At 38.1% G+C, this 72,089-nt stretch overlaps 4 protein-coding genes and 1 long non-coding RNA gene across 5 annotated transcripts; 2 read left to right on the top strand and 3 right to left on the bottom strand.

The window, feature by feature from the left end:
- The first annotated feature begins 18,814 nt into the window (after positions 1-18,814).
- On the top strand, positions 18,815-35,982 carry LOC140164921 (basic phospholipase A2 nigroxin A-like). The gene is made up of 5 exons (XM_072188320.1): positions 18,815-19,014; positions 24,851-24,972; positions 32,819-32,987; positions 33,709-33,809; positions 35,182-35,982. The coding sequence occupies exons 2-5, from the start codon at positions 24,909-24,911 to the stop codon at positions 35,304-35,306; spliced, it is 459 nt and encodes a 152-aa protein (XP_072044421.1). The 5' UTR covers positions 18,815-19,014; positions 24,851-24,908; the 3' UTR covers positions 35,307-35,982.
- Positions 35,983-39,932: 3,950 nt separating this feature from the next.
- Positions 39,933-45,803, bottom strand: LOC140164920 (uncharacterized). Its single transcript, XM_072188319.1, has 4 exons — positions 45,755-45,803; positions 44,451-44,541; positions 43,087-43,247; positions 39,933-41,665 (listed from the first exon to the last, which is right to left on the bottom strand). Exons 1-4 carry the CDS (start codon positions 45,790-45,792, stop codon positions 41,458-41,460), a joined length of 498 nt encoding a protein of 165 aa, XP_072044420.1. The 5' UTR covers positions 45,793-45,803; the 3' UTR covers positions 39,933-41,457.
- On the bottom strand, positions 45,793-57,220 carry LOC140163735 (uncharacterized; the record flags this gene model as incomplete). Its single annotated transcript, XM_072187051.1, has 8 exons — positions 57,024-57,220; positions 56,009-56,068; positions 52,699-52,840; positions 49,010-51,888; positions 48,400-48,570; positions 47,343-47,437; positions 46,379-46,561; positions 45,793-45,859 (listed from the first exon to the last, which is right to left on the bottom strand). Coding segments are annotated over exons 1-8 (3,639 nt in total), but the record flags the coding sequence as incomplete, so codon positions are not given.
- Positions 57,221-57,841: 621 nt separating this feature from the next.
- Positions 57,842-63,962, bottom strand: LOC140164031 (uncharacterized). Its single transcript, XR_011860469.1, has 3 exons — positions 63,856-63,962; positions 59,074-59,243; positions 57,842-58,222 (listed from the first exon to the last, which is right to left on the bottom strand). It is a non-coding gene; the product is annotated as an uncharacterized lncRNA (long non-coding RNA).
- Positions 63,963-70,680: 6,718 nt separating this feature from the next.
- On the top strand, positions 70,681-71,802 carry LOC140163734 (uncharacterized). The gene is given in 3 exon segments (XM_072187050.1): positions 70,681-71,139; positions 71,141-71,351; positions 71,354-71,802. Coding segments are annotated over 3 exon segments (1,059 nt in total). The 5' UTR covers positions 70,681-70,740.
- The last annotated feature ends 287 nt before the right edge of the window (positions 71,803-72,089 follow it).

The raw sequence follows: 72,089 nt of genomic DNA, 5'->3' as shown, positions 1-72,089 counted from the left end.
GCTTCTGTATTTCACACCCAGCACTCTGAATTTATACAATAACAGTGAAAAAAGGTGGCTTCAATTGGCCTGTCATTTCGCAAATGTTATATTTTCAGCTTTTTCAAACTCAAATTTTACACCATAATAGTGCCAAAATGGTCCACCAAAGGGCTTCAATTAGGTTTTTATTTTGCAAATGTTTCTCATTTCTCAGGGGGCATCCTCCTCAGACACCCCCCCTCATGTCGCGCAACGTTATGGGTACATATAAAGCAATAATTTTACAAAAGAGGTCAAAACTTGTCCACGAATGGCTTCAATTGGGCCGTCTTTTTGCAAATTTTAGGCTTTTTCAAACTCAAATTTTACACAATAATGTTGACAAAATGGTACACCAAATGGCTTCACTTGGGTCTTCATTTTCCAAAAGTTTCTCACTTCTCAGGGGGGTACATCCCCCTCAGACACCCCCTGCATCGCGCAAACACTCCGGGATGCCCGCTTCGCGGCCATTTCTTACATTTTCTTATTTTCAGGAGTGTGCCCCCCTTTCTCGAAATCCTGTATCCGCCCCTGCCTATACAGCAGTATTTTGTGATGGCATTATCTCTATAAAATAAAAGTTGGGAAAACCCCGGGAATTAGCAATTCTCCTGATACCTTGCGGGAGTAGGTAAGTGGCAGGTTGTTAAAGGATATACATGTACATTAGGAAAGTTTTGACTTGTTTTGAAATATAATAGCGTCCGAAGGAAGTCGGAAGGACTGAGTTTATTTATAGCTGTGAAGCAAACATCGTCAGAATATTAGCAGTAACCGATAGCCAACGGTTACTGCTGGCAGAATGTTGTCCTGCCGTGTTTGAGATTTACTTTGTACGTCATAATGAAAGGCAACGTATGGAATTGACTCACAGCGTACGGTAGAACCTATACATGCAGCACTTTTGAGTGAGTTGTACATCAGATAACCCCGGGAAATGGCATTTCTCCAGATACCGTCCATTCGGGTAAAAAAATCAGTGTTTCAAAATTAGAAAGTGTCATGTTAATTTGTGAAATACATTAGAAAAGGCTTAACAACAAACTAATTTAGGTCTGGGTATTTAGATCGTCTATCAAACATGAGCAGGGCTGGAGTTTTTGAGATCACACCACTAGATCAGGTCTCCGCCTATCTGACTGAAGAAATAACAACCAGTGTTTCCATTCGCTGACCATACCTGGTTGATTTTAATGGAAAAAAAGTTTCGAATGAAGGCATTTCACAGTGGTGCACCCTTAAATGTCACCATAAAATAGAAATTATAATAAACCAAATGTTCACAAGAAACATTATTAAGCCAATACTATCTGTGTAATGCCAATTTATTTGTTCGATTTTGTTTCATTCCTTACTCTTGTGAATATTGTTTGGTGATAATGTGATTGATTTTCTCTTAAATGGCATGAACACAGGAAATTCATTTGGTTTCTCCAGCTATCACCACGCCTACATGACAGAATGAGTCAACAAGCCAGCCATACTAACGTGTTAACTTGCCGCGTTTATAAAATCTCACCCAAACTTAACGTGTGCGGTGCGACTACTGGGCATTTACCATGGGAGGGTAGGACATCAGTAGCTTATTTGTTATTATAACAGCTCTTTTGTTCTTCAAAAATTTCCTTTTTTGCATAACATGTGCAGAAAGACTCGTTTTTGCGAATAATAAGCTATTATTATATTATAACACAAAATGGTTGGGGCACAGAGCAAAGTCGAAAGCAAAGTACATCCTCAGAATACAGAGGCACACGGTACACACCGTTGACTCTGTATGCTACCGTGATAAAGGTATGCTTCATACGTCACTCAAAACACACGGTAGGGCTTAAGCTATACACCAGCATTTTGTGAGGGCATATCTGTATAAAATAAAAGTTGGGACAAATCCGGGAAATAGCATTATTCTCCTGATACCTTGCGGGAGTAGGTAAGTGGCAGGTTGTTAAAGGATATGCATTAGGAAAGTTTTGACTTGTTTTGAAATATAATAGCATTTTAGGAACAAAAATGTGATTTACAAAAAACGGACTCTTGCGATTTTTCTAAAATTTTCAGAGTATGTAGTATGAACATGTAGAAATATAATCAAGTAGTTGCCCTACCTGCTCTTCTCCGAAAAAATAAAAAGTCCTATACCTCAATGATAATGAAACCTAGGTGTTTCTCCTGATACCGTCGATGCGGGTAACAAAATCAGTGTTAGAAAGTGTCATATTACTTTGTGAAATACATTAGAAAAGGCTTAACAACAAACTAATTTAGGTCTGGGTATTTAGATCGTCTATCAAACATGAGCAGGGCAGGACTTTTTGAGATCGCACCACTAGATCAGGTCTCCGCCTATCTGACTGAAGAAATAACAACCAGTGTTTCCATTTGCTGACCATACCTGGTTGATTTTAATGGAAAGAAAAGTTTCGAATGAAGGCATTTCACAGTGGTGCTCCCTTAAATGTCGCCATAACATAGAAATTATAATAAACCAAAATTAATGTTCGTTCACAAGAAAGCAAAGTGGTTCAGGTTACTAGACTTCGTCACAACATGTGCAGAGAAAGTATCATTTGTTAAATTTGTTGTTGAGAAATAGCGTCCAAATGAAAGTTTGTTTTTAGCTCTAAAAGCAATGAGTATATAGCAGCAACCAGTAGCTACTGATAACTGCTGACGTAAAGCTGTCCTGCCATGTTAACGATTTGCTTTATACGTCACATAAAAGTGCTACGTATGGAATGGTCGTTTCGCCATCTCATAACAGAAAGACAGTCATAAGTAAGAAAACGAAAGAAACCAATGACTATGAAGTAGTGTGTCACTAATCTTTTGGAGAAAAGATCAAGGCCCTTTTAGTATAGGTGTGTGAAGTTTGTCGAACAGAAATAATATCAACATATGCTCTTTGAATCCTATTAGTACATGTATCATCATTATTAAACCAATACTACCTGTGTAATGCCAATTTATTTGTTCGATGTTGTTTCATTCCTTACTCTGAGAATATTATTTGGTATTCTACTATTCGTTTTTGGTGATAATGTGATTGATTTTCTTTCAAATGGCATGAACACGGTAAATTTATTTGATTTTTCCAGCTATCACTACGCCTACATGACAGAATGAATCAACAAGCCAGCCATACTAACGTGTTAAATTGCGGCGTTTATCAAATCTCACCCAAACTTAACGAGTGCGGTGCGACTACTGGGCATTTACCATGAGAGGGTAGGACATCCGTAGCTTATTTGCTATTATAACAGCTCTTTTGTTCTTCAAAAGTTTCCTTTTTACATAACATGTGCAAACAGACTCGTTTTTGCGAATAATAAGCTATTATTATATTATAAAACAAAATGGTTGGGGAACAGAGCAAAGACGAGAGCAAAGTACATCCTCAGAATACAGAGGCACACGGTACACACCGTTGACTCTGTATGCTGCCGTGATAAAGGTATTCTTTATACGTCACATGAATTGCAACGTATAGATTATTGACTCTAAACATACGGTAGGGCTTAAGCTATACAGCAGCATTTTGTGAGGGCATATCTGTATAAAATAAAAGTTGGGAAAAACCCGGGAAATAGCAATTTTTCTGATACCTTGTGGTAGTAGGTAAGTGGCAGGTTATTAGAGGATATACATTAGGAAAGTTTTGACCTGTTTTGAAATATAATAGCGTCCGAAAGAAGTCGGAAGGACTGAGTTTCCCGCTGAGTTTAGAGCTGTGAAGTAAACATCGTCAGAATATTACCAGTAACCGATAGCTAATGGTTACTGCTGGCAAAATGTTGTCCTGCCGTGTTTAAGATTTACTTTGTACGTCATAATGAAAGGCAACGTATGGAATTGACGCACAGTGTACGGTAGAACCTAGACATGCAGCACTTTTGAGTAAGTTGTACATCAGATAACCCCGGAAATGGCATTTCTCCTGATACCGTCCATGCGGGTCAAAAATCAGTGTTTCAAAATTAGAAAGTGTCATGTTACTTTATGAAATACATTAGAAAAGGCTTAACAACAAACTAATTTAGGTCTGGGTATTTAGATCGTCTATCAAACATGAGTAGGGCTGCACTTTTTGAGATCACACCACTAGATCAGATCTCCGCCTATCTGACTGAAGAAATAACAACCAGTGTTTCCATTTGCTGACCATACCTGGTTGATTTTAATGGAAAAAAGTTTCGAATGAAGGCATTTCACAGTGGTGCACCCTTAAATGTCGCCATAACATAGAAATTATAATAAACCAAATGTTCACAAGAAAGCAAAGTGGCTCAGGTTCCTATATTCCGTCACAACATGTGAAGAGATAGTATCATTTGTTAAATTTGTTGTTGAGAAATAGCGTCCAAATGAAAGTTTGTTTTTAGCTCTAAAGCAATGAGTATATAGCAGCAACCAGTAGCTACTGATAACTGCTGACGTAAAGCTGTCCTGCCATGTTAACGATTTGCTTTATACGTCACATAAAAGTGCTACGTATGGAATGGTCGTTTCGCCATCTCATAACAGAAAGACAGTCATAAGTAAGAAAACGAAAGAAACCAATGACTATGAAGTAGTGTGTCACTAATCTTTTGGAGAAAAGATCAAGGCCCTTTTAGTATAGGTGTGTGAAGTTTGTCGAACAGAAATAATATCAACATATGCTCTTTGAATCCTATTAGTACATGTATCATCATTATTAAACCAATACTACCTGTGTAATGCCAATTTATTTGTTCGATGTTGTTTCATTCCTTACTCTGAGAATATTATTTGGTATTCTACTATTCGTTTTTGGTGATAATGTGATTGATTTTCTTTCAAATGGCATGAACACGGTAAATTTATTTGATTTTTCCAGCTATCACTACGCCTACATGACAGAATGAATCAACAAGCCAGCCATACTAACGTGTTAAATTGCGGCGTTTATCAAATCTCACCCAAACTTAACGAGTGCGGTGCGACTACTGGGCATTTACCATGAGAGGGTAGGACATCCGTAGCTTATTTGCTATTATAACAGCTCTTTTGTTCTTCAAAAAGTTTCCTTTTTTACATAACATGTGCAAACAGACTCGTTTTTGCGAATAATAAGCTATTATTATATTATAAAACAAAATGGTTGGGGAACAGAGCAAAGACGAGAGCAAAGTACATCCTCAGAATACAGAGGCACACGGTACACACCGTTGACTCTGTATGCTGCCGTGATAAAGGTATTCTTTATACGTCACATGAATTGCAACGTATAGATTATTGACTCTAAACATACGGTAGGGCTTAAGCTATACAGCAGCATTTTGTGAGGGCATATCTGTATAAAATAAAAGTTGGGAAAAACCCGGGAAATAGCAATTTTTCTGATACCTTGTGGTAGTAGGTAAGTGGCAGGTTATTAGAGGATATACATTAGGAAAGTTTTGACCTGTTTTGAAATATAATAGCGTCCGAAAGAAGTCGGAAGGACTGAGTTTCCCGCTGAGTTTAGAGCTGTGAAGTAAACATCGTCAGAATATTACCAGTAACCGATAGCTAATGGTTACTGCTGGCAAAATGTTGTCCTGCCGTGTTTAAGATTTACTTTGTACGTCATAATGAAAGGCAACGTATGGAATTGACGCACAGTGTACGGTAGAACCTAGACATGCAGCACTTTTGAGTAAGTTGTACATCAGATAACCCCGGAAATGGCATTTCTCCTGATACCGTCCATGCGGGTCAAAAATCAGTGTTTCAAAATTAGAAAGTGTCATGTTACTTTATGAAATACATTAGAAAAGGCTTAACAACAAACTAATTTAGGTCTGGGTATTTAGATCGTCTATCAAACATGAGTAGGGCTGCACTTTTTGAGATCACACCACTAGATCAGATCTCCGCCTATCTGACTGAAGAAATAACAACCAGTGTTTCCATTTGCTGACCATACCTGGTTGATTTTAATGGAAAAAGTTTCGAATGAAGGCATTTCACAGTGGTGCACCCTTAAATGTCGCCATAACATAGAAATTATAATAAACCAAATGTTCACAAGAAAGCAAAGTGGCTCAGGTTCCTATATTCCGTCACAACATGTGAAGAGATAGTATCATTTGTTAAATTTGTTGTTGAGAAATAGCGTCCAAATGAAAGTTTGCTTTTTAGCTCTAAAGCAATGAGTATATAGCAGCAACCAGTAGCTACTGATAACTGCTGACGTAAAGCTGTCCTGCCATGTTAACGATTTGCTTTATACGTCACATAAAAGTGCTACGTATGGAATGGTCGTTTCGCCATCTCATAACAGAAAGACAGTCATAAGTAAGAAAACGAAAGAAACCAATGACTGTGAAGTAGTGTGTCACTAATCTCTTGGAGAAAAGATAAAGGCCCTTTTAGTATAATAGGTGTGTGAAGTTTGTCGAACAGAAATAATATCAACATATGCTCTTTGAATCCTGTAAGTACATGTATCATCATTATTAAACCAATACTACCTGTGTAATGCCAATTTATTTGTTCGATTTTGTTTCATTCCTTACTCTGAGAATATTATTTGGTATTCTACTATTCGTTTTTGGTGATAATGTGATTGATTTTCTTTCAAATGGCATGAACACGGTAAATTGATTTGATTTTTCCAGCTATCACTACGCCTACATGACAGAATGAGTCAACAAGCCAGCCATACTAACGTGTTAAATTGCGGCGTTTATCAAATCTCACCCAAACTTAACGAGTGCGGTGCGACTACTGGGCATTTACCATGAGAGGGTAGGACATTCGTAGCTTATTTGCTATTATAACAGCTCTTTTGTTCTTCAACAAGTTTCCTTTTTTACATAACATATGCAAACAGACTCGTTTTTGCGAATAATAAGCTATTATTATATTATAAAACAAAATGGTTGGGGAACAGAGCAAAGTCGAGAGCAAAGTACATCCTCAGAATACAGAGGCACACGGTACACACCGTTGACTCTGCATGCTGCCGTGATAAAGGTATTCTTTATACGTCACATGAATTGCAACGTATAGATTATTGACTCTAAACATACGGTAGGGCTTAAGCTATACAGCAGCATTTTGTAAGGGCATATCTGTATAAAATAAAAGTTGGGAAAAACCCGAAAATAGCAATTTTTTGATACCTTGTGGTAGTAGGTAAGTGGCAGGTTATTAAAGGATATACATTAGGAAAGTTTTGACCTGTTTTGAAATATAATAGCGTCCGAAAGAAGTCGGAAGGACTGAGTTTCCCGCTGAGTTTAGAGCTGTGAAGCAAACATCGTCAGAATATTACCAGTAACCGATAGCTAATGGTTACTGCTGGCAAAATGTTGTCCTGCCGTGTTTAAGATTTACTTTGTACGTCATAATGAAAGGCAACGTATGGAATTGACGCACAGTGTACGGTAGAACCTAGACATGCAGCACTTTTGAGTAAGTTGTACATCAGATAACCCCGGAAATGGCATTTCTCCTGATACCGTCCATGCGGGTCAAAAAATCAGTGTTTCAAAATTAGAAAGTGTCATGTTACTTTATGAAATACATTAGAAAAGGCTTAACAACAAACTAATTTAGGTCTGGGTATTTAGATCGTCTATCAAACATGAGTAGGGCTGCACTTTTTGAGATCACACCACTAGATCAGATCTCCGCCTATCTGACTCGACTGAAGAAATAACAACCAGTGTTTCCATTTGCTGACCATACCTGGTTGATTTTAATGGAAAAAAGTTTCGAATGAAGGCATTTCACAGTGGTGCACCCTTAAATGTCGCCATAACATAGAAATTATAATAAACCAAATGTTCACAAGAAAGCAAAGTGGCACAGGTTACTATACTTCGTCGCAACATGTGAAGAGATAGTATCATTTGTTAAATTTGTTGTTGAGAAATAGCGTCCAAAAGAAAGTTTGCTTTTTAGCTCTAAAGCAGGGTAGTGGGGATGTACTTTATGCTATGACCACCCAATCCTTGACCGAGCGGTATCAACCTCATCTGGATACCCGAACTGTTATGAGTCCCAGGATGCTTTCAGTTCAGGCCATGCTAGCGTACATCCTTGCCGCACTGCTTAGGTGCGATTCTGGGGTGACGGGGCCAGCAACCCCCAACCCTGTAAACAACTTGCTATGAAAAAGACAAACAAGCCTCGAAAGGACAGGTTTAAACGGAGACGACCAACGCACGTCCATCGACTGCGTGAAACGGATATGAGTATACTGGAGGTGAACATCAGAGGCCTCAGATCAAACTTAGGAGAGCTTTCCAATTTGTGCAATGAGCTTAAGCCTGCTATTGTCGTTGTTGTGGAAACATTCTTGGACTCCTCAATAAAGGATGGAGCTGACTGCATTACCATCCCTGGCTACTCAATATGCTGCCGCAGGATAGACCCAATACAACAGGAGGAGGAGGGATTGCTGTCTACTGCCTGGAAGGTATCGCAATTTTCCACGACAAGGACCTGGACCCTACAGACCTGGAACTGATGTGGTTCTCAGTGGCTCTTAGATCTCGGAAGGTACTGGTTGCTGCAGTGTACAGACCACCGGATAGCAACAGTGATATGATCAGCTACTTGGATACCAACACCTTGTCTAAACTTACCGAGTTCAGCGCCCAATCTATGGTCTTACTTGGAGACTTCAACGTCCACCACATAGAATGGCTGGGTAGTCGCAAGACAGATGCAGCTGACCGACGCACATTGGAGATGTCCAACTCTCTTGGGCTGAATCAAATTGTTACTGAGCCAACTAGGGAGGACCAAATCCTAGATCTGGTTCTGACTGACCTGTCTTCAACCGCTACAACTTTTGCAAGACTAGGCACATCAGACCACAATCCTGTCTTAGTTAAGTTGAAGGTGCCCATCTACAGAGATAAACCTTACAAACGGAAGGTTTGGCGCTATGACAAAGCTGACTACTGGGGCATGAGAGGTTTTCTTTCTTCTGCAAACTGGACTCAAGTCTTCCAAACCGACGACCCTGAACAAGCTTGCAGTAACTTTACTGACATCATAAGCGATGCAATGGATATATACATTCCAAGTAAGTTTGTTACCAAAAAAACTGGCGACAAAGTCTGGTTTGATGACAGCTGCAAGAGAGCTGCAAATAGGAAGCGTTGCCTGTTCAAGAAGTTGAAGAAAAACAACACTAAGAAAACAAGGATAAGTTTGCAGAAGCCAGAAGGGAATACAATCAGGTTGAGAAACAAGCCAGAAGGAAGTACAACAACAAGCTGAGGGAAGAACTTTCAGATGGAAGCCTGAGCAGCAAAAAGTGGTGGAACACGGTTAACACTCTGTCTGGAAGAAAAGCTAGGGCAGACATACCTGTAATAAAAGATCAAAACCAGGTCTACACTACCGCAAAGGAGAAGGCTGAAATACTAGGACAGACTTTTGCTAAGAAATGCCAACTTGAGAATGCAGAAGAACCTGCTCCAGAAGTAAAGGGATGCCACCAAATTCTAAGGACTCCATAGTTTTCAAGGCCAAGGACATCAGGAGGCTCTTGCAAAAATTAGAACCTGATAAAGCTAATGGACCTGATGAGATCCCCAATAGAATCCTGAAAGAGTGCAGTGCTGAATTAGCAAGACCTCTCAGCCGCCTATTTGAGCTGTGCTTCGCAAATGGAGTGTTTCCCAGCCAGTGGAAGTGTGCTTCAGTCATCCCGGTCCATAAGAGGGACTCAAAGTCTAATCCATCCATGTACCGCCCCATCTCTCTTCTTAGTAACATCAGCAAGGTTATGGAGGCAGTGGTACAGAAGCAGCTTCAGAAGTACCTGTTGCAGCACCATCTCATTTCAGACAGGCAGTTTGGCTTTAGACCCCATCACAGCACAGCTGACATCTTAACCATCCTCTCTCAGCAATGGTCCAACTCTCTAGACAGAGGTCATGAAGTGCGTCTAGTTGCCCTGGACATCAAAGGAGCGTTTAACCAGGTATGGCACAAAGGACTTTGCTCTAAGCTGAAAGGCAAAGGAGTTTCTGGCAAGCTTCTGACCTGGATTGAGAGATACCTATCCAACCGGTCCATCAAAGTGGTTCTATCTTGCCAATCCTCAAACAGTACGCCCATCAATGCCTCTGTACCACAAGGCTCAATCCTGGGCCCGCTGCTATTCACTGTCTTTATTGATGATCTGGGAGATGAATGCGAGAACACCCTGTATTTGTATGCAGATGACTCCACCCTATTCTGCGATATCAGATCAAGTGATGACAGCATAGCTGCAACAGCGAGCCTCAACCGGGACCTGGAGAGAATGAGGATCTGGGCAGACAAGTGGAAAGTTACCTTCGAGCCCTCCAAGTGCAAAGCCCTGACTATCTCAAGAAAGAGGAATCCAACTAGACTAGCACTTTATTTTGGAAACACCAAACTGGCAGAGATGGATGAGCTGGAAATCCTGGGTGTTATTATTGATAAGAAACTCACCTGGGCTAAGCACATTTCCAACACTGCTGCCAGAGCTGGACAGAAGCTTGGAGCACTAAGGAGGGTAGCAAACAAGCTTGATGTTAAAGGGAGATCCACAGTTTACAAGGCCCAGGTTCGTAGTGTTATGGAGTATGCCTCACTATGCTGGATGAGTGCCTCAACCACCACCCTGAAGTTCCTTGACTCCATACAGAGCAAAGCATTGAGGATTATTGGCGTAGACGAGCAGCAGGCAAGAATGGATCTTAACATCCCCTCTTTACATCACAGAGGACAGGTGGCTGCTGCATCTGTGCTCTACAAGATGCACACCAGCTTGTGCCCGCCAGACTTGAAAGCATTGCTGTCCAAGCCTTACGTGATCAGACGAGCCACTCGCACCAGTCTCTCAATGCCAAGTCATGCACTGACTGAGCCAGTCTCAAGAACCTTGTCAACAGGCAGAACTTTCGTCCATGTTGCAGTACATGTTTGGAATGGAATCCCGGATTGTGTAGTTGGAGAGATCACTGATTATGGGGCTCAATCCTTCAAGAGCCGTGTACATCAACATCTTTTGGGATTATGATTTAGCAGAGGGTTCTTGTCACTCTCCTAAGCTGCTGTGAACCACTGATTAGCCCATACGGATTACTAATATAGTGCCCTGTTGCCTATATAAGTGCTTGACATGGTCATTCCTATTGGGCTATTGTTCACCTTGCATTTTATAAAAAAAAAAAATTTAAAAAAAGCAATGAGTATATAGCAGCAACCAGTAGCTACTGATAACTGCTGACGTATAAAGCTGTCCTGCCATGTTAACGATTTGCTTTATACGTCACATAAAAGTGCTACGTATGGAATGGTCGTTTCGCCATCTCATAACAAACAGAAAGACAGTCATAAGTAAGAAAGCGAAAGAAACCAATGACTATGAAGTAGTTTGTCACTAATCTTTTGGAGAAAAGATAAAGGCCCTTTTAGTATAGGTGTGTGAAGTTTGTCGAACAGAAATAATATCAACATTATGCTCTTTGAATCCTGTAAGTACATGTATCATCAATATTAAACCAATACTACCTGTGTAATGCCAATTTATTTGTTCGATTTTGTTTCATTCCTTACTCTGAGAATATTATTTGGTATTCTACTATTCGTTTTTGGTGATAATGTGATTGATTTTCTTTCAAATGGCATGAACACGGTAAATTGATTTGATTTTTCCAGCTATCACTACGCCTACATGACAGAATGAGTCAACAAGCCAGCCATACTAACGTGTTAAATTGCGGCGTTTATCAAATCTCACCCAAACCATGGAAGAAAGAGATGAGAAGGAACCACAACGACTTCGATCGGCCAAGTTTTAATCCGCTTATCTATTGACGCATGAAAAGAAAAGCTATCAATGGTACTTACTTTCATGTATGATCCATTTACCGCGATCGATGCTTGGCAAAATCATTACTGGAAAAAATTTATAACAAACCCATCCACGAACAAACAAACGCTACCCAGAAGTAAGATTATGGAATTTCACTGATGCTCTGAACATGTATAGTAGCTTTGTTTTGGGATCTACAGTCAAACTGTTTTCTTGATCGTGTTGTGTAGAAAATGTCCTATAAAACATCGAAAAGGTAATCAAAATCGGCCGGTTTTTTGCTGAGTTTCATCTTTAGCAAATAAGGTAAGATTTTGGTGACTTTTTCGATGAAAAATAGATGTAAAATTTTCTTAAATAATGCACAATGTTCCGGTTGAGTCCGGTACATAAAACCTGTTTAATTTAATAGTTTATATGTGTATAATCGTAACTAGCTAACTCGTTTCAGTGCCAAAGACTGCCAACTCTGAGAAAAAAGTCATCAAAGTTCGGAAAAATTGGGCAAAATGGAAGAAAAGATGTAGGCCATCAATGACCGATGATCACGTCACCAAAGAAAATCCTATAAGGTGCTTGCACGGAAGGTCATTAGTTCAAATCATCCTTCACACACGCTCCAGAAGACATGCAAATACATGGAATACAATACCAATCACCTATTAAACGCGGGGTATTGATCAAAGTAAATCCTCATGAATAACAATGTCAACTAAATGTCGGTAAAGGGAGTGGACAAAGTGAATGCGTTCGTTGTGGTTCCTTCTTATCTCTTTCTTCCATGCCCAAACTTAACGAGTGCGGTGCGACTACTGGGCATTTACCATGAGAGGGTAGGACATCCGTAGCTTATTTGCTATTATAACAGCTCTTTTGTTCTTCAAAAAGTTTCCTTTTTTGCATAACATGTGCAAACAGACTCGTTTTTGCGAATAATAAGCTATTATTATATTATAAAACAAAATGGTTGGGGAACAGAGCAAAGTCGAGAGCAAAGTACATCCTCAGAATACAGAGGCACACGGTACACACCGTTGACTCTGTATGATGCCGCGATAAAGGTATTCTTTATACGTCACAGGAATTGCAACGTATAGATTATTGACTCTAAACATACGGTAGGGCTTAAGCTATACAGCAGCATTTTGTGAGGCCATATCCCGGGGGCCATATCTGTATAAAATAAAAGTTGGGGGAAAAACCGGGGGGAAATAGCAATTCTCCTGATACCTTGCGGGCAAAGCACAATGTTTCAGAAGTAGGTAAGTGGCAGGTTGCTAAATGAAATACATTAGAAAGGTTTTGACTTGTTTAGAAATATAATAGCGTCCGAAGAAAGTCGGATGGACTCAGTTTATTATTGCTGTGAAGCAAACATCGTCAGAACAGAAGTACCTGGTCAAAATATAGCAGTAACCGATAGCTAATGGTTACTGCTGACAGAATGCTGTCCTGCCGTGTTAATGATTTACTTTATACGTCATAATGAAAGGCAACGTATGGAATTGACTCACGGCATACGGTAGAACCTGGAGTATACAGCAGCACTTTTGAGTGAGTGCACATCAGATAACACCTGGAAATGGCATTTCTCCTGATACCGTCGATGCGGGTAAAAAAAATCAGTGTTTCAAAATTAGAAAGTGTGATGTTACTTTGTGAAATACATTAGAAAAGGCTTAACAACAAACTAATTTAGGTCTGGGTATTTAGATCGTCTATCAAACATGAGCAGGGTCTGACTTTTTGAGATCACACCACTAGATCAGGTCTCCGCCTAAAGAAATAACAACCAGTGTTTCCATTCGCTGACCATACCTAGTTGATTTTAATGGAAAAAAGTTTCGAATGAAGGCATTTCACAGTGGTGCACCCTTAAATATCGCCATAACATAGAAATTATAATAAACCAAATGTTCGTTCACAAGAAAGTGAAGTGGCTCAGGTTACTAGACTTCGTCACAACATGTGCAGGGATAGTATCATTTGTTAAATTTGTTGTTGAGAAATAGCGTCCAAAAGAAAGTTTGTTTTTAGCTCTAAAGCAATGAGTATATAGCAGCAACCAGTAGCTACTGATAACTGCTGACGTAAAGCTGTCCTGCCATGTTAACGATTTGCTTTATACGTCACATAAAAGTGCTACGTATGGAATGGTCGTTTCGCCATCTCATAACAGAAAGACAGTCATAAGTAAGAAAAACGAAAGAAACCAATGACTATGAAGTAGTGTGTCACTAATCTTTTGGAGAAAAGATAAAGGCCCTTTTAGTATAGGTGTGTGAAGTTTGTCGAACAGAAATAATATCAACAATACTACCTGTGTAATGCCAATTTATTTGTTCGATTTTGTTTCATTCCTTACTCTGAGAATATTATTTGGTATTCTACTATTCGTTTTTGGTGATAATGTGATTGATTTTCTTTGAAATGGCATGAACACGGTAAATTGATTTGATTTTTCCAGCTATCACTACGTCTACATGACAGAATGAGTCAACAAGCCAGCCATACTAACGTGTTAAATTGCGGCGTTTATCAAATCTCACCCAAACTTAACGAGTGCGGTGCGACTACTGGGCATTTACCATGAGAGGGTAGGACATCCGTAGCTTATTTGCTATATTAACAGCTCTTTTGTTCTTCAAAAGTTTCCTTTTTTACATAACATGTGCAAACAGACTCGTTTTTGCGAATAATAAGCTATTATTATATTATAAAACAAAATGGTTGGGGAACAGAGCAAAGTCGAGAGCAAAGTACATCCTCAGAATACAGAGGCACACGGTACACACCGTTGACTCTGTATGCTGCCGTGATAAAGGTATTCTTTATACGTCACATGAATTGCAACGTATAGATTATTGACTCTAAACATACGGTAGGGCTTAAGCTATACAGCAGCATTTTGTGAGGGCATATCTGTATAAAATATAAGTTGGGAAAAACCCGGGAAATAGCCATTTTTCTGATACCTTGCGGTAGTAGGTAAGTGGCAGGTTATTAAAGGATATATACATTAGGAAAGTTTTGACCTGTTTTGAAATATAATAGCGTCCGAAAGAAGTCGGAAGGACTGAGTTTCCCGCTGAGTTTATAGCTGTGAAGCAAACATCGTCAGAATATTACCAGTAACCGATAGCTAATGGTTACTGCTGGCAAAATGTTGTCCTGCCGTGTTTAAGATTTACTTTGTACGTCATAATGAAAGGCAACGTATGGAATTGACGCACAGTGTACGGTAGAACCTAGACATGCAGCACTTTTGAGTAAGTTGTACATCAGATAACCCCGGGAAATGGCATTTCTCCTGATACCGTCCATGCGGGTCAAAAAATCAGTGTTTCAAAATTAGAAAGTGTCATATTACTTTATGAAATACATTAGAAAAGGCTTAACAACAAACTAATTTAGGTCTGGGTATTTAGATCGTCTATCAACCATGAGTAGGGCTGCACTTTTTGAGATCACACCACTAGATCAGATCTCCGCCTATCTGACTGAAGAAATAACAACCAGTGTTTCCATTTGCTGACCATACCTGGTTGATTTTAATGGAAAAAAGTTTCGAATGAAGGCATTTCACAGTGGTGCACCCTTCAATGTCGCCATAACATAGAAATTATTATTTGGTATTCTACTATTCGTTTTTGGTGATAATGTGATTGATTTTCTTTCAAATGGCATGAACACGGTAAATTTATCCAGCTATCACTACGCCTACATGACAGAATGAGTCAACAAGCCAGCCATACTAACGTGTTAAATTGCGGCGTTTATCAAATCTCACCCAAACTTAACGAGTGCGGTGCGACTACTGGGCATTTACCATGAGAGGGTAGGACATCCGTAGCTTATTTGCTATTATAACAGCTCTTTTGTTCTTCAAAAGTTTCCTTTTTGCATAACATGTGCAAACAGACTCGTTTTTGCGAATAATAAGCTATTATTATATTATAAAACAAAATGGTTGGGGAACAGAGCAAAGTCGAGAGCAAAGTACATCCTCAGAATACAGAGGCACACGGTACACACCGTTGACTCTGTATGCTGCCGCGATAAAGGTATTCTTTATACGTCACAGGAATTGCAACGTATAGATTATTGACTCTAAACATACGGTAGGGCTTAAGCTATACAGCAGCATTTTGTGAGACCATATCCCGGGGGCCATATCTGTATAAAATAAAAGTTGGGGGAAAAACCGGGGGGAAATAGCAATTCTCCTGATACCTTGCGGGCAAAGCACAATGTTTCAGAAGTAGGTAAGTGGCAGGTTGCTAAATGAAATACATTAGAAAAGTTTTGACTTGTTTAGAAATATAATAGCGTCCGAAGAAAGTCGGATGGACTCAGTTTATTATTGCTGTGAAGCAAACATCGTCAGAACAGAAGTACCTGGTCAAAATATAGCAGTAACCGATACCTAATGGTTACTGCTGACAGAATGCTGTCCTGCCGTGTTAATGATTTACTTTATACGTCATAATGAAAGGCAACGTATGGAATTGACTCACGGCATACGGTAGAACCTGGAGTATACAGCAGCACTTTTGAGTGAGTGCACATCAGATAACACCTGGAAATGGCATTTCTCCTGATACCGTCGATGCGGGTAAAAAAAATCAGTGTTTCAAAATTAGAAAGTGTGATGTTACTTTGTGAAATACATTAGAAAAGGCTTAACAACAAACTAATTTAGGTCTGGGTATTTAGATCGTCTATCAAACATGAGCAGGATCTGACTTTTTGAGATCACACCACTAGATCAGGTCTCCGCCTAAAGAAATAACAACCAGTGTTTCCATTCGCTGACCATACCTAGTTGATTTTAATGGAAAAAAGTTTCGAATGAAGGCATACAGTGGTGCCTCCTTAAATATACTTAATAATTCTTTAGATTACTTCCGTTTAACATTACGTTACATTAAGTGTTTCCAAAATAAAGATATAGAATTAATAGGCTCAAGGACTTTTATTGGTGACGTCACGATAGGCCTATTCATTGTTATAGTCCATGAAATGCCATCATTGTATCTATCGACCAGGCCACTGACACTATCTCATTTGCATGATGAAATGACCGATGACCCGTCCATTTATTCTCTCTCAGCAGCCAATTTGGTTCCGATCCCTCGAAAAAAACTGGCCGCGGAGGAGACTACCCAGTGGCGTGCGCAAGAGGGGGGGGCGGCAGGGGGGGGCATGCGGGGGATTCGTGGGGGGGACGTCAAAATTTGCCCCTTTTTTTACCATATGTCACCAGTTTAGCTTCAATGCCAAAAAATTTCGCGCGCTTCGCGTGCATTTGTACCATAAACTTCTTTTGTCGCCAAAAGCTACTGGATTCCTGCCCCCTCATTTATTATGTTTTCCCCTGCTTGCCCCCCACCCCCAAATGAAAATGACTTTCGTTTGTTCAAAAGTTCAAAGCGCACGGCCAATTTTCAAAGCGCATTCTAGCGACCATCATATCTGTTCAACACGTATTTTCAAGTGTATGAGACCACATCTGGTTTCTTGAGAAAAATTCATTTACGGAGATATTCATCATTTTCTAACCCGGTATCCGAAGATTTTCGTCTGATATCAAAATCGTGCATAGCAATTCACGTGTATCGATCCCGTGTATTCATTTTAATGTCTCTGCTGCACCAAATAATTATTAGCCAGGCGGTGTCGGTGTGCGACATCGCTTATCTTACACGAGAAGTTTCTTTTGTGTACGCTCGCGCTGTTTGCGCTATTTTGAGTTTGCTCACGCGGTACCTGACTTAGCGTCGATCCCCTGAGGCAACATGCCATGTTTCCACGGTATGGTTAATACACTGTCGGGCCAGCTTACCGATTTAATGGCGGAATCCCTTTGTCCCAAACAAAAGGTACCTTTCGTTGAATAGCTTGTCAAATTTCAAATCGGCACAAGTGAACAATGCGTTCCATCTTTAATAGCTCCATGACTGAGACTACCCTCCATTGTGTTTGTTCATTTATGTATGAAGAGCCCTATTTGGGGTCTGAAAATCTTAGGCTACGCTCTCAGCTAGAGTCCGACGTCATAATTGTGCTGGAAATACTTTTAAAAGCATTAGAAACACCCCGGCGGTCGGCCCCGTGCACTGGAAAACCAGAATTTGTTGGCATAAAAGAAACCAAAATACAAAAAAAAAAAAAACCCAAAAAACCCGATCTACATGTGTACATAAATGGGTAGAGAAATGTGTCTCAAATATTAATAAATGTTAAACATACGGGACTATGAACCATTGAATTGACGCCATAATAGCAGGGTTATTAGTTGTCTTGTATATACCGTATTGCCATGCATTAATACCAATAGGCCTAATGAATAATATTTAGCATCTTAACTGTGCAGTCCATACGCACAAACGAATACTGTTCAGTTATTTTGTACAACTCATATGATGCCACAAAGCAGGTCATTATGTCTTGGCCTTCTCCTATTGTATTTGTTCATCTGTGTGTGAAGAACTGAAACTCCATCGGTATTAGGGCGTAGTTCATTGAACTCATCGGACTGGCATTGCAAGTATACTTTATAAGGGGCGCACCATTAGATTTCCAGGGGGGGGCATGGGAGTTTTTTGAAAAAAAAAAACTTTGCCCACTAGTGAGAAAAAAAAAAAACTTTGCCCACTAGTGAGAAAAAAAAAAAATTTGCCTCACTGATGAGTAAAAAAAAAAATTTCCCCCACCCAACTTTGTATAAAGGTATACATTAAAATTGAAAAAAATAACTAAAAAAATTTGTGCTCTTGGAGGCGAAAAAAAAAAATTCCGCCGCCTTTGGCGGCGAAAAAACAAAATTCTGCCTGACCCAAACTCCCATGCCCCCCCTGAGAATCTAATGGTGCGTCCCTAATAATGGATGAGGCAATTGTATTGAAAAACCTAATAATATATTCATTACAGTTACGTAATCAATCGATAGTGCGGACACTCTTCACTCGCAAACCACCCAAATGCGTGATCTTTTTGCGTTGAAAAAGAAACCACGTGAATAGAGTGCCCTCTCAAGGATGTCTACTCTCGGCCATCGACTCTAAAAGGACTGTTTTGATAATAAATGGCCTACGTTCGATCGGGCGTTCGATAGTCAACTTCAGTGACACATATATAGCAAATATCAGTCAATACGAGACGGAAAACACGTGAGTTACACTTCTGTTTGTTACTTTTAAAGCCAGAGTTAGGACTTCAATACTTTTAGTTCATGGTATCTGTTCAGATCATAATAGGCATCATATCTGGAGAATGTCATTGTACATTGAATCTTCTTCAATCTTCAATGGTGGCTCCTTTTGCAGCTTTAAAAGCTATACTGGTGCAGTAGTGACATCAATGTGCAGAAAAGTGAAGGTGAAGAAAAGGTAACGACCATACCAAACGATGAACTTAGGGTGTGGGATAAAAAAAACATACTTGCAATGGTGAATTAGCAGGGTCAAAACCGATAAATCGGCAGTACTTCGAGTTGAAAAATCGGCACAAATAATGTATCTCTAAACTACTCCTTTTTATTCGTAAATCAAAGGCAGTCCTTCGAAGTTTCATTCTGGAAAATATGACGATCAAATCTTGTGAACTTTTATTTTTACATCAATTTCAATAATGCCCGTGTGTTTTCTATGGGGAAACTTACGTTACTAAGGGAAACGTATGTTACTATTAGATTGAAAGGAGTACTGCAAGCTCTTTTGTTGACAATGCACAAACTAATTATTTTGGCATAAACAATGCAATGTCGCCCTTTAGTTCAAAAAGAAACTTTTGTTGAAGGGGAATTGATTGCCTCAAAAAAAAAGAGTTGAAAAATAATTGAAAATTTAGATGAAACTTACAATCATAGTGCAGTTTTGTCCACGGCAAATTCACCGTGAACTTTTCAGCCATAAACCCGCTTAGTGAAGATTAAACCGAAATATGCAGTACTAAACCATTATAGTAATCGATTGTCCAATGCACATTTCTTACCACGTGATAATATTAATCCAATGAGCGATCGAATTGTCCGCTACGGTCGACTAATCAAATCGATAATGACGATATTGACATGTACGGGTGGAGCTCCACTGACCGAGTTTTGGGGATTTTTCACTGGTTTGCTATCATTTACTCATCAAGGCGCTCCACCGTTATTATAAGGACTATGCTAATGATTTAAAGATTTAAAGAAATTTGTACCTATTACGGTTTGGTGACACTTCTCTTCCAAACGCAACCAAGTCAGGGCGGCCCGGTGAAGCAAAATGTGCATTGGATTAACACGGGAGTTTGGATAAGATGGTAGATTTCCTTTCTCATACAAATGCATGCTCCCCCGTTATTAAAGCTTGTACCGGATTAAAAATGCAGATATTTTGAAAAGAATAAGTAATTGAAACATAGAGCAAGTACTAAAATCAGAGCTTTTATACTTTTTGATATATGACGCTAACTAGTTCATCTCATATACCCACAGCACAGCGCTACTAGTACGGGTCAATTACCTATGTGAGTGCCCCTGTGTTGTGTGCATACATGTAGTTAACAATAACTGCATGATGTTAGGAATTTTTTTAGGATACTTTTCATTGCGCCTATTTTCTGTAATTTTCTTTCCTAAGTACTTATAATGCACGGTAGCGTTATAAGAAAACAATACATGGGTAATCGGGCGCGGTTTTTGTATTTTAATATACTAATTTTAGGGTTTTAAAATTAATGGTAACGTATGTTTCTGTCACGTAGGTTACATTTTAACTTCAAAATGCAACTATGTTGTAAATGCGTTAATGAAATAATGTTAATAAAGTTTATCAAGTGCACCTGCGGCTATAATTTACTCAACAGTTTATACTCGTTATAGTCACTTTTCTCTTTTAATCCTGTACTTTATGGTAACGTATGTTTCATTTCTTAAAAATACGGTCTGAATTTTCGAATTTCCTAGGAGTTCTTTCTCAAATACATGATCATATGGACCTGAAAACATTACTATCATATAGCTTGCATGATAAACAGTATATATTTAAGGACACTTTGGTTCAATTTTCAGTGTTTGCAACGACTAAGGTACGTGTTAATATACGAATTGGGGTAACGTAGGTTTCACGAAACCTTGCGACATATTTCGATGGTATTTCTAAAAAGTCAAAGTAGGCCATGGCATTTAAATTTTCGCTGCTTTGTATCATGGTATCAGTACAGATTGTTACTTCAAATACGAGCTATGTTCCAACTGAATGTACGTCTGGTTAAGCAACATTAAATATCAGAAATATTTCACCTGCGACACAGTGTTTTGATCATAAATCCCTCAAACAACCTGCCGTGGTTTATAAAAGGAATTAATGCGAGATTTAAAAACATAACCATTTTTCAGAGTGTAGTCTGGTTGTTTGATTATACAAAAGAAATTAACAATGGAAGTTAAGGGATCTAGAATGAGCGTTTATTGCATTTCGACAGTATTATTTGTGGGACATGAGAGAACCTCAGACCTATCGAATTGCATTCTGAATACGAAGCATGTCTTTCTGATATCAAATAATTTTAGTTTTTTGAAAATCACGATATAATACAAATTTTATGACAAATTATAAAAATTTGATATTTTTCAAATTTTTATATATAACAGTCCTCGAAGTAAATTATATAAATCTAATGATATATTCTTAAAGTGTATGTAGCTGGGAGGAAAAGCCGACGGTCAATTGAAAATTTTGACCTTTCATATTGAAGATATGGATTTTTTCCCAAAAGACCTAATTTTTTTGGGTGTTTTTGGAAAAAAAAATCCATATATTCAATACGAAAGGTCCAAATTTTCAATTGATCGTCGGCTTTTTCATCCCACCTACATACACTTTAAGTATAAATCATCAGATTTATAAAGTTTACTTCGAGTACTGTTAAATATCAAAATATCAATTTTAATGATTTGCCATAAAATGTGTATTAAATTGCGAATTTCAAAAATCAAAATTATTTGATATCAGAATGACCCATTCTTCGTATTCAGAATGCAATTCGATATGTCTGATGTGTTCTAATGTCCCAAAATAAATACTGTCCAAACGTTCATACCCCAGCCCTTAAAGCATTTGTGAAAATTACAATGTGTGCGACACGATTTTTTCCAAGTACTGCCGATTTAACGGCTTTGACCCAACACGGCTTTAAGAAAGGAAAGTCATGCCTTACAAATTTATTTGAGACACTTGAAGAAGTTACTGAGGATTTAGACCAAGGAGTCGGAGTTGATATCAGATTCTTGGACTGTGCAAAAGCTTTCGACTCGGTGCCACATAAGAGATTAATCAACAAGTTAAATGCGCATGGCTTCACTGGAAAACTTTTGAGCTGGATCCAGAATGTCTTAATGGGAAGAACACAAACAGTCGCCGTATTTATGTCAATGACCTCCATCTTCACCTCTGCTCCAAGATTTTTCAATACGCTGATGATACCTTTTTATTTCACACAATTACCATTGATTCTGATATTGAAATTCTTCAGAATGATCTTAATACGCTTCACTGGTGGTCAGAGAATAATGCTCTCCAACTAAATCCCCAAAAGTGTCAGGTTATGTGTATTACCCGTCGTAAAAATAAGCCTTCTCCAATTTATCTTGTGTCTAATACTAAGCTTTCTCAAGCGAACAGTCTTCGTCTTCTTGGGGTTCAGATTTCTTCTGACCTCACATGGAATGTACATGTATCTTATGTAACCAAAAAGTGCAATAGATTGTTAGGTTTTCTTAGAACTGTAGCTAACTGTGGTTGGAAATCAAAAACAAAATATTCTCCTTACGTTGTATCGTTCCCTTGTTTTACCTATTATTGATTTCTGTTCCCCAGTTTGGTTTGTTTATCGCAAAAATCACATTAGCACCCTGGAAACTATTCAACGTCGTGCCACCAGGTTCATATTGGGTCAACGGCGGGGGGATCAATCATATGGGGAGCGTCTCAAACAACTCAACATCATGGATCTTAACAACAGAAGGAAACATTTGTCTATATGTTTTGCCTGTACTTGTATATTAAATTGTAACGCTTTTGGTTTCAGCAATTGGTCTGTAAACACACGTCACTCAGAAAACTTAGTTTTTAATCATAATATCACACCCAAAACTGACAGTTTCAAATTTACCATTGCCTGTGGTAAGTTTGAAAACTTATTTAGTAAATAATAGTACTGAAGAGCAGGACTCTTAAATTTTGTTGTCTCGGTTTTCTGCTCAGTGACCTACTTTATCCGTCTTCATGGCCTGTGTTGGTCTGGTGGGTCGGAGTGGGGTGTTGCTGGGTGGGTTGGTTGGGTTCAGGTGGGCCGGGGAGGAGGGGGAGGGGGGTAAATCCATGTATCTGATAGGTAGGGGTCACTGAGCAGATTTCCATCTTGTAATAATGTGTACATCCATGTCGGGAGGGTGGGCTTGTCGGCTGCTGCATGTGTCTCTTTTTATTTGTTGGCCTTGGGTGGATGCCGGACTCGTCCCGGGTCCCGGTCGCTTGGGGTCGTCACCGGGTTGCCTAGTTTGGGAATGTTTTCTGTATTCCTTCATGTAGGCAATGTGGCTTGGGGATGATTTGGAGTGGCCTCCACGTGGCATGGGTCTGGTTTTTGTTCCTGGCTGGTGGGTGGGGGAGACACGTGTGGTGGCTGGCGGGTGCATCCTTGTGATGTGGATGTACACACAATGTGTTTAAACAGTGCAATAGTAGGCTATATCTTTTTATGTAATTGCCCCAATGGGTTGGAGGAGTCACACCTTTTGGTGACAGTGTCTTGATGCTTCTGACTCTTCCTGGCTAGCCCATTGGGTCTATATTTACTTTTGTTTCCTTTTGTATGTATTGCGTAATTTTACTTTGCTTTTTGATGTATTTTTAGCCGAATTTGTAAAATAAAAAAAATAAAAAAATAAATAAGATATTGCTACTTCAAACCAGGCAGATGTGCGTTAGTGGAGTTCCACAAGGATAAGTGTTGGGACCGCTGTTTTTCTTTTTGTACATCAACGACTTGTCACAACATGTGAACTCCAGTATACAAATGTTTGTTGATGACACCAAGATTTTCACCACTGTTGAAACCTCAGAGAATGCAGATAAGCTCCAAAGTGACATCAACGCAGGGAAATGCAAAACTATGCATTTTGGAAACGCCAACCCAGAACTTGACTACGTAATGGATGGTGTTAAGCTTGAAACCATGATACAGGAAGGGAAATACCGGGATGTTTATCTGACTAGTGAGTATAGTGACTGCAAGTCGAGCGTTCAATACCAAAGCAGCCCAGAAGGCCATGAACTGTATGCGGGTTATTAAACGCACATTCAAATTCATTAACAAAGACGTACAGCTTCACCATACTTTACAGAGCTTATGTACATCAGACCACACCTGGAATACTGTGTTCATGGAGTCCTGGATTAAGGAAAGATATCACCACTCTGGAAAAGGTTCAAAGTAGAGCCAATAAAGTGGGTCCCCGATATTAGAAATATAACCTACGAGGAAAAACTTCAAAAGCTGAAGCTTTATACCTTGGAGCAAAGAAGACTAAGGGGCGACTTAATCGAAACATTCAAGATCTTGAACCAATTTGAGAGTGTGGACCAAGACAGGTTCTTCAAGCTAACAACAACAGACACAAGAGGACATAGTCAGAAGCTGTTCAAACCAAGGCTACACAAAGCACTCGGGAGCAGACAAGATTTCTACTCACAGAGAGTTGTTTATATCATTGGAAGTCTTTGCAATTCGTCATAAATGCCAAGACAACGAACTCACAACTAGATCACATCACAACTAGACAGACATTGGAAAGATATGGGGATATTATGGCGTAAGCCTACCCTCTCCCATCAAACTGTAAGTGTAAGTGTAAGATCTGTATCATGGCTATATATCTTTGAATTCATCCCATCAGGCAATCTGTTGGTGAAGCAAGTTGCGATCATACAGTTATTTTGTTATACTTCCACTTTACAGGGAATTAGACGATTCCAATTTCAGTCAGTCGCAGACTCCGCTAGCGGGCCACAAAACCATGATTTCTAGGGAAGGACTACTCCAGCTTATAGCGATTATCGCATTAGGGTCTGGGCTAACTGGTGAGTAGGCCTCCCTCCGATTCTATAGGCCCAGTAATAATTCGCCTTCGTAGGCCTACTCCGACGGTCATTACTGGTTCACTTTGCACACCTGAATAGCAAGCCGTTGACCCTGTGTTGCAATCATTTTGATCGTGGTTGCGAACACAAATACGATGCACAAGTTGACCTGGCAACGATCATGCTAGTAGGCCTACGACGGCGAATAGCATAACAGTGGTACTTGTAGGCTTTCCCGGGTGGGTGAATTGACACCCGGTGCACAATGGTGCAAATAAGGAAAGTATGAAGAAAACATGGGAGGAAAAATAACCTCAACGTTTTCCTACAAATTAACACAAAGTAGATAATTTCAACTCAAATAGTCCATGAATATAGGCCGCTATTTATGGCTTGATAACAAATTTGCACCAAATGAGAATATCGTTTAATTTGACCAGGGCAACTAAGTGCTACCAGCTACACAATCAAGGAAATAAATAGTTGGCACACTCGTACGTTGGAATTTGTATTTGCTGCTCTGAGAGTTCAGTGAAATTAGTATAACAATGTTTGACGAGAAGTTTAAACATTCCCCTTTCCAGGGCCGGATTTACCATAGGGCCAGATTTTGGGGGCCCCCAAAATTGCCCTGTGCAGTGTGCATCTTCCATTTCAGCCAAAAAAAACTATGTTTAGGGCCAAAATAGGGTACACAAATTGCAAAATTTTGCGCGCTTTGCGCGCGAAATGGCCTATTAGTAAAAATGTAGCCTAAAATTGATTTTTATCGCGCACTTCGCGCGCAAATGTCCTAGTACAATCTAAAAACTTGGCTACTTGAGTGCACATGCCTTCCTCACGGTGCGTTTGGGGCCTCCAAATTTTGGCCAGGCCCAGGGCCCCCAAAAAGGTAGATCCGGCCCTGCCCTTCCCTGACCCTCCCCTATTCCCCCTCAACCAATGATGGGGAGACTGGAGATCCCACTCAGTAGCGAAGCGTCATAGGGACACGGGGGGCACGTACCCCACAATCGATCGCAAAATTTAGAAAATCCCATAGGAAAATTGCCAAAAAACGGCTTGTGAATATAAAAGAAAACCCCCGGGAAGAAAACACATAAATTTTGGCAAAAAAGAAGAAGAAAAGAAGAGAATGAGGCATGGATGTCTTTCTGTGATCTATTCCCCACTATCCTTGACTCTGTGGCTCCTCTTAAAGAGATTAGAATAAAAAATCATTCTGAGCCCTGGATCACAGCTGAAATTCATGAGAGTATTCGGGAACGGGATAGTTGGTTGCGTAGATCACGGAGAGACAAACAAGACCCTGAACACTACAATATGTACCGTAATAAATTACACAATGACATCAAAAATGCAAAACGTAATTATATTGTTGATAAACTAGAGGAAAAGAAGGATAATCCAAAGCAATTGTGGAGACAACTAAAACCCTAGTTGGGTATCAGAAAAGTACTAAGGAATCTATTAAACGGTTTTTGTTTTAGATGTTGAGGGTGAAAAGCTTTTTGACAAAAGGGATTTTTTTTTTTTTGAAATTGCTTCAAATCTGGTTGGTAAACTTCCCCAAACAATCTACTTTTGATTACAGTGTTGATACAGTCACATTAAAAGATTTTTATAAGAATGTTCCGGCTGACTACTTTGAACTTCAAGAGATTTGCGAGGAGTTTATTTTTGAGGAATTAAACAGTCTTAATACAAGCAAGAGCACTGGACTTGACAACCTTCCAGCCCGTTTTATCAAAGATGCGGCAGAGGCTATTAAAGGGCCAATCACTTTCATTATCAACCTTTCTCTTCGGTCCGGCATTGTTCCAACTCAAATGAAATTGGCAAAAGTCATCCCTCTCTACAAAAAGAAGAGCAGGCTGGATGCAGGAAATTATAGACCTGTTAGCATTCTCCCAGTTGTCTCCAACATTTTAAAAAAGGCTGTCTTTTTCCAATTGAACAAATTCCTGGTTGAAAATAAACTCCTTTATGAACTCCAATCTGGCTTCAGAGGATCATACTCAACTGACACTTGCCTCATTCACCTTCAAGATCATATCAGAAAGAAAACTGCTGCTGGCTTCTATACTGGGATGGTTTTATTAGACATCCAGAAGGCATTTGACAGTGTTGACCATAAAATCTTGTGTAACAAACTGTCTGCCTTGGGTGTTAAGTCCACAGCCTGGTTTGAATCTTATCTTTTTGATCGTAAACAAATTGTTCAAATTGATGGGGTTGAGACTGATCCTCTTGTCATAACATGCGGAGATCCCCAAGGCAGTATTTTAGTCCTCTATTATTTCTATGTTATGTTAATGACATGTCCACTTCTATTAATTGTATTATGTATGCTGATGATAGTGCTTTGATATATTCCGACAAAAATCCAGAAAGAATCAGTCATGTTCTTTGTGATAACTTGGGGAGTGTTCAGAAATACCCTGGTGGGGGGGGGCTGGAAAATATGTAGGGGGGTCAACAAATTTTAGGAGTTCTGAATAGGGGGGTTAAAATGTTTTGGGTGTATGAACAGGGGGGTTAAAAGGTTTTTCGGCACGTAGAGGGGGGGTGTAAGAATTTTTCGCGGGCTGCGCGCGCAAATGTTCCCATATTAAACCAGAACAAAAGTACATTGATCCAATGTTAAAAATTGTCGTCTATAACTTAATTTTGAGGTTTGTGTCAGTTCTTTCTGGTCAGCTCTTCAAATCACTTAAAGCTGCAATATATTTGCTCTTCTTTAGTGTTGACAATTTTTACAATGTTTCATGTAGTACTGATTATTCATTTATTATCACTGATATATACAACTAAATCATGTTGCATTACAATATAGGCGGAGGAAGCTTGGAGAACCGGGGTACGCGTCCTCCCCCCCCCCCCCCTAATTTTTTCCATGGGGGACATCCCCGGCCTAAAAATCACCATGTTTTGGGCCCAAATAGGGTAAAATTGCAAAGTTTTGCGCTTCGCGATCACGCAAACTGGCCCATCAATTTAATAGCAAAACACCATTTCGGCAGTAGTGTAGACAGGGGCGGAAGGGCCCTGACAAAAAAAAATGAAAGAGGAAAGTGCCCTCTGACAAAAAATGAAAGAGAAAATCTGGAGAGCAAAGAAAAGGAGCAAGGAGGCCCTTTTATTTTCCATATAAATTCAACCCGATCATGGGCCAAAATAGTGTAAAATACAAAATGTTTGCACGCTGTGTGCACATTGTCACAATAAAGGTATTTTCATCCTATCATGGGGGAAATACACAATTTTTGCACGCTTTTGTCCCAATAAAGTCTTTTTTGAAGCTCAAATACATGTACAGTCTCTCTAAAAAACAAAACCGGTATTGCAACTGCAATTTATTTATCCCGTCTGTGCCCCCGAAATTTTATTCACCCCTCGACCAAGAAAACTGGCTACGCCCCTGTATTTTGGGCTAAAATGGTCTTGTTTTTGGGCGCTTCGCCGCAACAAAAAGTCCCAGTAAACATAGGCGTGGATCCGGGGGGATGGCACATTCAATCTTCCCCCCAATGTTGACGCCTGTATGTGTGTTTCTGACCAAATTAAGCTCATATTTGGCCATTTTAGCCCCCAAAGTACACATTTTTGCGCGCTTCACGCGTATGTAATCCACTTTTACATCAAATTTCATTTCTTTAGCTTCCAAATGGCAAAAATGTTAGCGTGCTACTTTAAAACATTTCCACAATTCCACATATTTTATATCAATGACATGCGTACAATTTCATTTCACTTGAATACAAATTTTAGTATCATTAGTGCCATTTGAATGGTAGTATAATTGAATTAGTAGAATGGTACATTATGATGGGGGGGTCAAAATAGTTTTGAACCTATATGAGGGGGGTCAAAAAAGTATTAGGTCCATTAAGAGGGGGGGTCAAAAAAGTTTTGGGTTCGCGAAGAGGGGGGGTTAAAAAATTTTCGACATGAAAAAAAAAAAATACCAAAGTATTTATGAACACTCCCTTGGAGAGCTGCAATAAATAGCTTATAGAAAATAATCTCTCTCTGAACACAGGCAAAACTGAACTGATTCTCTTCGAAGCGTAAGGTCAATAATGTTTCTGATTTTTCTATCATCCTTAACAATGGTCAAATAATTAAGTCTAAACATACTGTTGTTTATCTTGGTCTAGAACTTAATCAGTTTCTTGATGGTAAGGAAATTGCAACCAAAATTGTGAAACAAGTTAACTCTCGTTTGAAATTCCTCTGCAGACAAGCACATTTTTTAAATCAAAAAGTGAAGAAAATGATCTGCTCAGCTCTTGTTTTGTGCCTGTTTGATTATTCTATTTCCCCTATTACGCCATTTCTAAATATCATTCGATCAGATTGCAGCGTGCTCAGAACAAAGTTATCAGATTTATTCTGGGCAAAGATCACATTAACAAAGCTGACTTTCAGAATTTAGGCATTTCAAATATCAGGACAAGGGCTGAGCAGCTCCGTTTGAACCATGTTTTTAATATTTTTCATGGTGTTTGCCCAAGCTATATGAAAGAAAACTTTGTCAAATTATCTAATCTTCATCGTTATAACAGCAATTTTAACTTTCAAGTTCCAAAAATTAAAACAGCCGATTCTGCTTCTTTTTTTACAATGCAATCCATAATTGGAACAAACTTCCCGATGATGTAATTTGTGCAATACAAAATCAATGTTTAAACTTTATGTTAAAAAAGATGTCAAAATTATCCTTTTAGACCACATGGTTATATAGTTTTTAATATTGTAATTTAGGTGTTTCATGTTTTGAATAGTTGTAATATATATATTTTCATTGTTTATTTTTTAATTTGTATTTTAAAAGAATTGTGTTTTTGTATGTTACGTGCAATATGTTTTTGACTCTTATGATAATATGCTAAATAAACTCAAATCAAATCAAATCGGGAAATCAGCTGGATAAATTCCATATAATTGTATTCCTCTCATTATTAGGATTCAGAAAAAGTATAGTTTGACCTATCTCCGATGTATAGTTCTTGAGTTATAGGCATAAAGGTCAGATTTTGGTCTCCATCATTATGTACAGGGGTAAAAAAAATTTTAAATGCTCCGATTTCGATCAAAGTGGTTTCAAATATTGTTGTTCCGCTTGGAAAAAAAATTTAACAAAGAATAGTTTGCCTTATCTCAGGTGTTTTGTTACCTGGACAACAGGGAAACAAATAGAGAAGGGGGGGGTAGCAGAACGTCCAGCCAAACTGATACAGGTCCATATCGGTATTTTGTCTCTCTATCCCATAAAAGAGTGTAACGTACCCGTAGGTTATATAAAGTAAAAAACTCTATTCCGGTTCATTAGTACAAAGCAGTAATATGGATGGGTGTGCTTGAAGATTCGGTCATATTGTTCTCCATTTTGTTCTCCCCGAAGGGGCACTTCAATATGAAATGGATATAGGTGTAGGGCTGGCACTTTCGCACTAAGGGGCATTCGGTGAGAGCAAAATGTGAAAAATATGGGGTCATTGGGTGAGAGCATGATTTTTGGCATTCGGTGAGAGCAAAATGTAAAAAATATGGGGTCATTGGGTGAGAACATGACCTTTTTTAAATGGAATCTTTAGGTGAGAGCCAAAACAGCGCCGCAAAAACCGAATTTCTAGTTCTAAATGGCTTCAAATTTCATTGTTTTTTCAAAATAAGTAACAAAATCAGTGATAAATGAAAGTTGCTGTTCAGTTGAACTTGTAAGGGTCTTTGGGTGACAGATCAAATGGAAAAATAGGGGGCCTTCGGGTGACAGAGCACGCGTCCGTAAAAAAGATGGGGTCTTTGGGTGACAACGATGCTGAAAAAGGGGTCTTAACAGCCCTACATACGCGCCACACCTCCAAAGTTGAGTGCCCCCGGGTTCTCCCATTGAATCATGTTAATCTCGACCCATTTTGTGATGTAACCCAGGTAACAAAATACCTACCTGAGATATGGCACACTATTCTTTAGCAGCCATTTTGGATATATGCAAATTAACATTATTTCCCCTATGCCCTTTATGGATATGTTATTCAGGAGGGTGTTTAGAATCACTAGCAAGCAAAAACATGTGTTGGATAGGCTCACTTTTCCCCCCGAGTTTTGTTTTTTGACCCAAACTCATTTTTGACTAAACCTCATACCAAAAGTCATATTTTTGACCAAAATCACATTTTGACCAAAAATCACATGTTTTTTTGACCAAAATCATATTTTTAACCAAGAAAAGATTCTGAAAACATAATAATGATACAATTGGATGGTGTTTTTTTTAATCCAATACAAAATTTATTGGTCTTGCTATGAGTTTTAAAATATTGTATTTTAAATAGCTCGACCAAAAAATGTGTGTATTGGGTTCATACCATCCAATTTTATATTAAACTTGGACCATAGCTGCACTATGGGTACATACATATATTGGTGGTATCAAAGGTCACATATAGAGGTCAAAGGTCATTTGAGGTCAACTTGTAAAATAGGATGAAAATGACTTATGTTCATATCCATTTGTACCCATTATTATGTTTTGATGAATCCAAGTGTGTGAAAATATTGGATCCAAAACATCCATAATAATAAAATTGGATGCTTTACGCCCAGTATTTATTGGTCTCGCTACATGTATGAGTTTTAAAATATTGGGAGTCGACTACGTCTTGTCCAATATTGACCTTGACCATATTAGCTTGACCAATTAATATGGGCTCAATTGATTCAATTTTATATCAAACACAGGCCAAGCTGGACTATGGGAACTTCAATGTAATGGTGGTGTTCAAGGTCATACTGAGGTCAAAGGTCAATTGAGGTCAACTTGTAAAATAGGCTGAAAATAAAAACGAAAATTATAAAAACCAATGTCTTTTGTTTAAACCAAATAAGACATATGGTTTTCATATATATTAATTTATATTTTCTTTGTATCTTATTGTTATATCAATATAGTTAATGTGCTAAAATGACTGAAAAGGCTAATAAATATGTAATTTGTTTTGCCAATATTTTCCTTAAAAGCCATGCATAAATGTTCAGGGCACTTTTATTTTGAAAGCAACTTGGTCAAAGTGCTATAGTCTAGCTGCCCTCTAATTTGCATAATAACTTAGCATTTATGCAAAATAGCTTATTAATTATGCAAATTAGAGGGTGGCTAAACAATATCATACATTAGAACATATAAAAAACACTTCCAAGTTTCAAGGCAAAATTATGCTAAATTAAAGTACCCTGAACATTTATGCATTAACTTTTAGCAAAATATTGACAAAAATACATGCTACTGAGCCAATTTGCTTTGCCATACTCCTTCCACTCCCCTTCCCCTTTCCTTTCTCCCTCTCCTTCCCCTTCTTTCTCTCTTTTCTCGTCCCTATTTTTCTTCTTCTCCTTCCCCATTTTAGGTGTGGGAGGGGGTCTGACCCCCTGCCCACGCTACTGATTTACAGTGTAAATACAGCTGGTCATCAGCCATATCTTTCAGAAATAGTAAATATACCAAGAAGACATTATACAATACATATATATAGTTTGATCAGCTCGTAATCAGCGGGCCTTATAACATCGCGGATTAATATCAAGATTTTATTTCGAGAATTGTCTTCTGACATCTCGCCAGAAGTATCACAAATTATTAATTCAAGCCCTATACGTTGTCTACTTTATTTAACATGCACACATAGACCAGACAGGTCAACTATATCACTCTAAACGTGGGCCTACTTTTCGGCGTAGTGGTAAAAGCCTAACAATTCCCGCCGATTACGAGCTGATTACATGTATAATAGGTGTTATTCACTAAATTGCAAGTAAAAGCATTTGTATTTTTGACCAGCAGGAGCAGCCAATGTGCCAATATCAAAACGTTCAGTTTTTGATTTAGGAGCCATGTTAAAATGCTTCAACCTTGACTATACCAAATACTTGAATTATGGCTGTTACTGTGGACCAGCCATTTTAGGACAAGCTCATTATGATGGAACAGTTCCTGTGAATGCTGTGGACAGGTAGAGTAAATATATATGGTGTATCTCAAAAAATGCTAAATAAAAAATCGATTAGGAAAGGGATATAAAAAACGTTTTTGCTGGTGGCTTGAAGTATGCCAGTGGAATTAAGTTCTGAGTAATTTAAATTAGAGCTATCGTTTTAAAGGGACAGTCATTTTCTGGGGCATGCAGTCACATGATGTGAATTGCTAAACATCAAGCTGAGGCATAGGCAGGGACAGGCGATTTGCGCGGAATGTTTTTCCCGCGCAATTGGCTATTTTTTTTCCTATAGGCAGGGATATATGATTTGCACTGAAAAAAAAGTTCAGCGCAATTTGCTATTTTTTTCCGCGCAAATCGCCTGTCCCTGGCCAATTCAAGAAGTATTAATCACACCGCGGGATCCCAAGGGAAAGTGGACCAATCCAGCAAACTTAAAATGTTTAAATGCCAGGTTATATAAAGTGTAGAAAACATGTTAATAATATTCAGAAACAATTTTAAAAACTTGCTGTGTAGGTTCACCCATTCACCAAAACATGTTCATAACCATTTTTGCGTTATGGGCAACAAGGATTTTCTCTACTTTATGTAATTTACTATATTTTGTAAATGAGATGGGATAAAAAAATACATGAAAAGGTGACTCCATTTGAAATCTATATTTGATTAAAATACGGCGAAGGTGAATGTGAGGTGCTCAGTATAAACGCCCTCTTTGTTTGTCTGATTTTAGTTGCTGTCAAACCCACGACAATTGCTGGTCCACTTCAAGAAGGTGTAATGCTTATATTGTCGACTACAACTTTGATCAAAAAACCTGTGCATGTAAAACACGTAAGTACAAGGCGAGTTGTAACTTGGCCGTTATTTGCCTGAATGTTTTGTGATAAATGTTATCAGTAAAATGTTACTCTAAGGCTGCGATCGTATGGTATACGGTATTCGCTATACGAAATACGCTCATTCGATCAGGCTGAGTTCACATACATATAGTATACTCCTATGTGAACTCAGCCTGATCGAATGAGCGTATATCGTATACAGTATACTTCTATGTGATAGCAGCCTAAGGGACTACACTAACTTCCAGAGAAGAATGGCACTCTTATTGTCCATGATGCGTGTACACAGTGTATACACCAAAATGGGGATTCCTCCCACAATCATAACAACAGGCTGGTATGATCTTACTAGCCGATTACTCGTCAAAGCTTCTTCGTACACTCTACATATGTGGCTCATTAACAGGGTGTGCATGCCGTCCTTCTCTGGAAGCTAGTTTAGTTACATCCCAAGGGTACTCAGTACAAATGACCATACACTTTGCCGCAAATGTGGGTAGCATTTTCAATTGACAGTAATTGTTTTATACCTAAACAATGCGAGTATCAAATTAAGAAATTTGTTTTTTAGCCTGAACTTTTTACATCATTATGTACATTTCTTGTGTTTTTTTGTTCCTTATTTCTGCCTATATTTCAATTTCATTAAGGGCTCATATTGAAATACCCTACCACGTTTTCACACAGAAAGAAGGCAGGATTCCCCTCGCTAAGTGCGCGCCTCAGGAAAGCTCGGTCATAAAAGGGATGGATTATATGCATCAGTGATACACCCTGCCCAGGATTTTAACAAAGAAGGCTAGCACAGGAAAGCTGCAGGATGTCGCACACCTTCCTGTGTAAGGGAATTTCAATATGAGCCCTAAAGCAATAATGTGTGTATTTGCATTGTATAAAGAATAGATTCCTATTTAAATGTTTGTTTTCACTGATCACATTATCCCCTTTTAATTTTGAGCCAAAGAAATGAGGTATAACGAAGAAAATTGTGATTTCATTCCAGCGCCTACAATGTGTGTACTATGCTCGCCGATGTCGCTCGACGTGTGTACACATAAGCTGACATCCACTGGAGATGTTAGCAAGCAGTCGATCGATGAACTCTGAATAAAACCGGGATATAAAAAGTTAAATTTTATGGTTATTAAAGCACTTCAGGCTTAGTCTTTTACGTGGTATTTTAGTACACCACTGGGCATTATAATTATGCAAAAAGTAGAAATCCAAGTAAAATTGAGGGCGTCGCTGTGAAGCAAATCACACATTATGGCTTTAATTGTTGCCAACTTTAGTCTGGTTGGATCAGATTGTGTCACATTTACTAAACAGATATTCCATTTGCTCTTTTCTATCATTTTGTTTAGATCGCACATTTTCAAGGGATTTCAACAAATGTCGTGATGACCTCTGTGCCTGCGATTACCAGTTTGCTACTTGTGTAGCTGCAGCGGATAATAGTACTATCATACCTGGATGCATTCCAGTATGAATTCCAATTTAATGAACACACCTTTCAACAGCTGTACTTGATCCAACCGCGATTGTATATCGCATATGTGATGTGTCATGTCAAAAGCAGACACTTTTGGGCAAGTTATCTATTTTGAGGTTTTTACATATCTTAAATATAAAGATATTTTGCTCCACAACACCGCTTTTCCCCAATGAAATCGGACATTCCTAAGCGAAGATATTGAGTTGGTAAGTTATGGTATTAAAAATTGGAAATTGAGATATCAGCCTTTAAAAATATTATTGACAATGTTGAGAGTAGGAATTACCTTGAAAAATGTCTCAAAAATACAAGATGCCAGTTATATTCCAGTCTGAAACTATCAGACAATATTTTTAACATTAATGACATCACAAATTTGCAACAACCCCAAATTGTGAAAAAATCACTCCGGGCAGATTTTTGGCTATTTCTCCATTTACGATCCTGCCCAAAAGTGTCTGCTTTTGACATGACACGTCACATATATCAAAATACACTGCAAACGCAAGACTTCAGATACAATACTAACCAATCACAACTGCGTTGGCATGGTTGGATTCACTTCCGTGTTACTCATGCACAGTCGCACACTCTGGCGTACATCACGCAGTATACAAAAAAAACGTTACGCTATGTCAGGCTGTGTTGATTCAATTGAAATTCCCACTGTAATAGTAGGGATGCCCACTCTCAATACAGTTTCCACTAGAACGATTTTTCATTTACTGTGTGCGTGCTCTCACACACGTATTGTCTATGGAGAAACTGATCGATACAAGAAATCACAGGCCTGTTAAATGGCGTACATACTTGTTTTGATCCAAATGTAGGCCTATATCAGGGTGTTTCAAGAAATTCCTGATTCCACCAGAAAACATTAACCAAACTTTTTCCTGTTTGGTCAGTAAATAGAGAGGACCTTCCTGCATGAAGAGATCAACTTTTTTTAATGAAAAATTTAATGAGATGAGAACTACAACAGGTTGAAGTGACACCATTCCGTGCATCACGTGTTCAAACGCAATTATCTCCGAATTTGGAGTGAATCAGACAAGCAAACTTACATACTCATAAAATTTAACTATTTATGAAGACAAAATGTGTAGGATGTTAAGAAATTTAAGAATGTTTAAGCCTACATGCCCATCTCAAATCATGCACTTCCCGTGCACTTCTCACTACCATGTCCATTTCATAGGGAGTATAAAAACCGGGACCATCATGTCTTCCATGCACACACAGTATTGCTCAATGTAGTAAAGATAACCTTTGAGTTGGAGCAAATTTCTCAAAATTGGTAGTGATTAATGTTACCAAACTTATGCCATGATGAAATATAATAATTTTTGAAGATAAAATGTGCTGACCTTAAGAGATTGAACAATGTTTAAGACTACCGCTTTTCATTTGAAATAATGCACTTATTGTTCATCTCCTCTATGGAGATATTTTCCATGGCGGCCATCTATGATCATGCTTGAGGTTTCACCAAACAAACCATGGGTTTTGAGGTCTTATATTTTTTGTTGTATGTCAACAAAATCGATAAAATTTTCAGGATGATCTTATTTTCATGTTGTTATAAGCAAATATAATGTTCCAGATCAGATAGTTAATAAATACATTAAGAAAAAGTACCTTAAAGTTGCACTTTCTGTTAGTATTCCTTTTGGACTTTAACTTTTTAACATGTTCTAGCAGCCCTATATAAAACCGTGACACTCGAAAGGCCATATCTCTGGAATGAAACGTCCGATTAAGATTATTTAAACGCCAAAATGTTTCTTTCATCAATTCCCATCCAATAAGTTAGGTCTGAATCAATTTAAAAGTACTTCAATTTTAGTGGACATGCCTAGTAATAGTCCCGCTAAAAAATAACTTTCACTGATTTAATATCAAGTCATTTTTAAGTTGTATTAAGGGGGTACTACACCTCTGGAGTAAATTTGTAACTATTTGTGCATTTTTCTCAAAAAATAATAACACACTGGTAACAAAAGTTATTGGGGCAAGGCATCCAATTGCTACACTGAAATTTCATTGACTCAAGACACGCGGTTCAGTATATATGATAGGAAATGAGGTACATCTTAGCGGTACCTTATTTCTTATCATAAATAACGAACCGCTTGTCTTGGGTCACTGAAATTCCAGTGTAGTAATTGGATTCCTTGCCCCTATAATATACATAACTTTTGTTACCACTGTGTTATTATTTTTTGAGAAAAATGCAAAAATAGACGCAAATTTATCGAGGGGTGTAGTACCCCCTTAAGATATAAGGCCTACAAAATTGTTTGATTGGTGTAACATAAAAAATGAGGGTACGTTGGTCAGGATTTTTAAACAAAATTTTTTTTTTTCACTTTTTAAGCTGTAAATTTCGTATGATAAAGGCTTTCAAACTTTTGTTCTTTTTTTAAACAAAAGTCGGGGTCGGCCCTACTTTTAGGGTCGGTTGGGTTATGCCAATCAAACAATTTTTTGTTAAGCCTAACTGTATGCATATTCAGGGCACTTGACACACATTTTATAACCAGTCACCTATTTAATGTAAATTGTCGGCCACAACACAAATTGACGTAGAGTGATTTTTCAACATTTTCCATTTCACATAGTGGCGTAAAGGTTTAGAGCTTATAATAGTTATTCCTATTAAACTATTAAAGATACAGTTTAATAGTTTGAACCTTACATTTCAAATGGAATCTGGCTACTGAGAGATAACAGTGGAGGAGTATCGACTCTGTTATTAGTAACATATTTTTCAAACACGTTTTTCTCGGAAACGTATTTTGTCCTACACGTACGCCACTATGTGTGGTGACCGACAAAACACAAATAACATATTTTAATAGAATGTTGGAGATTCTAGCCCTTTTCCTACTGCTGAACCATAACTTGATGACATACCTCACAGAGCAACTACTAGTATATTATACTTCCAATTTATTTATTGATACTTCCAAGGAGACCTCCCCTTATTAGGTGTCAAAATGGCTAATTATAAAGTTATGATAGATACAGACTGCTAGGAACTTTATGAAGAGTTACCATGGTTACTTAAGATACAATGGGAAAACCTTTTTGAAATGCAATCCACTCTTTGTCACATTACACTGTATTCATACATATTTATATGTAAATTAGTATTTATACCAGTTTTATACTGAAGTTATACTCAGTATTCTTTTTATATATTTATGAAACCACCGTAATAAAATTCACTTCACATAAGTATTTGTATACAATTTTATTTTGTATTAACAGCTAAGGCTTCAAGCAGCCCTATACTTTAATGTTTTCCCTCTGGTTTTAAAAAGCCCTATAATACATGTATATATAATCCCTATATTTTTACCCAGATTTAATAGCTTTCATTCTATTGTAAACTGTTGAATTCATTGCAAACCAGTGAAATGTTGAATTCAGTCCATGCAAGGATAGCTATAAGCAATATAAAACCTTGAACAAATAGGAAGCATTGGGCCAAGACCAATACAAAAGGTTTCTCTCAGAAAATCCCTATACACCAAAGGCTTGCTTGATATTGTATACAATTTCTATGTTAATTCTGTCATTTGTCATTATAGTACAGGGTGTCCCAAAAAATAGAGGCCCCTCATTGCGCCCTCTTTTTCTCATATTTCTGAAAAATTGATCAAAATATATTTTGGTATGTAAAACCTTGAGTCGTTAGCTAAAATAAACCAAAACAATTATATCAATCGGCTCACAACTTTTGATATGCTCTTTTACATAAATGTACCCGTTTTTCACTCTGTCCACGGAGAAGGTTTACCTACGTCATACTTCAAAGATTGAAAAGGAATACACATACCATGCATGAATATCAAACATTCCTCAATGATAACTTTATTTATGGAATGGGCTTTACCGGTGGGTTCATGGGTAATGGATTTTGTTAATAGTGCCATTAATTTGTGGGTAAAATGGATGCCGAATGGGAATTCCTTTGCTTTACTTGCAATTACTTACTTTTTTCTTGGTTATTTATGCCATTTGGTTTATTATGTTTCTTACTTTCTTACTTTGTTGTTTCTTGCTTTCTTTTTTATTTACAACATTAGTCATTTCTCTTATTAGGATAAAGGGTAGCCCTAAAAGGCTGTTTGGTTTGTCTTTGGTTCTTCTGAAGTGAGTTTACTGTGCTGCTCTGCCCTCTACCTGTTGCCTCCTTGGTAAATACAGGTTTCAGTACTGGTCCTCATTGCATCAATTGCATTGCATACCATCCTTGTGCGCCAGATACGTGCGAGTGCATTCAGTAATACGTTTGCGAAGATCTTAGATTTTGCCACGAAGGGAAAAATCAAGTGGTGTGAGGTCTGGCGATCGTGCAGGCCACTTCGCAGCATGAGCCATCCCAACCACTCTGTTGCTATCCGAAAAAAAAAAAAAAAACGGGTACTTTTATTCAAAAAGGGCATATCTTCTAAAGTTGTGAGCCGATTGAAATAATTGTTTTGGTTTATTAAAGCTAATCTTTAACCAACTTTTCAGAAATAGGAGAAGAAGAGGGCGCAATGAGGGGCCTCTTTAATTTGGGACACCCTGTATGTATTATTAAAGTTGTGAAATAAATATTTCTTGAACTTCAGAAAAAATGTTAATTTTAAAAGCCAAGTGGCATGTGCTGCCTTCTCTGAGACGAACCTTTTTCGGCCTTACATGACTTTGCATCGTTACAGTATATGTATTGAAAACCTAGAAGAAATTAAGAAATACAACTTTCTTATTCTACTCATTGATACAACTTGCATAAAATTGATTGCATAAAATATTGCGGCCACAGATTACAACAATCCTGAATGCTTTACACAATGGGCTCAGATAGCCATGTTTGCACAGTATTACAGAGGAATGTCCTTCTGATATCAAATAATTTTGATTTTTTGAAATTTGCAATATAATACACATGACATGAAAAGTTAGACCTTTAGTATTGAAGATACACATTTTCTCCAAAAAGACCTAAATATATATTTTCAATAATTTGCCATCACATTTGTATTATATCACAAATATTCAGAATGCAATTTGGTGTGTCTGATGTGCTCTCAGCCCTCACAAAAAACTGTGCAAATGTGGGTGACCGACCCCTTAGCAAAGCAAGTTGAGCTAAAAATGTGTACTCATAGGTTCTGTCAGGACTTTCTTTCACACATACTCTGATCACCACATACCCTGGTCCATCATTTTTCAAAAAAGATACAATACCCAAAAAGATGTTGCGACTAAAAAAAAAAAAAAAAAAAAAGACACATCTTTCTATTAGAGGAACTAGTGACTGTTCAAGCATAACTAAAGAGATACCAGGCCAAAAATCCCTGTGCTTTGCACGCTGAGAACCTTGTATAATCATGAGGGCCAATCGTTCAATTGACCGTGTTGTGTGCCTTCACGTTTATGAGATAGAGGACTGTGTGTCTTTGTGTTTACGCAAAAGACGGTAAAAATATGTGATATGTGCATACCAGTTTTGTCCAAAGCACTTCATGGAACAACTGGCCCTTATTGGTAATTGATCTGCATCTATTTAGTTTATGCCTTCAAGTTTCCGATAACTTCCATTGCTTATTGTGTAATCACCAAAATAAAGTATATTTCGAGGGTTGAGAGCCAGAAAGCCTCAACTCGGAATCACCTGCTCCAACAAAATGAGTATAAAGTCGCCAGGGCACTGTAGAAGATTCAGTCCGTTAATCATGACAAAATTCAACAGAAAATAAGACATTGTGGATCAAATATTGATTTTTGGAGACCAAAGAAGGAGCCAACTTTATGCTCATTTTGCGAGAGCTGGTCATAGTGAGTTTCGGCTTTTTGGTTCTGAACCCTCGATTTGTAACTGACCGGAGTGACCGACCCTAGTGGCAGGCAAGTTACAGCCCTAACCAAACAATTACTTTTCCATCAGTGAACTGAATCTTCTATATCAAATGCAGGGTCTTATAGTCATCATCTGTTTCTGTTAATCCGAGGTACATATACATTTAAGCTGATACTGATGAATACACGCTGAGCCTTCTTGACTAACAACTAGTGAACCTTGTTGAGTAAATGTCCATCAGAACCTTCTATATCAAATGCAGGGTCTTATAGTCATCATCTGTGTCTGTTAATCTGAGGTAAGTTGATACTGATGAATGCACGCTGAGCCTTCTTGACTAACGACTAGTGAGCCTTGTTGAGTTAATGTCCAACAGAATCTTCCAGAACTCCTTGTCTTAGTCACCGCATGAGCTGAATGGACATCCCAGATTACAAGTTGTCCATCCGATGTTTTCACAGCTAGATTATGTTTGGCTACAGTACCATCAACAAACCTGTAGAAAGTAAGGCATATATTTTGTTACCCGAGACAAGCTGTAATGCAAATGGTGGACGTAACAAGAAATGAAAAAAATATGACTGCCATGTTAACTCTAAACTAACTTATTCCCACATGATGGCCTCATTTTGCCAGATTAGGTCACAAATTATACCAAGCAATACCTAGCCTTTTATTAACCCTAGCACTGACCCAGGTTTTTTGCTATCGAAAGTCACAGAAGATCCGAAAAAGTCAAGAAGAAGAAGAATTTTTGACTTGGCACCCCCGGGATTCGAACCTTTGGCCCCCGCATGCCAACCGCACGATCGCGGACCGGGAGCTACACGGGTAATTGCTGTCCGGCCATTAATTCCGTCTGCATTTGGCACTTGGGGTGATTACGTCATCGCAGACCCTGGGAGGGGTGCATGCGCAGAATTTTTCATTGTGGTATTCTGTGGTATTTTTGGGTGTAAGGGTTAAAGTTTTGATTAGGCAGCCCATCTTAGTGACCGCATGCATATGAATTTTGGAAATTTTTCAACAAAAATGTTATATAATGAGAGAAAATATACCATTTCAAAGCACTGAAGCCCAAAATGTACTTTTTCTGCTACAACTTACATCAATTTCAGCAATTTTAAAGCTGCCTTTCAGATGGCCCACAAAAAAATAGTTTCTATTTTCATTTATCGCCCAAGTCTATTAGTGGCATATATAAGGGATCTGGAATGACCGTTTTGAGCCTTTCGACAGTATTTTTTGTGGGACATGAGAGCACATAAGACATATCTAATTGCATTCTGAATATGAAGAATGTCTTTCTGATATCAAATAATTTTCAATTTTGAAATTCACGATATAATACAAATTTTATGACAAATTATTAAAATTTTTTATTTTTCAAATTTTTGATATATAACAGTCCTCAAAGTAAATTTTATCAATCTAATGATATATTCTTAAAGTGTATGTAGCTGGGAGGAAAAAGCCCGACGATCAATTGAAAATTTTGACCTTTCATATTGAAGATATGGATTTTTTCCCAAAAGACCTTATTTTTTTGGTGTTTTGGGAAAAAAAAATCCATTATCTTCAATACGAAATGTCAAAATTTTCAATTGATCGTCAGCTTTTCATCCCACCTACATACACTTTAAGTACATATCATCAGATTTATAAAGTTTACTTCGAGTACTGTTAAATATCCAAAATATCAATTTCTAATCACTTGCCATAAAATGTGTATTACATTGCAATTTCAAAAATCAAAATTATTTGATATCAGAAAGACATTCTTCGTATTCAGAATGCAATTTGATATGTCTGATGTGCTCCTATGTCCCACAATAAATACTGTCCAAACGCTCATACCCCACCCCTTAAAGGTTGAAATAAACTGTTATTTTGTGAAAACCAATTATCACAACATACCAAGTATCTGAGTCTTCACTGGTTCCAGGTATTTTATAATGGTGTAAAATGGCAGACTTTCCTGTGGCAGGATTGAGTGCCAGCAAAACACAAGGTGATATCAACTTGTCTGGATCAACCTCATCTGTTGGTTTGAAGCCAAGGACAGCGAACAGCACACCCTAAAAAATAAGACAAAATCATATATGATTTCACTTATAGGCCAAGAAAAAAAGTTATTTGGTTGTCCTCAATTACCCTGCCCTGTGGAATACAGGGTCGATTGGTCGGAAATGTTGGTTTTTTTTGTACTTCTCAACATGGATCTGTCAATGAAACTCAATTGGAATTGCTAAAAAAGCCATAGGTCTGGCTACAGGGATGCTGCCATAGTAACAGCAATCATTTGGTGTAAAATTTACTATTTAGTAGCAGAATTCAAGTGAGAAAAATAATTATTTATTAATTTGTAAAATTCTACACTGCCAAAATATCTCCCAAATAAATAAATAAATTTCGGAAACCTGGTAACTGCCTGGATGCTGCAAGACTAATTGGCAAAACGGTTGTTCAGGGTCACAACATCACCCCAAAATTAGGTTACATACTCACAGTAACCTTTGATATTATTATGTGCCCTGCAAATTTTATTTAAAATTTATAATGTGGCAATAGTTATAAAGGTAAGTAAAAGTAAAAAAAAATCTTAAAAAAAAAAAAAAATTTGGTCGGTTGAGGACAACCAAACAACTTTTTTTTTGTCTTATTTTCGCTTTGAGACATAATTGTCTATTTATACTCTTTATAAGATTAATTCATATATAATAGTGGTGGATTTCATATTTTTGAGTGGGAGAGGGGTGATAACATTTGTTACCGTCAACTGAACAATACAAACAAAATGCTTCCAATCCCCCGCAGTGAATCACTAATGTCATTAAGGAAAAATAGAAGTACAAGCCAAATAAAGGGGCCAAAAATAGCTGGAAATTATAGGAAAATTTATCAAGAAGAAAAGTCGTAACTACTTGTTGTTGATCACCTACATTACGCATCACCCATGGGATTTGCAACATTTGAAAATGTATGTATGGGATGAGGCTCTATAGTCTGAATATCTACCTCGAGTCACCGGCACTAGCTTTGAAGTTCAATGTGTGACTGTGTGGCTTAGCGTGGTTTTTGCGTGTACATTTGCGACAAGTTGATCACGCGCGCAAAAGTATGTATACGCACCCATCCCAAGTAACGCTACGCTAACGAAGGACACACTGAACTTCAAAGCTAGTACCGGTGACTCGAGGTAGACTATAGTGAGATTGATTCAGCTTTTATCTGATGACTTTACACTGTGTGGTCCCAGTCAAACCATGATCTTCACTTACTGATTCTACAGTTGCCCAGACACAAGTAGCACACATGTCACTTCCTACAGGAATGCTGAACTTCTGAAGAATACATTCACTCTGGCAATCCCTGCAATGTTAGAACAAGATTTATATGACATTGCAGTCTAAATATTCATTATACAAACTACTATTAGGCTAAAATAATGATATCTCAACGTGTCCATACATTTTTCATAGCGTCCATTTCAGCTGAAATTGCAAATTCATTGTTTATTTCTCCTTTTTTTGGCCATAAAACCATGAAATTCTGAGAAATTAAAGAAAATTTACTTGATTCGATCATAAGTATAAAACAATTGATATTTGTACTTTAATTGTGTAAACAAACCACAATTTTATTCTGTGTACTTTTGAACACTCGTAAATGACATCTTAATTCAAAATTTAAATTTAAACAAATCTTAAAACACACACACACAAAAAAACGTATTCCGCATTTGTTGTTAAAACTGCCGAGGGCTTTGAGACATAGCCTTATCTACTTACTTTATATACCCACCAGTTCCACTTGAGTGAGAGGGATGTTAGGATTCATCTCATAGACATAGTGTGTGTTGATGCCTCAACACCCTCATACTCTAGTGCAATTGTGTGTGTTGATACCTCAACACCTGACAACATGTCACCTGACAACATGTCAATCACAATCACATTCTAAAAGATGTGTTACAAAATATATCAATCCTAGGTGTGATATACACAATGTGTTAAAAAACCTATTGGTATACAATACAAAAGATTTAAGGCATCATAAACAAATATCAAAAAGAAGCCCAGTTTTGTTCTTAACAGCCCAAAATGTGACGCCATGGAAAATATGCAGATGAGATTTAAAAGTTGCACTTGAACCCATTGAAAATGTTGCTTTTGTTGCTTGAGTGCATGTTCATCATTGGTCACCACAGGTCATCCTTGACCAGTCATGTAGAGAATGAAATGGTACAATGACTTTAGTATCTTTTTTTAGTGCAAATTTTGATTCTGCATCTTTTTCATTCAAGGTATTGAGCTATTCAGACAAATAAGGTATCAAAATGTGCATAACGTAAATGGGTTTCTTTTGAAATTTCAGTTTTAACATTTGATGCATAGATTTTGAGATATTTGCCTTGTAATAAAGGAGAGTTATTACTTTATGGGATGTGTTTATATGATCCTTGAGTTGAGTTTGAATAAAAAAACTTGATGGCCAGTTTAAATGCAAAGAGAATAAAGTTCCCTGATTACAATAGCTGAGACATAATTAGATACCAGTTGTTAGTAAGTTATAGCTGACTTACCAAAGAGATATATCTTGTCCTATTACCATGACAACCATGCCTTCCACACCAAGCATAGAAATGGAATCATTCTCACTTGTATGCATCAGACTGGATGCTACTTTACTGCAAGAAAACAAATGATATTTAAAGCAAAAACAATTAAGATTGTTAAGCATCATTCATGAGTTCCTAACAACATCTACATTACCAAAAAGACAAAAATGAATTTCTAAATTTTTCAGAGTTCTGGGTTAGCACTGCTGATCGTCGATCACATAGAAGAGGGGCAAGTCCCCGTCCCTTTTACATGCCTTGACCAATGGGTCAACCATCTTGTTGCCATGATTACTGATCAGCCAATCAGCCCAACTATTAATCTCTTATCGCATACGCTCGATGCACAGCTTATAACTCTGAAGAATTAGGAAATTTGGTATATAAGTAAACTTCCTTCACATCCCCATCCCCAAGTTTATGTCCTCCATGAAAAAAAAAGCTCCATTTACGTCTTGTTTTTGTTGAATAGTTTTGAGTCTTTTTACTTCATTTACCTTGCTGATTTTAATTGGAAAAGCCCATTATACGATTTATATAATTGTCTGTTTACAACTACTGGATGACTGAGCCCATTCACTCACTAACCTGAAATCCTCAGAGATGTTAAACCTATAGACAACGTAACCGCCAAGATTCTCTCTTCCCTGAATTAGATAAGTGTCATGTGATACAAGGCACAGGTCATGGAATACAAAGCTCTCTGAGTAAGGTAATGGGGCCAAGTCTAGCTGATGCTGATCACCTGTGTTGATGTTGTACCTGAGGACTCTGCGTAAAAAGTGAATAAAAAAGAAAATAATAAGCTATTCCAGTTGAAATCCATACACCCCCTGTGGAAGACACAACATTAACCTCCCACACCATGGAGTGTAGATTTCAAATGTAGTCACTCATTCAGTAAACCCCATTTGAAATTCCCACCCCCTGTGTGGAAGATTATGGTTCTGTTTTCCACAGGGGGTGTATGGATTTAAACTGGAATAGTCCAATGTGTTAAAGAGACTATCTGAGAGAGATTGTCTGTACAACCAACATCAAATTAAGTGAAAATTCCTCAAAGTGCTGCTAAATGTTAGCCATCAGAATCTGTTCATATCCTCAATGCATGCAAGCGTAGATCAATGCCCATACTTAGCACCAGGATGGTCCTCTTAGTATCTTTTTCAGCTGACTGTGATATACATGTATAGGTATAACTCTCTACAAATGGGATGGGTGGCTTAACATCCTCACCAAAGGATCGAGTACTATCATGGTTCCTTTTCAGAATCCTAAATTAGCCATGGGGAGAGTTGAAGAGTTAATTCAATTTACATTTACAGATATACCATTGAAATCCATCTACAAGCATATGCCTCTAGATGAGGGTTGTTTTTTTTTACACTAAAACCCACCTGTATAGTATAGTTGCTCAAACTCAAAATAATACTTTTGTGGAGGGTGTCTGCCATTTGTCTCTTTCGGCAAATAAACCCAAAAAAACCCTCACTTAGAGGCATATATATTATGTTTGTAGATGCAATTCTACAGTATATCATAATAGTCTTACCTTGCACAGCATTGGTTGAAATTGCCACCAATGACTATTGAAATAGAACTCTCCTCACTACATGGAACCAGCATTATACAGGCAATTTCCTCTTGCTGATAGTTAAGAACATACAAAAAATAGGACAAACTTGGTTACATTTCCCTATAAATAATTACACTAAGCACCAAATACTGGAAGTTTTTTTCAAGATTTATGATTATGTTCTACAGAAATACCAAGAATTGCAGCACCATCATAACTTGTAAAGAGCGTCAATTGTCAGTACCTCTAAAACCAGATTATGGGTGATTACCTGAATGGGTGGCTCCATCTGAAATCTACACCCCCTGTGTGAAAGATTAAGGTCAGGTCTTCCATAGGTGGTGTATGGATTTCAACGTGAATAGACCAATTTGGCGAGTCCTGAAAACTTGTTATAACCTTATCTACATAAATTAATAATCATTTTTCAGCATTCTGGCACTTTCTATTGTTCAGTGGGTGATTCAAAACTAGCTTTGCTGATTTCACGGTGCCTTGAGATAGATTTCCATTACGCTGTGCAAAAATTTTGCAGGAATCATTGTTCTCGAAATGATTTACAGTGTAGACTTCAAAAATTTCTGTGAATCAAATTAGGCGTGTACTGAAGACTTTTTTTTTAACTCTATCATATGCATGTTTTCCACCAGCACTTGAAAGCCTACATTCATGATTACTTAAAAATCCCGAGCAACATATCATGAAATACTGTAAATCTTATAATTCTAACTCTTTCCATGTGAGTGTCGACTGCAAATGACAATGTTTTTTTTTCTTTCAAGAATTTCAGAATATTTCATTTTCATGACCACATTTGGAATCAGCATGAAAAATACATTAAAATAAGTACAAATAAGCCTTGTATTGGTTCCATGATTCTTAAGATAGCTCTTGATATTTTGAGGAAATATCTCAAAACTTGGACTTTTTATGTTGAAGCCTGTGGATAGCATGTACATGTAGAGCATTAAGATGAATTTGTTCACTCAGAATCTCAAAGAAGTAAAAAAATATATATATATTTCAACAATACCTCTGATACAGTCCATGATGCCTGTACCTGCCAGTCCTGTTGATTTCTAGCCATCCATAGAACCACCAAATCCACAGAGTAAACCACAAGACACAGGTCTTCTGTATTGTCATATGTTACATTACAACTGTACATACCAATGATTGGTGATGGAAAATTATCAAAATCATGCTGGAAAAAAAAATGAATGAACGAATGAATGAAATTTATAATTTTATACAAAGTTGCTACATTCATTGACTTGTGCCCAAATATTTCCATGTTCTCTTTTGAAATGAAAACAAAACATAAGAGGACATATCATACTAGCCAATCGCTAGGAGTGCAGCATTTTATTTTGGGACTTATTAAACTTCTGTCATTTATCCCAAAAGAGATTGCCGATATCTGATTGCTAATGGGCTACATGTATGAAACCCATACACCCTTTGGAACACATGACCTTAATCTTCCACACAGGGTGCAGACTTTAAATGGGGTCACCCATTCAAATAATCCTAAACCCCATTAGAAATTCACATTCCCCAAGGTCATGTCTTCCATAGAGGGTGCATGGATTTCAACTATAATAATAGCCCAATTCATACTTACTCTGGTACCAGTATCTTACCTTCAAACATCCAGCAATTCTAAATCCAGGCATCTCAGCAACATGCCCAACGCCAGCCATCTCCTCCTCCTCTTCATCCTCCGGATCACACTGAGATTGGCATCTTGGTATCTCTGCCTTACCATACGGGGTCGCTGTGGCAACATCAGCAAACGGTGATGTGTGATTGATGTTACCTGCTGTCATTGGTGGTGTCACGACACCATTTGGTGAAGTGTAAACCCTATCTAGTGGAGAATCGTCCTGCAAAGATGGAGGTGAATTATCTTGAGCATCTTCCTTCTCTGATGTACCATCAGATGTCGTGATCTCTTTGTTTGTGACTTTTGAATGTTGACTCTGATCAACTAGAAAATGTTCACCTCTGTTTTGTGATATGCACAGTTCTGGAGATCCATCCTCAAATTGCGACACACTTGTCGGTGAGCACTGATGAGGTGAGAATGACATTGTACCTTGCTCACTAGCAGATGTAGGACTAAGCACCAAAGTCGGTCTGATTACTACTTCAGATGTGGGTGATGACCCCGGACTGCATCCCATGTGAGGGAACACTGGTGTGCCATCTGGAACACACTGAGTCTGTGAGAACTGGCTCTCTAGAACTCCTTGAGAATGTTGACTGGACGACTTCAGTGGTTTCTTGTCACTGGACAGTTTGAAGTCATATTTTGTTTGGATGTGTGAATTCTCTTGAGATGTTTTGGATTTGGGTAAGGGTACGTTAGGCACACTTGCTGGAGTTGCGAAGTCAATTAATTTCTTGGTACTACTGAGTGTATCCTCTTCTAGCTCTATAGACATATGTTTAGTCACTTTATCAATTGAACACAAAGGTGTATTGGAAGTATCTTTATCTTGATCACTTAAGTTCTTGGTGTTGCAAGACTTAGAGACCTCTCTCTTCATATATGATACACTTTTATCACCACATTGAGATGAAAACTTTGATTCTGGTATTGTAGAGGATTCTGTTTTAGACAATTTCATTTCAACAAATTCGTTATCAGGGAGGGCAAAATCCACTGTCTGACTCAAGATTTTAGTTTTAACTTCACTTGTCAGCTTTGGCAAAATTAATATTTTGTCACAACCGACTTGGGACCTGAGATCCTCAACAGCTTCTTCTGTTTTCTTAATTTCTACACAGAGTTTCTCTTGATTTATTTGCTCACTAGATTGTGAAGTCTTTACTGTTTTGTCAGAAGAAATTTGATCTTGTTTCATAATGCCTTGCTTGACAACAGAATTTCCTGTTTTCTTTGCCAAGCCACGCTTTCTCCTGGATAAGCTCAAATTCCTCCTTCCTGAACTGGTGGAGTTGCTCCTTCCTGAACTGGTGGAGTTGTTTGACGATTGCGAAGACATACTATTAGTGTTGCTTTCTGATTCCAGCTGAGCCTTTCCGATAGATTTTGACAAGTTATCCAAATGAACAAGTTGCCTCAAATTCAGAGATGACTCCTTATTAGTGTTTCTTTCCGATTCCAGTTGAGTCTCTTCCACAGATTCCTCACAGTCACCTGAATGCACAAGTTCATTTGAATTCCGAGTTGAAATTTGCGACTTAGATTCGGACAGTTCCATACCAACATCACCCTCTGCTAATTGAACTTCCTCACTTTCACTTGGCAAGGACTTTATCACTGATTTAGTCGAGGACGCATTTGGAACTTTATTACCAGAAACATTCAAATCCATTGAATTTTTGATACTAGCATCTTCTGATGAAATCCCAACATCACTTTGACTTGCAGCATCTTTGTGTTGTAGTGCGGCACATTTCTGACGCCGTTTTCTGCTTCTGACACTAGCCATCCCTTTATCCACATAATCTGTTCCATTAACCACACTTGCCAGCACATTTTCTGAATAAATTGCTGGTGAGCTTTTTCCACTCATACTCCTGGTTTTCCTCACATAATACTCTACTGGATAAACCAGACCTTCAATCCATGTATGGTTTCCTTCTTGACTACTCTGCGAGTTCTGAATCACGTCTTTCATACTTATGTCCGAGGATGTGAACTCTCGAGATCTTCTTGCTCGTCTGCGACCGCTGCGACTTGTTCGTGGTCCTGGATCGCTGAAAGTATTAATATCAGGAATTCCTAAGCGAGGTGTTGATAGATCGGAAAAGTTTGGCAAATCATTGGAGAATGTAAAAACATTATGTTCTGCCAATACAGTCTTGGTTGAAGTTGGTTTGGTATCTTCAGACACAGTATCAGTAGGTTTTGTACTGCCCACTGATATATCTTTAAGTTTCTCATTTGTTGACTTGTCCGATTGAGTTTGACCTTTGAACCTGTCCAGCTTTCTTGATGAATCAATTTGCTCTTTGCTAGTACTGGGAATGGCATCAAATTTCTTACTTTGCTTAAATAGTCTCTTTGGTGCTACCAGTTGACTCAAATCTTGGGTTTCCTCCACACACATGATGTCATCAGGTAAGTCCTCAGCAACATTTTGACTCTCAGGTAATACTGGAATATCACACAAATTTCCTTCATCTTTACTTTGAACTTTTGTTGTACCCGACTTGTGTTTATCTCGACTTCTAGTCATTGTGTTGTCCTCTTGATGAGATTTTGAAATACTCGTCACAGAGCTTTTTACATCATCTGAAGAGCTGACATCTTTATTATTGTCATCTCGAGTTGTGGGAGTTTCTTTCTCGGAATCATTACCATCCTCTCCTTCATCCAACGTTTTCTTGGATACAACATCATCTTTGTTGAGGTCAAACGAGACACTTCTCCTTTTCTTTAATCTACCGGATGACGCAGACTTCCTGTTTAGTTTGACTCTTTCGTCCCGATTGGTGATGCTCTCTGAGATGGAGTCATCCAGTTGCAATGGTCCAATGGGGAAAGATCCTGTAACCATGTAATAAGCAGAGAAAAGAAAAAAGTAAATGGTATGCAGTGGGAGTTTAAACTTTTCTCAGCGATGCTTCACAGACTAGTAAGATTGTCTTCTATTCATCAAGTATTCGGGACTGAAAAATTTGGACCAGCCAAATTTGCATGCTATGGAGCCTGAAAAATAGCTGACATAAATCACAAATTTGACATTAGGAGCTGCCATGGTGCTAACACGTGAAAAACAGTGTGGAATTGGCAAACATGACCCAACATTGGGCCGAACAGAAATAAGAAAACGTAAATTTGAGTAGTCAAAAAAGCTAAATTCAGCTGTTACCTATGTCTGTAGTGAAGCAGCTGTTATGGCTCTAGTATAAAAAAAAGATCTTTAAAACCTCAATGGTCACATAAGCAGAGGGATTTTCAGCCTTTTCAGCAAATTGACCCCATTTATTGAAGTGATGCATGCATGCCTACAGTGTAAAGCACATTGGATGTACTACTTACATTTTATGCATCAAGTCTCATTAATGGGCTATTCTAGTTGAAATCCATACAACACCATGGAAGACAAGACCTTAATCTCCCACACAGGGAATGTGAATTTCAAATGGGGTTACCTGAATGGGCAACTCCATTTAAAACCTACACCCCCTGTGTGAGAGATTAAGGTCATGTCTGCCATGGGGGTGTAATTGTAGACTTCAAATGGAGTCACCCATTCAGATGACTCCATTTGAAATCTACACCCCCTGTGTGAGAGATTAAGGCCATGTCTGCCACGGGGGTGTATGGATTTCAACTGGAATGAATTTGACTTACCTGATGACAATGAAGCACCCTTCTGTATGTCTTTGAATTCCTCCCTGGAAGTGTTCACTGGTGAAGCATCCCCTTCATTGAGTTGCAGCTCAGCTAGCTTCTTCTTCACATGCTCCTTCACTTTCTTCTGTTTCACAGATTTCTGAAGGAAGATTATAGATAATCATTTGACAAATCTTGAGTTTGAATTATAATCAGATCAACCTATTTTTTTACATCATGTACTCCTTGCCCTGATCCAAGGTTTTATTTATAAAAGGAAAAATGAGTTGGAAATAAGTTCACAAAGTTATAAATGCATAAATTATGGACATCTGTAATTTGCCACATGGAACCAAATACAGTAAAAACTTGATAGTTAGCATAATTCGTCGGACGCATCACATACTGGTCTATCTCGAAAAACACGTATTTCGAGAAAATCGCAATTCAAAATCTTCGTATTAAGTTAACCTTTCTATAATTTAATTAGACTATGGATTGTAATGAAAGTAGTTTTAAATTAAAGCATATACTTAACAGATTTATTTAAGTGGAATCTTGAATTATATTTACATATGCAATATTGCTTAAAACTACACTAAAGTTGTAGTTCAGTATGTGAAATAGTTAATTTCCCGATATCGTATTTAAAGTGCATTTCATACTGGTCTATCTTGGGGGCTATCTCGATTTCGCGAACAATGGCGTGACTTTAGACGCATTACATACTGGTCTATCTCGAGATAGACCAGTATGTGATGCACTTTCAATACGATATCGGGAAATTAACGATTTCACATACAGAACTACAACTTAAGTGTAGTTTTAAGCAATATTACATACGTAAATATAATTAAAGATTCCACTTAAATAAATCTGTTAAGTATATGCTTTAATTTAAAACCACTTTTATGAAAATCCATAGTGTAATTAAATTATAGAAATATAAACTTAAAACGAAGATTTTCAATTGCGATTTTCTAGAAATGCGTGTTTTTTAAGATATAGATCAGTATGTGAAATTAAAATTTTGAAAAAAATCATAGATAGTTTAAATTTAACATTTTATAACTAATTATCTAGGAAAAATTGAGGTCTGTAATTTGTTGTATTGGAAGAGCTCCGTAAAAAAGAACTATATACCAATTTTCTCAAAAAAGTCAAAAATCCAAGATAGACCAGTATGTGATGCACCCGACGGATATGTGACGTGTCATGTCAAAAGGAGACACTTTTGGGCAGGATCGTAAATGGAGAAATAGCCAAAAATCTGCCCAGGGATGATTTTTTCACAATTTGGGTTTGTTGCAAATTTGTTATGTTATTAATGTTTAAAATATTGTCTGAGAGTTTCAGACCGGAATATAACTGGCATCTTGTATTTTTTAGACATTTTTCAAAGTAATTCCTACTCTCAACATTGTCAATAATATTTTTAAAGGCCAATATCTCAATTTCCAATTTTATAATACTATAAATTACAAACTCAATATCTTCGCTTAGGAATGTCCGATTTCATTAGGGAAAGCAGCGTTGTGGAGCAAAATTTCTCCTTATTTAAGATATGTAAAAACCTCAAAATTGTTAACCTGCCCAAAAGTGTCTCCTTTTGACATGACACGTCACATATATGTGCTTACTATTGAGCACTTTTAAAACATGCAAACATGAAGAGCACCATCCACAAAAGTGTAAAGAGTTTTGAGCAAATCATCGATACACATAGTTATATACGAACAAGTAAACCTGCAAATGGATGTCTCAACCCCCATTAGCTCAGTTGATAAAGCACTGGACTTTCGTACAATTTTATGTTTTCAAAAAGCCCTCGATAGTAAGCACATTTATGCTAACTATCGTGTTTTTACGGTATAGTAGTGCACAAAGGCAGAAATTCAGGAATCAGGGGTGTACCTGTATACATACAAGTGCAGTACTCCAATCCGTAATCGCGAAATTAAATCCCTCGCGAAATTAAGTGGTTTAGTGCTTAGCATGAAATAAAATATATAGACCAATCATCAGTAAATGAGTTCGCATTATTGTTATCCACACACATTTTGCAATGACTTCTGAGTCAAGACGGAAAATGGAAACTCTAACTGATCCTTACGGTAGTGCAACATGTGAATCACCTAAGCTTTCGTCTAAAACATGACAGCAAAAATACAAATTTCTAAACTATCCCACAGTGTCAGCAAGTTTGCTTTCACGCAATTTGTAATTGACAATAATATTTACAGAAATCTTTAAAATCCTACCAGGGAAATGGAAGGAATTAGTCAAAAATTTGCATCGATGCGATATAGAAAAGTTGCTTGAATCCCTTCACATCCTGGACACAAGAACTTTTCGGCGGACGCATAATTTTATACATATATATGCTTTGCTCAGAGCTTAAAGGGCAGGTCTATTGCAAAAACAAGTTTATCTTTATTCGAAGAGAATAATTATCACATTACAAGTTGACACTTGTTGCAATTTTTTGTGCATATTTCTCCTGAAAAAGGAGAAATTGTGTGGGTAAAGTTCAGCCTCGTCGTGCTCTTCCCCCGTTTGAAGCGTCGTGTTCTCCCCGTTTGGCTGATGACGTAGGTAAATGAAGCGGGCACTATATCATGCTCTCATCATACAATCACAATCACTTTGACAAGTTTGACATTAGCAACAATGAGTTGTACTATCACTTACCATAACAATGCTGCATAACAATATGCACACTATTGTTCTCATTTTGGGAACAAATCCCACAAGTATTGTTACTATGCTTTTGCTTTGTAACATTTCATCCAACTGAAACTATAGCATTGCAATATACAGGGAAATCAGAAACACGAGTTTGTGGACTAGTCTCAGATGAAATTCTAAGCTCAAATTATGTATTTATTTTTTAGGCCTAATATTTCTCATGATATTGATAAACATATGAATTGTAATATTACAATTGTCTAATATATAAAAAATCAGGCTGCTGAATTTATCCATATGTTTAAAAAACATTAAATTTGTAATACTTAATTTTGGATTTTTTTCTGTGAACAATAACAGTATACGTTCTGTCCATTGAGAGCGTTTATAGTCCCTTTTCTCACAGTGGGCACATCTCATTTCATGATGTCACCGTTTTTCTAGGCCAAATCTGTCTCATTCGAAGGAACTCACCGCTTAAGTTGGTTTTTGCGGAATATCAATTTTAAACGTCTTATTTTCTCAAAAAGGAGTCACTTTCATTGTCCTCATAATATTAGCTTGCCAATGATATGATGTTGTTTTTGCAATAGACCTACCCTTTAACAGGACCCTGTAATGCAATTCACAAAATACTCACCTGCAATTTATTTTGAATGCGTGCATACTTCTTTTTCATGTGTTGTAACCTTTTCTCCAACTGGAGGTAACACAGACAAAGAAAGAAATGAAAAAAAAAATCATTGTAAGTCAGCAAATCAACACAACATATACATTGTACAAATGTTATGTAACAATATTACTATGGAACCAGTGTTTTAGCTAGCCTGCCCCCAGTCTAGCTGTCATTTTAGACGGGGAATTTGCTCATGGGACGGGCAAAATTAATGCCTTTGACAGATGCTGCATTATAATTGTAGGTATTGACAAAGGCTGATGACATTTTTAGTAGACCAGCTTTGCAAAACAAGGCCATAGCAAGACATATTTGAACTCTTTGAATCCCCAATGGGCTGTAGAGGCCTGGTAAATGTTTTAAAGGTCAAATTAGGACAGGCATTTTTATTCAAATGATGGGCAAACTCCAATTTCTCGCTAAGACCCTATATGGAACCCCTTCATGTTGGCACACATTTCACACCCTGGTTGACAGCTTTATCAATAGGGGATCAGCACAGGATATTTGGATTGATTTGTGGCTTTAAACTTATTCCTTTTTCATAGGGAAACTGAATTACATGTACAATATGAAACATCACAATATGTGGGTTTGGGCATACATGGATGATTTTAATCTTACTCGCACAACAAAGTTGAGATAATCGATCTCATCTTTTGTGTAGATTCAAAATTCCCAGAGTTGCAAAACCTACAATCTTCATGGGAGTAATTTACTTAAAGTGCAAAAGTGGTCAAAATATTGCTCTGCAAAATTTCTTTATTTTCATGATTTGGATTTATCATATTGAGAAGCACTCTCCTTGTGATGTTTCTACACTGTGTAGAGAGGGTCTACAGCATCTCCGAGGTAAAAATTTCTTGATGCTTGAACTTTGGATTTCTTAAATGTACAGTGCATCCTTATGTACCGCTTCAAGACTTCAGGTCTATAGTCAAATGTTTACGATAAAGACTGAAATCTTGCTAGGTATTACCTCCTCTCTGTCTTTTCCAGAAGATCCACCAGGTGTTGCCATGGTGTTTCAACTCCTTATTGCAGGATGAAATTGATGCAGATCAATTCAGACTGGTGCATGGCATGTGATGTCAGCTTATGTGGCTTGCCATTGTGGTTATACATCTGAACTATTCCGCACAGTGTCTACATACATCATACATGTTACATCAGTAGTGCTATGAAAAGGCAAAAAAGAATATGTCATTTGCACACATGGGCAGCTGACTCAAGATTGGCTGAAATATGTCTCAAATTTCACTCCAGATTATTATCATCAATTTGCTTATAAATGTGTGCATATGTTTGGTCGAGAGCTATAAGCCATTGGTTGTCAGCGCTTAGAAAGGACCACAGAAGTACCGTAACCACCCGGGTATAAGCCCACCTTCGTCTATAATCCCACCCCCTATTTTTCAAAACATTCTGGGAAGAAGGGTGCACTCAGGTATAACTATAAGCCCAGTACTAAATTTTGGCCAAGTTCTTAAGAGCCAGTCTCCCTTATTATGTACCCAAATCAGGGGGGTTGTGATACAAAAAAAAATAGAATTTTCTCTAAAAAATAATTTTGGTACATATTAGCACCAACAACTCACATGTAAAATATGAGCGTGCACAGCGCCCTCGTTCAGCTTGAAAAAATTCTTGAAATTTCAGCCTCTCTGAGCCTTACTTGCAAATGGTAAACTTTGGAGGTGCATAACATCGTGCGCCATCATCATCCCAACCTGCATTTTGCATTTTTTTTAAGTACCAAATGGTTACATTACAAAAACCAAGAAAAAAAATTGAACACGATCATGTCAGAAATTAATATTTTGTTCTGGGACTGATAATTCGGACTAGATGTACATGAACCACAGCGTGTTCATTGCAATCCACTACCCTGGTCCATTACACATACAATTTTCCGCATATGTAAGTCCACAAATAATTTGCACTGCGAGTATCCATCCGGGGTATCCATGTTCCTGAACTTCACGGTTCTTGACACTTCAGTGCCAGAAGTGGGTAAGTGCAAGAGCAGCCATGTGTAGATGAGTACAATATACTGTATGTCAATTGCCAAATGTTCACAGGGCAACTATTGCACTTACCCACTTCTGGCACTGAGTAGTTGACTTTACAGTGATCTCCTACAGAAAATCATTTGCTTCGACTCCTCATCAAATGAAGCTGAAAGAAAGAAAGTAAATACCAAGAAAGCACAATTAATAATATTTTTCAGAAACTTTTCATGAGAACTCCCACTTGGGAAGGGACCCCAGGTTGAGGTTTAAGGCATCTAATGGGAGTACTGACATGATGATCACAAGGAGTAAGGCAGGCATTTTTGGGTAATGTTATACCCGACTACCCGACACATTTTTGGGCGGGTAATCAGGAACCAGAAATTGCAAAAGTAAAAATCTTTTTTTTGTTTTGTTTTGGAATGTCCCTGGACCTAGAAATTCTAGGATAATTCATGATTGACTTGAAAAAAAATAAAAAATGTTTGTTTTTAATCTGCAGAGTGATAATTTGTGTGTTCATGTAATACTCTATGATTTCAAAATGGATACAAATTCAATGCATTTTGAAATCATTATCACAAATTATCACTTTGCATATTAAAAACACTTTTTTCATTTGCTCCTTTTTTGCTTTGGCCTTATTGCCAGGCTGCAAAATAACCGCAATTGCCTTCGGTGCCCCTACCAGTTGCCTTGATAACCTATTAATTGCTGCTATTCTTTAACATGTAATTGCCTTGTAAAATAGATGTGCCCTTTTAAAATTGCCTTGCAATGGGTGCCCTTCACAATCCTTATTTTGCAGCCTGCTTATTGCATATAAACAGGGATGTAAGTAACCCTGAAGAAAAAATACGGTAAATTGGGGGGAAAACACATAAATTTGGGCTAAAAGCCACAAAATGGGCTAAAAATAAAAGAAATTGCGTAAATCTGGACTACAAAAAAACCTGAATTCTGTAAAAATACAGAAAACTTACATCCCTGTATAAAACACCACAGATATTTGCTTACATTTTTGTACAAGGACTCGGTGAACAAGTTGGTGAGCTTCAGAAAGTGAAATATGATAAGGTCACCATGTCCTCTGTCAAAAACCCAACTCTCGTCTGCATCTGTGGTCCACACAGTGAAGAAATATCTGACTAGGGTTGTACCAGAAGTTGTTTGCTGTGTGCCTCACCCTAGACGAAATAGAAAAGAGGGTTAGAAGAGGAATTAGGAATTATAAACTATTGTACATGTGCACATAATGATCAATGTACATGTCAATAAGGTGCCATGGTGGGTGATTCTTTTTAGGCCTAAAAAAAATTGTTTGATTGGCGTAACCCGACCTACCCTAAAATTAGGCCAGACCCTAGACTTTTTTCTTCTTTTTTTTTTTTTACAAAAATTTAATAAATAATTTTTTTTAAATGGAAATAAAACTTTAATTTAAAAAAAAAAAGAAGAATTTAATATCCAAGGCCTAAATTATAATTATCAAACACAATTTACAGCTTTAAAAGTTGCATTGGTAACTTTTTATCACAGAGAATGTCCTTGAATATACCAAAAAAAACACCTACCTACCCCAATTTGTTTCAAAATTATGTTACGCTAAGGCTAAAAAAAGTTTATCTCAAAGCTCATGGGCATTTGTAAAATTGTAAGATTTGAAAAAAAAAAAAATGCAATTTTTTTTTTTTTCAAATTTTTTTTTTTGTAAGTTTTTTCCGGAAAATTTCGGCGAAAATCATATTTTTTTCTCTAAATACCATAAAAAAAGCCGGGTATAAAATAACCACTCGTGAGCTTGAGACAAACCTTAATTTTTTTTGGGCCTTATCAAACAATTTTTTTAGGCCTTACTTTTGAAAAACATAATTTTTGTTTTTCATCTCTTCCACATTAACATTAAATACCTGTGGGGCAAGATTTTTTAAATCCAATCCTGGCATATTCCCCAAATAATACCAACCCGACCCAACCCATCATGCCCGCTCGATCCCAACTGCTGACTTCATCCCGATCCGTTCTAGCTTTAACAAATCCAAACCGAAGTATCAAATTAGATCCGATCAATGTTAAATGAAAACCAAGAATTACCATTCCTGAATCCTGATCCCGTCTTGAACCGAAAGAAAGAACCCAGGTCTGTTTTAACTCTGTGAGAACTTCGCCCAAATCTGGCCTAACCCGATGATAATTATATGCCCTGATCCGTATTTCATTTCAGATCGGTCCAGGGTATTTCGGGTTGCCCTGCAGGGCATTACTTAACACCACTAAAGTCAACCAAAGTGGCTCAGGGGTGGTGCAATAACTATGTGTACCCCCTGGGTCATGGGTGGTGAATTAAAGGGGGGTGGCAAAGATTTTTAGCAGGCCAAAGGTGGTGGGGGGGGCAAGCATTTTTTGGCAGGTCGATATATTGATTCTTAAAATGTAGCAGTGGAAATATGATAAATGAGTTTATTTATTTAAGGGCAGTGCTTCACATAGGTATACGTACAGGACGTTAGTCCGACATGCCGCTAGTCCGATGCCGGCGCCACTAAGTGACAGGGATGTGCAGACACCAGTTCGAAATTAGGGGTCTTTGGGTGCGACACTAAAAAAAGATGCCTTTCAGAGATTACAGATTCAGACATGGCCAATTCCACTGTTGTGTTACGGATGTTTCAGATACTTGCAACTTTTTTAAAAAGTGAATAGCATACCGGTACCTTATTACCTGGTTGCTGTTAGGATCATGACCAGGGACAGGCGATTTGTGCGGAATAAAATAGCAAATTGCGCGGAATTGCACGGAACTTTTTTTTTCAGTGCAAATCATGTATCCCTAAATTGCGCGAAAAGAAAGTTCCGCGCAAATCGCTTGTCCCTGATCATGACACTTTATTTCTTAGAATGATACTTGTAATGTTCAATATAATGAAGCAATTTTGTTTTGGCTTCCTTATAAGGTAGAAATGAGCGTTATGGACGTTAAGCAAAGGTGCCTGCCTTTTTGACAAATGGCCAATTCCATGCCAAAAGCGCCTTTTGTAACGTCCGTAACAAAATGTTGGAACATTATTGCTCAAAACAGGAGCATTTATTTCAAACTTGCTAATCATGCCTCCATAGATTGATGTCAGAAACATGTGTGCTATTCACTTAAAAGTTGCAAGTTGCATGTCATCTGTAACGTCCGTAACGGTGGAATTGGCCAAACGGTGAATCCTTAAATATATGTTCAGTTCTGTGTTTGTCTTTTTTTTGTTAACTTAACTATTGAGCAAGCTCTGACTCCATTCTATGTAAACATGAAAATCAAGTTTTAATACTTTGGTATGGGACCTACGCTGTTGATTCAGTGTTATGGATGTTACATTTTATCCTAACGTCCGTAACGCTATTACATTAAATTTTAAAAAATGTCAAGGTGCTTCAGGACTCAGATTTTTTTTCTTTAACTTTGTAGGTCAGCTGACATCAATCTACATGTATGGAGGTATGATTAGCAAGTTTGAAGTTTTGAGCAATAATGTTCCAAAATTTTGTTACGGACGTTACAAGAGGCACTTTTGGCATGGAATTTGCCAGTAGCAATGTGTCGGACCAGTGCAGTGGCACGTCGAATGGCGCAGTGCATTTCAGATTCGGACTAGCAGCGTGTCAGACTAATGACGTGTCAGATTATATAAACAAAAAATCCCTGACAGGTCAATTTATCCTACTTGGCAAATCTGTAGCATCAGCCAAAGGTTTTCCATGCACACAGCTCAGTACATGGTATAACTGTGCTATCATTGACAACTGCAAGGGCTTGGCAAGGCCAAGGTCTACCAGAGGGTCTACATGATGATGATGTATATGTGTGCATGTACACATATAGCCAGATTAATGATAGTCGATTGTCTACGAAAAAGAGTTACAGGCCTATTTTACAACACTTTTATTTAATAAGAAAAAATTACACAAGCTAGAGTAGAGGTTATACTATAAACTGATTCAGGACTCACGTCTAGCCTCTGTTGTTTGATTTGAGATTCTTCTTCAAGATTGCTTGGTATGAATATATTATATATCCTCGTTTTAGCACATGAGCAACATCAAAAAATGGAATTTGAAAAATAATTAAGCAAAACAAGTTTGACTCTTTCACTCAGGGGTGGTGCAATAATTATGTGTAGGCCTACCCCCAGGGTGGTGAATTCTCAAAATGGTCTGCCAAAAATCGCTTGCCCCCCCCCTCTGGCAGCTGCCAAAAATCTTTGCCCCCTTTTGATGTGCCAAAAACCTTTGCCCCCCTTTTGATGTGCCAACAAATCTTTGCCCCCCCCTTATAAATGCAAGATTTTTGGGAACCTGAATTTACAACCTTAAATTGTCTTACCATATAATGCGAGCGCAACGCGCAGGACATTTTGCATATTTGAACGTGTTCCTAACGCTTTCCTACACCTTTTAGGGCATAATATAGAAACGGTGCCCAAAATATCCCGGGGGGGGGGGCACTCCAACTTTGGAGGTGACGCGTATTTAGGGCTGTTAAGACCCCCTTTTTCAGCATCGCTGTCACCCAAAGATCCCATATTTTTTTACGAACACATGCTCTGTCACCCAAAGACCCAATTTTTCCATTTGATCTGTCACCCAAAGACCCTTACAAGTTCAATTTGAACAGCAACTTTCATTTATAACTGATTTTGTTACTTATTTTGAAAAAACAAAGAATTTTGAAGCCATTTAGAACTAGAAATTCGATTTTCGAGGTTTCTGTGGTGCTGTTTCGGTTCTCACCCAAAGATTCCATTTTAAAAAAAGGTCATGATCTCACCCAATGACCCATGATATTTTTTACATTTTGCTCTCACCGAATGCCAAAAATCATGCTCTCACCCAATGACCCCATATTTTTTACATTTTGCTCTCACCGACATTGACCGAATGCCCCTGGGTGCGAAAGTGCCAGCCCTACACCTATATCCATTTCAATTTGAAGTGCCCCCGGAAAATATCTCTGCCAAAAATCGCTTGCCCCCCCCCCCTTTTGACTTGCCAAAAATCGCTTGACCAGTTTCGACCTGCCAAAAAAATGCTTGCCCCCCCCTTTTGGCCTGCCAAAATATCTTTGCCCCCCTATAATTCACCACCCGAGGGTACACATAATTATTACACCACCCCTCAGGTGTTGAGTTGTTAGCCTCGGGGTCTCATCATAGTCATACTGTTATACATGTACAATGAATTGACCTGTTTATACACGCCACGCCGGACTTCGTATGAAGAAGCCCTTTCGCAAATTCGGAAAGTTGCACATGCGCATGCTCAGACATCGTCACACATTCTTCAACAAGAGATAAACACGAGGAGGCTGCAGTGCATTTGCAATGGTGGCGAACTTTGCACTTCCTTCAAAAACATATTTTTGTAAAACATATTTTATTCTTTCCTAAATATGTTAATATTTCCTGTGAAATACAAATATTGTGAAGGAATGAAGACCAAACTGTCAGCGAAATTCCAGGACAAAACATTTTTATGCAAACGGCAAAGTTCACCCCATTGAAAATGTACAATAGCCTCATCGTGTTTATCTCCAATTTTATCGGCAAATATTACCCATGATGCACCATGATCTGAATTTGCGAAAGGGCTTTATAGTAGCAAGCCATCGTCTCGTCTGTGCATGTTGCATGGCTACTGTGAGCAGTAAGTAAGCTTACAGTAATCTACATTCGGGCCGGGCATTCGGGACCCTCTCTTTGACTCTATCGATCAAAGTATCATAGCTAAAGGAAAACAAATATTCAAGTATCTTACCATATCAGTGAGGTTTCATAACCTTTTTCGTCACTACTAGCAAAGCGTTCTCGAACATGATTTTGCACTGTCTCGATCGTGGGAAATCAGACTGACTGACTGCACGTAGGTCACAGGTCATCATTAATTAGTAAACATTATCTCGCTCAAAAGTCTTTCAAAGCCCATATTTGGTGTGTTACATTCGTATTGACTGAGTTTGTTTACGTCTTGAATATGATCAGCTGTTCAATGTTATTGTTTTGAGCGTCAGCTGTTCGGTCCAGGCATGGGGTACCGGTCGGCCGAAGTTTGGTCGCCGCATCATCAGTTTTGATTGATAAAACAATGAGTTTTTGGTGTATTTGCGTGCACGACACGTTTCGAAATTTCTTTAAAATTCAGGAATTTTCAAGAACTGCTCAAACCAAATTATGGTAAAATCCAGAAGTAAACTGATTTTTAAGAAGAAATATGTATACTTAAATCGGCAACTGATGGGGCTTCTTATCACAATTTTTATATTTCTTCAGTATCGGGAGATGCAATTCTGTTGGGATGCTGCGTAATTTGACATTGATATGCAATGTCGGCAGACTCGTGAAATGTTGATTAACAATGTCAATAATATTTATTTAATATGTTTGAATGGTTCTAAAGAGAGCTACACACAACTTCGAATGATAAAATAATATTCCATTTATTAAAAAGATTGCTGCTTTTATAAAGGAATCAAAAGAAACCACACACCCATGAGAAAGTGATCTTGGTGTTTACACCATGTGCTGTTGGCGCCAGGGTCATGAAGGGAGCCCTCTATTGTCCAAGTTTAGCCATTAAAATTCCTCTCGAAGGGCCGGTGGTTCAGGGTCTGAACTGTTTTCATTCGAAATCTTGATAGCAAATTGGACAAAAGAAGCACATGGACCTACATTTTGTACTTCACAGTTTATTAAATCCCCTATTCATGCTGCGTGAATCACTCTATTGTGGACCATCCTTCTGATACTTGAGTGTTTGGACAAGCGGAACAGTTTTGACAGGCCTTTTGTCTACCTCTCTGTTTGTAAACAGGTGAGGAGGTCAAAATTGTCATACTCGCCGAATAGGACAGTGAGCGTAATAGTACGGCACTGATGTACATCAATACATGTAGATGACATTACAAATAGTGAAGTCACTTTTAAGCCCGGGGGACCACTCACATAAATGGTCTGTACGCATGTGTGACCAAATAAAGGGAACAAGGTAAAAACAAGGAAAAGGGGTTTTTTTTAGGCAAGGCAAGTTACCCGAGTGACGCGTTTAGGGTCTAAAAAACACTGATTTTCAAGAATAAGGGTAGTTTTCTAAAACTGAACAACTTGTTTAGGGTACCTTTTCAAATTTTTGGTAAATTACGAGCCCAAAAAGGGTACATTTTTTCATTTTTACTAGCCAAAAAACTCATTAGGGGGTAAATTTTACCTTATTAAGGGGGTACTACAACCCTCCATAAATTTATGACTTTTTTTTGCATTTTTCTCAAAAACTAATAACACAGTGGTAACAAAAGTTACCGTATGTATATTATAGGGGCAAGGAATTCAATTACTACACTGAAATTTCAGTTACCCAAGACAAGCGGTTCATTATTTATGGTAAGAAATGAGGTACAGCTAGGATGTACCTCATTTCCTATCATATATACTGAACCGAGTGTTTTGAGTCACTGAAATTTCAGTGTAATAATTGATTCCTTGCCCCAATAATATGCGTAACTTTTGTTACCAGTGTGTTATTATTTTTGAGAAAAATGAAAAAATAGTTACAAATTTACCACAGGGGTGTAGTACCCCCTAAAGGTTGGTCTGAACCCTGGAATTATGGAAACTTTCGGGCCTCATAACTTCTAAAATGTTGGTCTACAGTATATAAAAGTATACATATTTAGAATGGCAAAGACTTGACAAGTTCATCTGTGAGGTCAAATTTGGGCCAAAATGCCATGCTCCCCCGAAAATCCCACAAATATCGTCTTCCGCCCCACTACTTTTTCGTCCATCAAAAAAAAAAATTCTTGGGCCAAATTTTTTTTTATTAATTTTAAAAACTAGATCAAAATATCTAGGACCCGTTTTTTCATTTTATTGAATTTTGACCAATTTCACCAAAAATATTTGAAATTTGGGCCAAAATCAGGCTTTTTTATGATTTTTTTGAAAACTCAGCATTTTTTGACCATTTTTGGTGCAAATTTCTCAAAGTTGGTCGAAATTCAAAAAAATAAAAAAAACGGGTCCTAGATATTTTTATATAGTTTTCAAAAATGAAAAAAAAAAAAAATTTGGCCCAAAATTTTGTTTCTTACGATGCAAAAAAGAAGTGGGCCAAAAACCGTTATTTTTGGGATTTTGGGCCAAAAATGGCATTTTGGCCCAAATTTGACCTCACAGATGAACTTATCAAGTCTTAATTGCCATTTGCTGGTAGGGTAAAACTTGTTAAGAGGTGTTTAAAGAAAATTTGGTCACGCATGCGTACACTATCATACTTGAGCGGCCCCCCTGAAAAGTATTCTCATGACATCAAGTATTAATCTATAAAGCAAAAGGATATGATATATTGGAATATGTATAGATCTGGTAATTTGCATTTCATACATGTAAGGTAAGGTGAACACCTCTTGATTTTGAGTTGGATTTATTTATACAAGTGTTTAGCAGGGCTCAGGGCTCAAAGAATATGCAGGTTGATGTGGTGATTCACCCGGAATTGGAATATAGCTTCCATAAAGTGAGCAACATTCAATGGACTGGTACAGGGCGATAGTCCAACACGCCGCTAGTCCGACACTCCGCTAGTCCAACACGCTGCTAGCCCGAATCTGAAATGCACTGCACCAGTCCGACATGCTGCTAGTCCGAATCTAAAATACACTCTGCCAGGCCGACATGTCGCTAGTCCGAATCTGGAAAACACTGCGCTAGTACGAAACTAAAAACCATTGCGCTAGTACGATATTCGGCCTAGCGCAGTGTTTTTCAGATTCGGACTATCGCTCCTTCATTCGGACACTGTGCTAGTCTGAATCTAAAAAAATACTGCGCTATGTCCGAAACTGAAAACCATTGGGCTAGTCAAAATTTGAAAAACACTGTGCTAGTCCAAATCTGAGTATGGGAAACACTGCGCTAGTCCGATGCAGTGTTTTTCAGATTCGGACTAGTGCTGTGGTTTTCAGTTTCGGATCAGCGCTATGGTTTTCAGTTTCTGAAGAAGTTTTTTCAGATTCGGACTAGCGCAGTGAATTCTGATTCGGACTAGTGGCCTGTCGGACTGTTGCAGTGGTTTTCATTTTCGGACTGAGGAGGGCATGCTTTTTTCGGACTAGGCAGTGTTTTTCATTTTCGGACTGACACACCCCTATTTGTGTAGTCAGTCTAGCGGCGCGGCGGAGTGGAGGTGCACTCCCAATGGTCTGGGTGATACTTCTGACTTTTTCCTGCATTCCACCAAGTTGCATGCAAAATTTCAGCAAAATATTAGGGTTTTTTTAATATTTTTCTATGTGCTTTCTGCCAAAAGGTGGTTCAAAACACATGACCAGTAAATATTTAAACAGGTGTTTTGATGTTGTCAAGTAGCATTTTAAAAAAGACTTCAATAAAACTTTTTATCTCACTTGCCGAGTGTGTATGATTGTGTCATTATTATGATGTGCCACAAGAAATACACTTCATCAAGTCAATCATTTCTGTACTGTATAGACCACTTGACATCACTGTTTATCAACAAAGGCGAGGGACTGGTCTATCGATATGCTCAAACAAACCGCTACACTGTTCAATGCCTTTCTTGTACTATATGAAATGTGTGGGCGATTTAAAATACACATGCCCTGAGCAAACTACGATGCGCACGCACACTGCAGGGCAAAGAACAATGGAAAGTTCCATAATGCGTGCGCATACTGCCGGGTAATGACGTCACATGTCAAGTGGTCTATACTGGCTAGAGACTGAGATTTCATAGGAGTCATAGAGCAGTATTATGGGGGAAAAGGTCCCAAAGGTGGACTGTTTGCTAGTCCTATGATTCTCTATTCTGGAAAAAAGGGTGTGCTACGCAGAAAATTAAAAAGAGGTCACTAGTCCGAAGTTAGGGTTAGGGTCATACTGTGTGTTTATACCGAGCACTCTGTATTTTAATATTCGGACTAGCGAATCTAGGGACTAGTATACCCACCCTGAGAAAATACCCTGCCAAATACCAATTCCATGCAAGGAGCTTTCTAATTGCAGTAATTTTTACAACACTTCACAAAAAAAAAACATTTTTTTATGATCCGATCTTACCGATGACACAAAAATCAGTACCGATCCGATAATCAGTTTAGTCCAACTTAGGAATGCTTGCAAAATTTTCATGACCACCCAGAGAAAATACCCCTGCCAAATATCAATTCTTTGCCAGGAGCTTTCTAATTAAAAAATGATACAATATTTTAGCGATGACTCACATATCGGTAAAAAAATTAATTGGTGATAAACGTGCGCTTCAGCTAGGCATGACTTAATTATCAGCACACTGCAACAATTATTCCGTTGCCATTAGGATATCAGAATCATTTCCGCTTCACCAAGTCCACAATGAGGTACACTCAGCGACTTAGATAGTGATTATTCCCCCTCCACAGCAGCTCCCCATTTTTACACCTGGGTGGAGTGAAGCAATTGGGAATTAAGCTATCTTGCTCAAGGACGCAACATACTGGTCGTGGTGGGGCTCGAACCCGCAATCTAACCATTAGGCCACCGTGCTTCAGTACCGATCTAATAATCGGTTCAGCCCTAATATTGATTTTTAATTTCCAGGCTAGCAAATCTCATACCGATTCCATGCGATGAGCTTTAGCTTTGCCAAAAAAAGTTTCATTTTTTACCGATCTATATTTTACAGATGACGGATTAGGTTTAGCCCTAGTTTGAATGCTAGCAAAATTTTGAGGACCATTTTAAATTTCCAGAGTAGCGAATCCTGGAAAAATACCCCTGCCCAATACCAATTCCATGCGATGAGCTTTAGCTTCGCCAAAATAGTAACATTTGTATTTGTTACCTATCCACTATTTTACCGATCGGTTTCGATGCAAAGCTAGTTGAAGATTTGACGATTTCAGATTTTGAGGAAAATGTGTGGTGTGAAGTTAGACTGCAAGGTGAAGATAGACTTCTTATTGGATGTGTGTACAGAAGCCCAAACTCTACTGACATAAATAATAAGAAATTATGGGATCTCATCAATGATGTATGTGGAAGGACATTTTCCCACCTACTTGTTGTTGGTGATTTCAACCACCCAGAAATTGATTGGGAGTCTTGGACTTCAAGTGCAGGAGACAACCATGAAAGCTCTCTGTTTCTAGATTGCCTGCAGGATAATTACCTCCACCAGATAACCAATTTTGACACTAGATACCGCATAGGACAAAGGAGCAGCCTATTGGATCTAGTTATTACCAATGACGACACGCTGATAAGTAATTTAACCAGCGGCAGCCCACTTGGAAAGAGTGACCATGTCACCCTATTTTTCACGATGGATTGCTCTATTGAAGCTGACCAAACAGATAAAGAAAGATTTTTATATAACAAAGGTGCATATGATTCACTGAGAAAGGATCTAAGCAATATTGTCTGGGACGAAGAATTATGCAACCTTGATGTTAACGAATCGTGGATATTCTTTGAGAATAAACTTAAGAATGCAATGGATAATCACATTCCTAAGACCAAACCTAACAGATGTGAGAAAGAGCAGAAGAAGTTCAAGCCACTATGGATGTGCAAAGATACTATGCAGAAGGTTAAGAAAAAATACAATGCCTGGAAGCGCTATACCAGAACAAAGGACTACCAGCACTATGTGGATTACACTCATGCAAGAAATGAGGCGACCAAAGTTGTAAGGAAAGCCAAGAGATTGTATGCAAAGCAAGCTTGCAAAGGAAACCAAGGATAACCCCAAAGCATTTTGGAAATATGTGAGGTCAAAATGTAAAGTGAAGTCTGGTGTAAAAGACCTGAAAAAGGATGATGGTTCGTACGCTCATGCAGACAGTGAGAAGGCAGAGATATTGAACTCATTTTTTGCAAGTGTATTTACTGATGAAGATTTAAATGACATGCCAGAACCTGATATCATGTTTAGCGAAGAGAAAATCCAGGATGTAGATTTTAAAGCAAGAAGTTTTGAAGCAGTTACAGAAACTTAAGCCTGCAAAATCGCCGGGCCTGATGGCCTACACCCTAGAGTGTTGAAAGAAGTAAGCAATGAGATTGCCTATCCACTGAGTGTAATCTTCAGGAAGTCAATGGATGCAGGAGAAGTTCCTAAAGCTTGGAAAGAAGCAGAGGTCACAGCTATTTTTAAGAAAGGTAGTGCAGCTGATGCAGGAAATTATAGACCAGTCAGTCTAACCTCAATTGTGTGTAAGATAATGGAATCAATGATAAGAAACCAGCTCATGGCATTCATGAAGGAGCATAATGTCATCAAAGACGAGCAACATGGGTTTAGGCAAGGCCGTTCGTATGTAACTCAACTTCTAGAGATTATGGAGATTTGGACAAAAATACTAGAAGAAGGTGCTAACATTGATGTAGTGTATTTAGATTTCCGCAAGGCTTTTGACTCAGTTCCCCATCAGCGCCTTTTGAAGAAAGCCAAATCACATGGGATAAACGGGAAGTTGATTCACTGGATTGAAAGTTTCCTGGTTGGACGCAGACAACGAGTATCGGTAAATGGAGAGAAGTCAGCATGGGCCTCAGTGAAAGCGGTATTCCACAAGGCAGTGTCCTTGGGCCAATACTTTTCATACTTTACATCAATGATCTGCCAAATGTGGTGAGCAGTTTAGTAATGATGTTTGCTGACGACACCAAGGTGTTCACATCGGTCAATAATGATGCTGATCGTCATAGACTGCAAGAAGATTTGGATCATCTTTGTGATTGGTCTGCTAGATGGCAGTTACAGTTTAATGTTAGTAAGTGTGGCATACTGCACTATGGGAAAGATGCTGAAAACTACACCTACAGTATGAATGATGGCAGTGATAAGAGAGACCTGAAGATAATTGATGAGGAAAAAGATCTTGGAGTCCAGTTTGATAAGACACTGACCTTCGGTAAGCACATAGGAACAATAGCAAATAAGGCAACCAGAGTTGTTGGTGTGATTAAGAGAACTTTTGACCACATGGATGAGCATGTATTCAAGACACTATACAAGTCCATGGTTCGTCCGCATTTGGAGTATCACGAATAGTGTATGGAGCCCCTACTTGAAGAGAGATATTGATAAACTTGAGAAAGTACAGCGGAGGGCAACGAAAATTGTACCATCACTACGTGATATACCATATGCTACAAGACTGCTTCTTTTGGATCTACCGACACTGGCTTATAGAAGACTTCGGGGGGATCTCATCCAAGTATACAAGATTCTGCATGAACTACAAGATATTGAAGTTTCAAGATGTTTGATATGACGAGAAATGTAGAAGGCCTGAGAGGTCATGATCTGAAGATTAATAAGCAGAGATGTTTTTTTTTTTTTCGTCAAAACTGCTTCTCACAGAGAGTGTGTAATGTGTGGAACAAACTCCCAGCAGCTGTTGTTCATGCCCAATCCACCAACATCTTCAAGAATGGTATTGATGAGTTTCTCACCAAACATATTGACATGTTTAGCTTCTCCGGTTTTCAGCACAGGACCAAATTATGTGGACATCCAGATAAATCCTGCTCTCACATCACATATCCCTCCTTCCATTGCATTCAGTACTATTGCATTAAGTTATGTGTGAATATGGACGGCGTTATAAGGCTAAAAGCCTTCCTTTTGCAGTGCCCAACTCTACAGGTATACAGGTATACAGGTAAAATAAAAAGAGGTGTTAAATTCATGTGGGATACATGAAAGTTTGATATGCGATCTCCAAAGTCGTGTTTTCATAGGGAAATGTCAGTACATTCCGTGCAAAATTTACGGAGTCAACCGGAGTGACGTAAATTAACCGCACGGATGGTGTATTGTGAATCTTCAAAAATATGGTCAAATAAAATACTCTATAACTTACTATGAGTTGTTTTGCATTTCACGGGCTTCTATATTAATAAAATGTTATAAGTTAATTAGCACGAGTGATGAATTATCGTATTTTGTTGATTTTACATTTTTTCTCACAAATAGATTTATACACAAAA

Source organism: Amphiura filiformis, chromosome 11 (assembly GCF_039555335.1).
Source record: "Amphiura filiformis chromosome 11, Afil_fr2py, whole genome shotgun sequence".
In the NCBI taxonomy this organism is placed as follows: Eukaryota; Metazoa; Echinodermata; class Ophiuroidea; order Amphilepidida; family Amphiuridae; genus Amphiura; species Amphiura filiformis.
Note: the sequence above shows the minus strand (reverse complement) of the source record. Positions and strands in the feature narration are given on the sequence as shown.

Coding starts and splice junctions, on each gene's coding strand:
- LOC140164920 (XM_072188319.1), bottom strand. CDS start 45,792: ATGGTTGTCATGGTAATAGGACAAGATATATCTCTTTG. Junction 44,542..45,754: donor GGACAAGATATATCTCTTTG/GTAAGTCAGCTA, acceptor CTAACATTGCAG/GGATTGCCAGAGTGAATGTA. Junction 43,248..44,450: donor TCTGGGCAACTGTAGAATCA/GTAAGTGAAGAT, acceptor CTTATTTTTTAG/GGTGTGCTGTTCGCTGTCCT.
- LOC140164921 (XM_072188320.1), top strand. CDS start 24,909: ATGATTTCTAGGGAAGGACTACTCCAGCTTATAGCGATTATCGCATTA. Junction 32,988..33,708: donor CCTGTGAATGCTGTGGACAG/GTAGAGTAAATA, acceptor GTCTGATTTTAG/TTGCTGTCAAACCCACGACA. Junction 33,810..35,181: donor AACCTGTGCATGTAAAACAC/GTAAGTACAAGG, acceptor CATTTTGTTTAG/ATCGCACATTTTCAAGGGAT.